Source organism: Triticum aestivum, chromosome 2D (assembly GCF_018294505.1).
Source record: "Triticum aestivum cultivar Chinese Spring chromosome 2D, IWGSC CS RefSeq v2.1, whole genome shotgun sequence".
NCBI classification, from domain to species: domain Eukaryota; kingdom Viridiplantae; phylum Streptophyta; class Magnoliopsida; order Poales; family Poaceae; genus Triticum; species Triticum aestivum.
Window position 1 is genome coordinate 410898932 of NC_057799.1, and position 72089 is coordinate 410971020.

Consider the following 72089-nt stretch of genomic DNA (forward strand, 5'->3'; position numbering starts at 1 on the left):
TTTTTGCCATATAGCTTAGTTGTTCCTTAGCCGTTTTTCGTGTGGGCGTCCTTTCTGTCTTCTCTCTTGCTAGTCGGACAGTCAGTTCTTTGAGCTGCGACTTTCAACAAGAGAGGACTTGGGAGCCGGCGCACTACTTTGCTGACTTCGGGAAGAACTTAGAATATAGCTCAAGGCGGCCAGTCCCCGGGCCGACTAGTCGGACCCGGTGCCAGACAAGAATTCAAAATGTAATAATACATTCGCGGATATGACACTCGTCATTCATAGATAAATAAAAGGCAGTCCCCGAGTACTGTTCGGGGGGGCTGTTGGTTTGTAACTTAATACAAAAGGGGTAGCGTGATACATACTGCTTTTCAGCTATAAAATCGTCTTAGGAGGTTTGCGTTCCATGGTCGCTCCGACTCCTTGCCGGAGTCGTCTCTCTTGCGTGCTCTTGGCTTTTGCGCGTCGATCAAGTAGTAGGAGTCGTTGCCGAGTGCCTTGCCGACGACGAAGGGGCCTTCCCAAGGGGCCGAGAGCTTGTGCTGGCCGGCTGTTCGCTGGATCAGCCGGAGCACAGGGTCGCCCTCTTGGAAGGATCTTGGCTTGACCTTGCGGTTGTAGTAGCGGCGCAGGCCTTGCTGGTAGATGGCGGACCGGCTGAGGGCTAACAGCCGGCCTTCTTCCAGTAGGTCGACGCCGTCTTCTCTTGCTTCTTTGGCTTCCTCCTCTGTGTACATGGTGATCCGAGGCGAGTCGAACTCGATGTCTGTTGGGATGACAGCCTCGGCACCGTACACAAGGAAGAATGGAGTGAAGCCGGTTGACTTGTTGGGTGTAGTGCGTAGACTCCAGAGGACAGCCGGCAGCTCTTCGAGCCAGCAGCCGGCCGATCGCTCTAGTGGTACAACCAGTCGGGGCTTGATGCCGGAGAGGATAAGTCCATTTGCTCGCTCGACCTGGCCGTTTGACTGCGGGTGGGCAACGGACGCTAAGTCTAGTCGGATGCCCTGTGTCGCGCAGAAACGTGCCAGTGCGCCTTTGGCGAAGTTCGTGCCGTTGTCGGTGATGATGCTGTGCGGCACGCCGTACCGAGTAGTGATGTCGGTGATGAATGTCACGGCAGTCGGCCCATTAAGCTTCTTAATTGGCTTGGCTTCAATCCACTTTGTGAACTTGTCCACAGCAACGAGTAGATGTGTCAAGCCACCGCGGGCTATCTTGAAAGGGCCCACCATGTCCAGTCCCCAGACGGCAAAAGGCTAGGTGAGGGGAATGGTCTTGAGGGCAGAAGCCGGCAGGTGTTGTTTGGAACTAAAGACTTGACATCCTCTGCAGCTCTTGACTATTTCTTTAGCATCCTCCAAGGCAGTCGGCCAGAAGAACCCATGGCGGAAAGCCTTGGCCATGAGGGATCTTGAGGCGGCGTGATGGCCGCATTCACCTTGGTGGATGTCTTTGAGGATTGCCACTCCTTTTTCTGGCTCGACGCAACGCTGGAAGACTCCAGTGACGCTGCGCTTCACAAGCTCCCTGTTGATTATTGTGTATGCTGCGGCTCGTCGTTGCACTAGTCTTGCTGCGATCTCATCAGCCGGCAGCTCTCTGCTGACTAGGAACTTGAGGATGGGCTGGGCCCATGAGGGAGCTGTGACTTCTTCTGCTCTTAATGTGGCCACCATGACTCGGGTGGGTGGGTTGGGTGTTGCATTGGAGTCGACCACCGCTTCTTGTGTCGTTGCAGTCCCCGGGCCGACTGCTGCAGTCCCCGGGCCGGGTGCGACTACGTCAGTCCCCGGGGCAGTCGTCGAAGTCCCCGTGCCGCCTGCGGGATTTCTTGAGCCGGATCCGGCTGTTTCTGGCGCAGGCGGTACGAAGATGGAATCCGACTCTGGAGACGGCTTGATGGATGGGTTGAGGAGGCGCTGGAGGAGACGCCAGTCGGTATGGCTTGTCGGGTGGAGCCGATCCATGCTAGGGCATCTGCTTGGTCGTTGTCGGCCCTTGGCACGTGAAGGAACTCGCACCCTTCGAAGTATCCACTCATCTGCTGGACGAGGAAACGGTAGCTTGCCATGTTTGCGTCCTTGGCGTCCCAGTCGCCAGATGATTGCTGGACCACCAAGTCTGAGTCGCCGTATGCCGAGTTCTTTGGCTAGCCGGAGCCCGTGTACGAGCGCCTCGTACTCGGCCACGTTGTTGGAGGCGGCGAAGTGGATCTGCAGCTTGTACTTGAGCTTGTCGCCTTTGGGAGAGGTGAGGACGATGCCGGCTCCCAAGCCGGTGCGCATCTTGGACCCGTCAAAGTGCATCCGCCAATGGGTAGAGTCGGGAGCCAGCGGTAAGTACTGGGTCTCGGCCCAGTCAACGAGGAAGTCGGCCAATGCTTGCGACTTGATGGCGGTGCGGGGTTGATAGAAAATCGTGTAGGGCGCCAAGGCAATGGCCCATTTGGCCACCCGACCGGATGCATCCCGGCTGCCTATGATCTCGGCGAGCGGGGCAGTGCACACGACCGTGATGGGGTGCTCTTGGAAGTAGGGCTTCAATTTCTTGGCAGCGAAGTACACCCCATAGCACATCTTCTGGTAGTGCGGGTAGTTTTGCTTTGAGCTGGACAATACTTCGCTGAGATAGTAGACCGGCCTCTGGACCAGCTGGGCTCGGCCTTCCTCCGGGCGCTGGACCACAACAACAGTGCTGACGACTTGGCTTGTCGCGGCGATGTAGAGGAGCATGGGCTCCTTCTCAGTCGGCGCAGCCAGGACAGGCGGAGTGGTCAACATTTTCTTCAACTCATGGAAGGCTTGGTCGGCTTGATCATTCCACTCAAAGTGAGTGGACTTCTTCATGAGTCGGTACAGGGGGAGGGCCTTCTCTCCTAGTCGGCTGATAAAACGGTTCAGGGAGGCTAAGCAGCCAGTGAACTTCTGCACATCTCGCAGCTTGGTGGGAATCTCCATCCTCTCGATGGCTTTGATCTTGATAGGGTTGCACTCAATGCCGCGTTCGGAGACCAGGAAGCCTAGCAGCTGGCCGGCTGGCACTCCGAACACGCACTTCTCGGGGTTGAGCTTGATCTGGAATCGGCGCACGTTGGCAAATGTTTCCTTCAGGTCTTCCAGCAAGGTACCGCGCTTCTCTGTCTTCACCACAATGTCGTCTACGTAGACGTGGGCATTTCTGCCGAGTTGTTTCAAGAGACATTTCTGCATGCAACGCTGAAAAGTGGCACCGGCGTTTCTCAAGCCGAATGTCATTGTCAGGTAGCAGAAAGCTCCAAAGGGTGTGATGAAGGCAGTCTTCAGGCGGTCAGCCGGGTCCAACTTGATCTGATGATACCCTGAGTATGCATCCAAAAAACTTAACAGCTCGCATCCGGGTGTGGAGTCTATCACTTGGTCAATCCGTGGCAAAGCAAACGGATCCTTTGGGCAGGCCTTGTTCAAACTTGTGTAGTCTATACACATGCGCCACTTGTTATTCTTCTTCAAAACCAGAACTGGATTGGCAAGCCATTCTGGAAAGAACACTTCCATGATGAAGCCGGCTGCAAGGAGCTGGGCTATCTCTTCTCCCACGATTCTTCGCTTCTCTTCTGATAGTCGGCGGAGGGGTTGCTTGACCGGCTTCGCATCAGCTCGGACATGTAATCTGTGCTCGGCGAAATCCTTCGGGACACCCGGCATGTCCTTTGGGGACCATGCAAAGATGTCTCGATTCTCATGGAGGAAGTCGGCGAGCTCGCCTTCCTATTTACTGTCCAAGTTTGCCCCAATCACGGCGAACCTCTCTGGGTGCTCCGGGTCTAGAGGTATCTTCTTTGTCTCTTTGGCAGGCTGGAAGGAGCCCTGCGCATCACAGTCCTTTGGGTTGGGGGACAAGGCCGGCTGCTTGCCGGCCATGGCCACAACCCATTCCATCATCTTCTTCTCTTCTGCCACCATGAGGGACTCGGCCAGCCGGCTGCTGGCCATGGCACACTCGATGGACTTCTTGTAGTCGCCGGCTACCATGATGATCCCCTTCGAGCTCGGCATCTTCATCTTCAGGTAAGCATAGTGGGGCACAGCCATGAACTTGGCCAAAGCAGGTCGGCCAAGTAGTGCATGATAGGGGCTCTCCAAATCCACCACCTCGAACCATGTTGCTTCCCGGCGAAAGTGATCTTTGTCTCCGAAGAGAACATCCATTTTGATCTTGCCGATTGGAGAGAAAGATAGGCTGGGTACGATACCATGGAAGACGGTGCGGCTCGGCATGAGCTGCTTTGTTTTGATGTTCAGCTTGTCCATGGTATCGCGGTACAGTATGTTGATACTGCTTCCGCCGTCTATTAGGACGCGGGAAAATCTGGCAGCTCGCCTCTCCATCGCAAGGGTGACGTCCAAGACCATAGCATAGGAACCAGGCGAAGGCATCACCTCTGGGTGGTCGGCCTGGCTCCAGCTGATGGGCTTTTCCGACCAGTGCATGAACTCGGCGGTGCTAGAGGCGACTGCGTTTACTTCTTGGTGCTGCCGGCGTCGGCTGCGCTTGTCATCGACTTGACTTGTGAAGACGACGTAGGCGTCGTGCGCTTTGGGGAACTCGTCTTGGATGGCGCCGACTGCCGGCCGGGCCGCCGGCTGCTGGGGAGCTGGAGGCGGCGGGCCGGGAGGCAGAGGCGGCACCATCCCTTCGCCCTTGGTGATGCGGGTGAGCCAGTGGCATTTCCGTGTCGTATGGTTGGACGGCTTCGCGCCGCTGTGGAACTTGCAGGGAGCATCGAGTGCTTGTTCGTAGGAGAAAGACGGCTGCCAAGGCGGCCGGCCACCCTTCTTCTTGGGAGCGGGCCGCTCTTCGGGCTGCTCGTCTTCAATGGTGGCCACCTGCCGACTGGAGGAAGTCGGCATGGGGCCCTTGCGCTTGTGCTCGTTCTGGTAGGGGCGCCGGTTAGGGTCGCCAGCCGGCGTCTTGGGAGCCGGAGCAACTACTTTCCCCGAGGCGTCCACTCGGAGCTCGGTCTTCATGGAGGAGTCGGCAGTGGCATACTTGTCGGCGGTGATCAGCAACTCATCGAGGGTAGCCGGCTCATCGCAAAGGAGTCGGTGCTTGAGGAGGGTGCCCTCTCGGCACCCGGCGGTGAAATACTCGATGGCCTGGACCTCGTGCACTCCCTTGCAGGAGTTGCGGAGCTCGGCCCATCGCGTGAGGTAGTCGCGGGTCGACTCGTTGGGCCCTTGGACGCAGAGGGAGAGCTGGCGAGGCTTGGGAGGCCGCTTGTAGGTGTTGGTGAAGTTGCGGACGAAAACTTCGGTGAAGTCCAGCCAGCTGTTGATGCTGTAGGGCTTGAGGCTGTTGAGCCACGTGCGCGCCGTGCCTTGCAGCATCAAGGGGACGTACTTCACGGCGACGCGCCGATTGCCATTGGCGATGCTGACGGCTGTGGAGTAGTCGATGAGCCAATCTTCCGGCTTCACTGAGCCGTTGTACTTGGGCGTGTCTCTGGGGAGCGAGAACCCCTTAGGGAAGGGCTCGTCGCGGATGCGGGGGCCAAAGCATGGCGGGCCGACATCGTCTTCTTCTTCTAACGCCAAGGATCGAGCAAGGCGGTCGATCCTGTGGCGGGCGTCATTCTCACCGACTCCTTCTCAGCGGCCGAGTCGGTCGCCAAGAGTCAGATGGGTGACAGGCGGCGGAGTGAGGCGTCTTTCTCTTCGAGGCGGGGGAGGAGGCAGGTTTCCCAGGTGCTCTACAACTCGAGGGCGGCCATCCGCGTCGCGCTCGATGGTAATGCGAGTCCGGCTGCGGCTGGCAGCCGGCTCCTTGTCTTTCTTCTGGCACGCACCGCTCGCAGTCGGCGAGCGGGACGTCGCAGCGTGCTCCCGGCGCGGGGGATGGCTATCAGCTCGGGCGCCGGCTTCGTGCCGTTCTGCAGCCGCGTCAATCAGCTGCTGGATCCGTCTTGTCATGTAGGGGAGCTCATCGGCTCCCAGCCCATTGAGCTCCTCTGCAGCCGCCTGAGCGGCTCGCAGATTCTCGAGCGGGGTGGCGTAGACGGGGCGATCTGCGCCCAGCATGCTGGCAACGGCTGCGCCGTGCTTCTGGACGAAGCCGGCTCGGCTCGGGCCGCTAGGCGGCGGCGGCCCGAAGGCGGCGCGGTCGACTTCGCGCTGGTGGGCCTCGGTGAGGCGTCTCATCGAGGCTATCTTCTTGCCCTCCGTGATGAGGGCAAGGCGGCGTGCTTCCAGGGTCTCGGCGTCGGCGTCGGCCGGGATGGGGACAGAGAGGTCGTGCATCGCCGCTTGCTGAGCGTCGCGGGCATTCTCACCCGAGTTGGAGACATGGCTGATGACCAGCACTTCGGTGACAGCGCTGCTGCCGCTGTCAGCTCAAGGGAGGGGGTCGTCGAAGACCACCACGTCGGAGGGGTAGGCGTCGAGCGACGCGGTGTCGGAGTCGATGAGCATCGGGTCGGTGGAGCCGACCGACTCCATGTCCGCAGCAGGCTCGCTGGAGACGTGAAGTTGGTCGAGGAGGCTGACGAGGCGGCTTTCGGGGTAGTCGGTGCCTGCGCCGGACGCAGGCTCGTCGGAGATGCGCGTCTCGCCGAGCAGATCGGCAAGGCGGCTCGCTGCGCAGGCGTCGTCGACGCCTTGCAGCGCGTCGGGGCAAACGCCATCGGGCGCAGCAGGCTGGCTGCGCTCGTGGGGAAGGAAGAGGGTTCCCGTCCAGAACAGGTCTCCGGACGACGGTGCACCTGGCCCCACGGTGGGCGCCAAATGTTGGGTGGTTGGTGCGACATATGCCAAGGGATGGCTTATCATTGTGGGAGCCAATAAAACGTCGCCGGTGCCTGGAAACGGGATGAGGCGAAGACATGCACGCCGGCGAATCTTACCCAGGTTCGGGGCTCTCCGAGGAGATAACACCCCTAGTCCTACTCTGCGGGGTCTCCGCATGATCACTAGATCGATAAAGGGTAGCTACAATCGCTCCTAGAGCTGTTGGGATCAAGGGAGAGGAAGAACAAGGCTAGCTCTTGCTTCTCTCTATCTATGGTGTGTGTGCTATGCGTGGGTGTTAACCTAGAAGCCAACTATGCTCCAAGGCCAATCCAGAAGCGAACCCTTTGCATGGGTGCCCCGGGGGGTTTATATAGGCCTACCCCCCGGGGGTACAATGGTAATCCGACTGGGATCTGGTCCCAGCCGTCAGTGTCTACGCTCGCCGGCTTCTCCGCCGGCCGCTGGGTCCCGCCGGCTGGTGGGTCCCGCCGGCTGCCGGCTACTTGGTCGACAGGCCGGTCCCACCGCCTAGGGTTTTGTCGGCGGCTGCTTACTGTAGCCGCGCCTCTGATGATGAGGGCTTTGTCGAGGTGAGCGTGGCTACAGTGGGCCGCCTCGGGGGCTATCACTGTAGCCTCACCTCGTCTTGTCTCCTTAATGGGGCTCCTGCTTCGAGGAAGGGAGTAGCCGGCTTCTGGGGTCCGGCTATACTCTTGGCCGACTAGGAAAGGCCGGGCCGCCTTCACGCCTCTCTCTGGCTGAAGGGGTCAGTAGTCCTCAGGCCGTACAGGAGTGGGTCGCGGATGACGTCGAGGCTAGCGTGGCTACAGTGCCGAGCCGCACGGGAGACGTCCCTCCCGTACGGCCTCCTGTAGCCATGCCCGCCTCGGGCTTCGGGGGTCGTGGGCCGCACTGTGGCCATACCCCGTCAGGTCGCCGTTATGTAGGAGTGGTTGTGGTCTTGGCCGGCTCCTAGGAGTCGGCGTCCTTCTTGGCCGGCTTCTTGGAGTCGGCCACCCCATGGTCATCCTGGGGAGGAGTCGGTGAGGCTGGGTCGCCTTCCGGGAGTCGGCTTTAGTGATAGCCGGCCAGGGAAGGCGGCCCAAATGCTTGGAGTGCTTGAAGGCCCAAAGGCCTGATAAATGTTCCGAAGAGCCAGGGGTAGTCGGTTAGGCTACCCGTGGCCATTCCCTCCGACACAAAGACACAAGCTTGGGGATGCTATGTTTGATGAAGATGATATTTTTAGTCCCCCAAGTTTTGATGAGAATATTTATTATGATGAAAGCATGCCTCCTATTAAGATGAATATTGTGATGACATGTATGCTATAAATAACAATGATAACCATGAAACTTGTCATCTTGATTTTAATTTTCAATTGGATTATGCCTCACATGATAGTTATTTTGTTGAGTTTGCTCCCACTACTATTCATGAGAAGAAATTAGCTTATGTGGAGAGTAATAAAAATTCTATGCTTGTAGATCATGAAAAGAATGCTTCATGTGATGGTTATATTGTTGAATTCATTTATGATGCTACTGAAAATTATTATGAGGGAGTAATATATGCTTGTAGGAATTGCAATAATATCAAGTTTCCTCTCTATGTGCTTAAAATCTTGAAGTTATGCTTGTTTTGCTTTCCTATGCTAGTTGATTCTTGTTCCCATAAATTGTTTGCTCACAAAATCCCTATGCATAGGAAGTGGGTTAGACTTAAATGTGCTAGTCATATTCTTAATGATGCTCTCTTTATGTTTCAATTCTTATCTTTTATGTGAGCATCATTAAAATCGTCATGCCTAGCTAAAAAGGCATTAAAGAAAAGCGCTTGTTCGGAGACAACCCAATATTTAACCCTACTGTTTTTGTGTGTACACATGATTAAGCTACTGTAGTAATCATGTTTTATATCTTTTGTTTAAATAAAGTGCCAAGTAAGACCTTTAGGATAGCTTACGGTGATAGTTGTGTTGATCCTGCTGAAAATCAGAAACTTTTGCGCCCAGTAAATTAGTTTTGGTAATTCACAGAAACGTGCTTTTGATATGATTCTTTTTTATCTGGATTGGTACACAAATTGCTCAGGTTTTCCTAATTTGGTAGGATTTTTGGAGTTACAGAAGTATGCGAGAGTTACGGATTACTAAAGATTGTTCTGTTTTTGACAGATTCTGTTTTCTATGTGTTGTTTGCTTATTTTGATGAATCTATGAGTAGTATCGGAGGGTATGAACCATAGAGAAGTTGGAATACAGTAGATATTACACCAATATGAATTTATAATGAGTTCACAACAGTACCAAAAGTGGTGATTTTTTTTTTTACTAACGGAGCTTACGAGTTTTCTGTTGAGTTTTGTGTTGTGAAGTTTTCGAGTTTTGGGTAAAGATTCGATGAACTATGGAATAAGGAGTAGCAAGAGCCTAAGCTTGGGGATTCCCAAGGCACCCCAAGGTAATATTCAAGGACATCCAAGAGCCTAAGCTTGGGGATGCCCCGGATGGCATCCCCTCTTTCGTCTTCGTTCATCGGTAACTTTACTTGGAGCTATATTTTTATTCACCACATGATATGTGTTTTGCTTGGAGCGTCTTGTATGATTTGAGTCTTTGCTTTTTAGTTTACCACAGTCATCCTTGCTGTACACACCTTTTGGGAGAGACACGCATGAATCGGAATTTATTAGAATACTCTATGTGCTTCACTTATATCTTTTGAGCTAGATAATTTTGCTCTAGTGCTTCACTTATATCTTTTTAGAGCACGGTGGTGGTTTTATTTTATAGAAATTATTGATCTCTCATGCTTCACTTATATTATTTTGAGAGTCTTTTAGAACAGCATGGTAATTTGCTTTGGCTATAAAATTAGTCCTAATATGATGGGTATCCAAGATGGGTATAATAAAAACTTCAATTTAAAGTGCATTGAATACTATGAGAAGTTTGATTCTTTATGATTGTTTTGAGATATGAATATGGTGATATTAGAGTGATGCTAGTTGAGTAGTTGTGGATTTGAGCGATACTTGTGTTAAAGTTTGTGATTCCCATCGCATGCAAGTATGGTGAACCGTTATGTGATGAAGTCGGAGCATGATTTATTTTTTGATTTTCTTCCTTATGAGTGGCAGTCGGGGACGAGCGATGGTCTTTTCCTACCAATCTATCCCCCTAGGAGCATGCACATAGTACTTTGTTTCAATAACTAATAGATTTTTGCAATAAGTATGTGAGTTCTTTATGACTAATGTTGAGTCCATGGATTATACGCACTCTCACCCTTCCACCATTGCTAGCCTCTCTAGTAGCGCGCAACTTTCACTGGTACCATAAACCTACCATTTACCTTCCTCAAAACAGCCACCATACTTGCCTATTATGGCATTTCCATAGCCATTCCGAGATATATTGCCATGCAACTTTCCACCGTTCCGTTTATTATGACACGCTTCATCATTGTCATATTGCTTTGCATGATCATGTAGTTGACATCGTATTTGTAGCAAAGCCACCTTTCATAATTCTTTCATACATGTTACTCTTGAGTCATTGCACATCCCGGTACCCCGCCGGAGGCATTCATATAGAGTCATATTTTGTTCTAAGTATTGAGTTGTAATTCTTGAGTTGTAAGTAAATAAAAGTGTGATGATCTTCATTATTAGAGCATTGTCCCAGTGAGGAAAGGATGATGGAGACTATGATTCCCCCACAAGTCGGGATGAGACTCCGGACAAAAAAAACAGGCCAAAAAAATGAGAAAGGCCCAAATAAAAAAATGAGAGAAAAAGAGAGAAGGGGCAATGCTACTATCCTTTTACCACACTTGTGCTTCAAAGTAGCACCATGATCTTCATGATAGAGAGTCTCCTATGTTGTCACTTTCATATACTAGTGGGAATTTTTGTTATAGAATTTGGCTTGTATATTCCAATGATGGGCTTCCTCAAATTGCCCAAGGTCTTCATGAGCAAGCAAGTTGGATGCACACCCACTTAGTTTCCTTTTGAGCTTTCATACACTTATAGCTCTACTGCATCCGTTGCATGGCAATCCCTACTCACTCACATTGATATCTATTGATGGGCATCTCCATAGCCCGTTGATATGCCTAGTTCATGTGAGACTATCTTCTCCTTTTTGTCTTCTCCACAACCACCATTCTATTCCACCTATACTGCTATGTCCATGGCTCACGCTCATGTATTGCGTGAAAGTTGAAAAAGTTTGAGAATACTAAAGTATGAAACAATTGCTTGGCTGAAACTGGGGTTGTGCATGATTTAAATATTTTGTGTGATGAAGACAGAGCATAGCCAGACTATATGATTTTGTAGGGATAGCTTTCTTTGGCCATGTTATTTTGAGAAGACATGATTGCTTTGTTAGTATGCTTGAAGTATTATTATTTTTATGTCAATACTAAACTTTTGTTTTGAATCTTACGGATCTGAATGTTCTTGCCACAATAAAGAGAATTACATGGATAAATATGTTAGGTAGCATTCCACATCAAAAATTCTGTTTTTATCATTTACCTACTCGAGGACAAGCAGGAATTAAGCTTGTGGTTGCTTGATACGTCTCTAACGTATCTGTAATTTTTGATTGTTCCATGCTATTATATTATCCATCTAGGATGTTTTATACGCATTTATATGATATTTTATATGATTTTTGGGACTAACCTTTTAACCTAGATCCCAGTGCCAGTTTCTGTTTTTTCCTTGTTTTTGAGTTTTACAGAAAAGGAATACCAAACGGAGTCAAATTGACATGCCAATTTTTTGGATTTTTTATGGACCAAAAAAAGCCCCTGGAGTAAAAGAGTTGGGCCAGATGAGTCCCGAGCCGTCCACGAGGGTGGAGGGCGCGCCCTACCCCCCTGGGTGCGTCCCCCTATCTCGTGGACGACTCAGAGACCCCCCTGACTTGAGACCGACGCCAAAAATTCCTATAAATACAGAAACCTCTAGAACATAACCTAGATCGGGAGTTCTGCCGCCGCAAGCCTCTGTAGCCACAAAAAACCAATCGGGGCCTTGTTCCGGCACCCTGTCGGAGGGGGGATTCATCACCGGTGGCCATCTTCATCATCCCGGCGCCCTGCATGACGAGGAGGGAGTAGTTCACCCTCGGGGCTGAGGGTATGTACTAGTAGCTATGTGTTTGATCTCTCTCTCTCTCTCGTGTTCTTGATATGGCACGATCTTGATGTATCGCAAGCTTTGCTATTATAGTTGGATCTTATTATGTTTCTCCCCCTCTATCTCTTGTAATGGATTGAGTTTTCCCTTTGAAATTATCTTATCGGATTGAGTCTTTAAGGATTTGAGAACACTTGATGTATGCCTTGCATGTGCTTATCTGTGGTGAGAATGGGATATTCACGTGATCCACTTGATGTATGTTTTGGTGATCAACTTGCAGGTTCAGTGACCTTCTGAACTTATGCATAGGGGTTGGCACACATTTCCGTCTTGACTCTTCGGTAGAAACTTTGGGGCACTCTTTGAAGTACTTTGTGTTGGTTTGAATAGACGAATCTGAGATTGTGTGATGCATATCGTATAATCATACCCATGGATACTTGAGGTGAAATTGGAGTATCTAGGTGACATTAGGGTTTTGGTTGATTTGTGTCTTAAGGTGTTATTCTAGTACGAACTCTAGGATAGATCGAACGGAAAGAATAGCTTCATGTTATTTTACTACAGACTCTTGAATAGATCGATCAGAAAGGATAACTTTGAGGTGGATTCATACCCTACAATAATGTCTTCATTTGTTCTCCGCTATTATTGACTTTGGAGTGACTCTTTGTTGCATGTTGAGGGATAGTTATATGATCTAATTATGTTATCCTTGTTGAGAGAACTTGCACTAGTGAAAGTATGAACCCTATGCCTTGTTTCGAAGCATTGCAATGCCATTTATGCTCACTTTTATCATTAGTTACCTTGCTGTTTTTATATTTTCGGATTACAAGAACCTATATCTACCATACCATCCATATTGCACTTGTATCACCATCTCTTCGCCGAACTAGTGCACCTATACAATTTACCATTGTATTGGGTGTGTTGGGGACACAAGAGACTCTTTGTTATTTGGTTGCAGGGTTGTTTGAGAGAGACCATGTTCATCCTACGCCTCCCATGGATTGATAAACCTTAGGTCATCCACTTGAGGGAAATTTGCTACTGTCCTACAAACCTCTGCACTTGGAGGCCCAACAACGTCTACAAGAAGAAGGTTGTGTAGTAGACATCAAAAACCAGGTATCTCAATGTTTGCGGCCGAGTGACGGTGGCAGGGTGTTTGACATTCATTCCCATTTCTTGCATGGGACCTAAGCATGCACCCAAGGACAAAATATTTGATTTTTCAACCAATTTATATGCACCGGAGCATGTGCATGTAGTTCAAATTTGAATTATGCACATATATGCATTGAAAACTCACTTAATGCATAAAAATGTCCAAACGAACCCTGAATAATTCCAATTCTTTTATGATCACTGCAGATAAAAGGTCTAGCAATTCAAACACCGTCCATGGCCGCTATGACCCCATTATGTAATTCAAATCAATACGAAAAATCAAGTAGACCCCACACAGTTTATTATAACCAACGGTGTGAGATCCAGCACAAAATATCTTCGGACCATGTCTGAATAAGGGACCGTGTCTGATGACACTTTGCGCGCCAGTTTTTTGGCTGAAGCGATTCCAAATTTTGGGCTTCCGCGGAGATATCTACCTCCCTGCCCCCTCCCCCTTACCAAAAGCCACATTGCCCCTATTTCTGCCATCCTTTCCAAGTTGAAACCTTCACTCCTTGCTTGCAGCGCCACCGCCTCCTCGCCGGCGACCCTCCTTCACGCTGCTCGGCCTTGCCTATCCAGGCAGGTAATCCACACACGACCCCCATCCTCCTCCTCCTTCCACATCCCACATGCCCCGACCGCCGGCGTGAGCGCGACACCTTCGACCCAAATCACCGACCCCTCCACCAAATAAGCGGCGGCCTAAGACATGGTGCACGTAGTATAGCCAGGACCTCAAGGAGCATTTGGCAGCGGAGAAGAAAATTGCGGCCGCACGCGCGGATGAGGTCGCGATGGCTACCATTCATGCCGACCCCCAGATCTTGGAGGAGCACCTCGCCGTCGAGGCCACCGTTGATGCCTCGCACGCTGGCGCGGCGACGCGGTTGGCTGCTTTAAACGATAGATTGTGGCGTTTTCTCGAGGCCACCGTCGGTGCCTTCGACGAATACTACGAGGTGTTTTCTCAGTGTGCATGTGCTTAGCTCATCTCGAGAGCCAGCAGGTTGGTGCCCGGAGCGGCTCAGGCAACTCACCACTACAATGATGGCACCCACGATGGAGAGGCCTCGCCCTCTTCCATGTCCAAGGAGCCAATCTTCATCGATATCTCCGACAATGTGGAGTAGCTTGTCTTATTAGCTCACTATAAGGACCCATGTTCAGTTTGCTAGCTACTGCCTTTCCTTAACAAATTCTAGTGAATTGTGCTATCTACTTTTACCATGCAATCTTCTTCTATAGTGTATATGTTCTATATGTCGTGCATTGTGGTGTTCAATTAACTGCTTGGTTCAATTCTGCAAATGTGATGTTCAATTCTTCAGGGTGCAATATTTCCAAGTTGTTAAGCATGCTTGGTTTGGTTAACTGTCTGATCTTCTATTAGGAGTATGTTATATTGTTCAATTGGTGTTTAGTTAACTGCTTGGTTCATTTGTTGTGGCTTGGTTCACTTGTTGTGGTGTTTAGTTAACTGCTTGGTTCAATTCTGCAATGCGATGTTCAATTGTTGTGGCTGCATTCTGTTATTGTATACCATGTGAGGAATACATCAAATTTGGCTGTACTAAATACATGAGAAACAAATACAATTGCTATATTTCCAAGTTGTTAAGCATGCTTGGTTTGGTTAACTATCTGATCTTCTGTTAGGAGTATGTTATATTGTGCAATGTGGTGCTCAGTTAACGTTTGGTTCATTTGTTGTGGTGTTTAGTTAACTGCTTGGTTCAATTCTGCAATGCGATGTTCAATTGCTGTGGCTGCATTCTGTTATTGTATACCATGTGAGGAATAAATCGAATTTGGATGTACTAAATACATGAGAAACAAATACAATTGCTATATTTCGAAGTTATTAAGCATGGTTGGTTTGGTTAACTATCTGATCTTCTATTAGGAGTATGTTATATTATGCAATGTGGTGCTCAGTTAACGTTTGGTTCATTTGTTGTGGTGTTTAGTTAACTACTTGGTTCAATTCTGCAATGCGATGTTCAATTGTTGTGGCTGCATTCTGTTTTTGTACACCATGTGAGGAATAAATCGAATTTGGCTGCACTTAATACATGAGAAACATATACAAGTGCTATATTTCCTAGTTCTTAATCATGCTTGGTTTGGATAAATGGGTTTTCCATGTGGCTTGAATTAATCTGATGAATCTGCAATGTGCTTATTTTTCATCAACATATTTTACTGATAGCATGCGAACTCTTACTTAACCTGATGACTAACTACCTTATATGTGTTGCCGGGAAACAATGAGAAGCACCAAGGTTTACAAGATGGTACTAACTATTATACCTTGCCTTTTTTTATTCCTTTGCCTCGTTTCCGATATAGAGAAGATATTTATGCACATCCTTGTTTTCAGGGTTCACTGATGATTACCTCTCAAACCACCTCTGTGGTCAGGAGGCGAGGAAAGTTTTCATACAACACCCACGGTTCAATATTGAAGTGTTCCTGAAGAGGTTGAAGGATGGACAGTCAATCATCCACAGGCACTGGCCTAAAGTTGCAAAGACCTTCAACATGAATGAAGGCTCAATATTCGCCTTCCGCTTCAGCAGTTTTCCAGATGAGATGCATCTCTCTATGTACCGTCTATGATGCTAATTTCGTAAGGTTCTAGATCTTGCATGTGAAACTTGCTGCTGGTGCAGTTGTGTAATGGGGTAGCTGAGTGCTGAAGCTATATCATGTTGTACCCCGATGTATTTCAATTATGAAATCATGCTTCCTTAATATGGAGATGGAATATATTATGTCCTTAATATGAATGTCAATTATATTAGTAAATGGATTATTAATAGTAGGGCAATTAGCCCGCTATTTGGCCAATTATCTTGCTAATTGGGTTTTCCTATTGCAAACGGTTAATGAGAGAACACCGTGGGCGATGACCTCAGGCAACGCACGCAATTTCTAGGAATAAACCGTGTTGGATCAATGAACAATCACACACGACATTCTCTTCAAAACTGTTTGCGTTACGCCACCTTGCACAAACGTTTTCCTTGTAGTGACTGTGTGGGATGTATATACGAACGGAAACGTTTAGTGGTGACTGACTGTGTGGGATGTACTTACGACCAGAAATGATTTTGCCTGTATAATTATATTTTTTGAGCACTATTGTATGTATTTCTGTATTTGAGTGCTCGCCGGTCGCACATGACCACTTTTTGCCGAGCGTGTGTGCCAGGAGGGCATATCCCCAACGGTTTCTGGGTCGTGTGGGAAGGACCCCCCATCACCACACTCACTTGGCGACGGTTCCGAATGCCGTCGCGGAAAGGGATTAAAAACCGTTTGTTTAGGACCGACGCGTACTAGTGTCCCCTTTATATTCTGTGCCATAGTTTGCCCTTAAATTTAACAAACAAAATGTTAATGCATGTTATAAAATTATATAATTAGAAACTATGTTCAAATACGAATCCAACTATATACTCTTTGGCGACATGCATTCGTATTTTATTACTTAAATCCTACTTATAAACCAGGATGGGGATATAGTAGGTAATAAAATCCCAAACGTTTTTTATTAACCATATGTGTATGTGGCCTTTCGAACTCCTCTCGCACGTCTTGTCACCCCTCTGCCGCAGACGGCTTACAGCGCAAGCTTGCGCAGCGCGCGGGGGTGTTCTTTTGGCGAAACAGTGGCTCGAAGTGCCGCCAATGAATCGTAGGTGAGCCTGTTCCCGTGCAACCTCACGGGTTCCCGCGCAAGCTTCCCGCCCGAGTCGGTGAAATCCCCAAAAATCCAAATGCTTACCGGCCTGCTATATAAACCCTCACGGCCGGCAAGTCCTGCGTCGCATTTCCCCTCCCTCCCTGTAGCTTATCTCGTCTGCTTCTCCCACAATCGTCAATGACACCGGCCCGTCGTCGTCGCTCAGCCACTCCGCCGTCATCAGAGGACAGCTCCAGCTGGGAGGCTACACCGCGGCGGCGGCGCAATCCCTGGCGTAGTGTAGTGCATGTGGCCTCCCTGTTGGGTGTGCGTGGAACACCCACCACACGCTCCGCCGCCATAGCCTGTCGGCAGCTGTTGCCGGCCGCCGTTGCCGCCACACCACCGTCGAAAGCCAGGGCCATCGCCTGCTCCGTCACCGCGGCCCGAAGGCGGGAGGTGGCCGTCATGGCCGCCACCCCACTGTCGGCTACCGTGGCTATCACCCGCTCCGCCACCGCGGCCCGAAGGGGGGAGGTGGTGGTTGTGGCCGCCACCCCATCATCGGCCGCCATGGCCGCCAACCCACCATCGACCGCCGGGGGAGGGTGCAGTCAGGCTAGATCTCTACTATAATATCCTTAATGTCTATAAGTGGAGTCCTCTTTTATGCAGGCTTCCACTTTAAGCAATGATTTTAGCATCCGATTCAATAGAAAATGAGAAAAGATGCAAACAAAATAGAAGAAACAAATGTATATATATAGGGTATTATATTATATATTCCTAGGTTAGATTCATTATCTAATCCGTATATGGATATGGAATTCCCTTCTATGTAGTTCGGACAATTCACATTATCATTTCAATTTGTACTTTTTAGTTACTTTACATCTCCCCAATAGAGCTTAGAAGTAAGAATTTATTGGTTGATTGTATCCTTAACCATTTCTTTTTTTAAACGAGGAACTACTCACCTTGAATCCACTAATTGTTGCTGCTTCTGTTATTGCTGCTGGATTGGCCGTAGGGCTTGCTTCTATTGGACCTGGAGTTGTTCAAGGTACTGCTGCATGACAAGTTGTAGAAGGTATTGCGAGACAGCCAGAAGCAGAAGGTAAAATACGAGGTACTTTATTGCTTAGTCTAGCATTTATGGAAGCTTTAACAATTTATGGACTAGTTGTGGCACTAGAGCTTTTATTGGCGAACCCTTTTGTTTAATCTTAAAAAAAATCTTTCGATTTCGATTAGATACTTTTTTTTAGTAAATTGGTATTTGCTTCCGCAATTCCAATTATATCAATACTTTATTTAATTTACTCACATTTATTACTCCTGGAATTATCTATTTATCGGGACAGATAATACCGCATTCTAGGAAGGGCTGAGTTGAGTATTATTAATTTAGAATATATGCTCACCTTCTTATTCTCCGTCCTTAGTTTAGGAAAGTGGAAAGGTTTTTCCTTTTATTTTAGGAATTTTGGGAACAGAACATTTCAACAAAGCTAGTCTTTCCCGGTTAAACAAGACGTAAGACTTAATCTAAAAGAAATTACTAGATTGAATCTATTTGCATTAAAAAAGATCAAAAAAGGGTGAGCGAAGTAAGTGATTGAAAAACTTTGTTCTTTGTTCGTCCTATTTATAAGAGGAGAGCATACAATAAATGTAACAATCTTTCGTATTTTTAGCTCACTGGCCATCCGCTGGCAGTTTCCGGCACAATACCGATATTTTAGCAACAAATCTAATAAATCAAACGGTGGTGGTTGGTGTTTTTATTTTTTTGGAAAGAGAGTGTGTGCGAGTTGTCTATTTCAAGAATAGATTGGATCTATCCGGCTGCACTTTATAATATTTTTTAGTATTTTTTGGATAAATAAAAAAGGGTGCACGATCTCGACGAATTACTTTTGAATAAATTCAGAAATCATCTGGAAGAACCATAGCATTTCGCGACTCATTGGTAAATCAACTTTGATTCTCTATAAACCAAGAATGTGAGACCATTAACACAGTTAAAGCTAAACTGCTTGAAGTCCAGGCAAAAAGAGGTACTCTTTCTACAACTATATTAGTATTTGTACTGAATTTAAACGGGAAATAGCTAACGTAAAATTCATCTGATATAGAACACTCATATCGATAAAATGGTTTGAAATATTTACTAGAAAAAAGGGGGCACCCTGCCCTTTTTTAACCAATGCCGAATCGGCGACCTATGTGTAAAAAAGATAATTTTTTTGAATTTGAAGAGAAAAAGAATTCTATTAATTTTCATTTTCCATTCATTTAGTTAGTTTTTCTTAATGTAATTGAAATTATTAACTATAGGGCAAATAAAAATAAAGAAACAACTTTGCTGACCATGATATATTTTTATCTAGGCGGAAGAGTCCTCTTAATATTTATCTAGTCTTATATAGGTTTCGGTATATTAAAATATACACATAAAAAGAAGATAGAGGATAGGCTCATTACGTAAAAATATATGTGGAAATAGCTATAAAAATTTTAAAAAAGGAGCGTGACAGCAAAATGAATCGAAAGATTCATGTTTGTTTCGGGAAGAGATCATAAAAGTTGTAAACTTACAAAATATCTACTTTCATTAAATGATTTATTAGATAATAGAAAACAAAGGATCTTGAGTACTATTCAAAATTGAGAAAAATTGTGTAGAGCGACCATTGGGCAAGTCGAAAAAGTTTGGATTCGATTACAAAAAGTCAAACTAGAAGCGGATGATGTTCCGATTGAAGTTCAATATGAATCTTTGGGGACTTATCATGAGATTTATGCCCACTATTTAATAATTGGAAATAGAAAAAAAGAAATTCGTTCGATATACATTCGAACCACTCTTGGTCATATTTCTTTTTATATAGAAATAGGCGAAGCCATACAAGGATTTAGTCAAGCCTGTTCATACACTACCTAACAAGAAAGTTAGATTCGGCAATGCCCCTCCCCTTTCGGGGGGCATTCCTATTTCCCTAGTATCATCATCATTTGCTATGCGAATCCAGATTGAGAAGAGGCAATTAAGTTAATTAAATTTTCGAATCACTGACTCAGGCCCATTGTCGAATCCTACTCAGCCGAAAAGGGGGTACTTATGTATGGCGGAACGGGCCAATCTAGTCTTTCATAATAAAGAGATAGGCGGAACTGGTATGAAACAACTTATTAGCAATTAATAGATCATTTTGGAATGGGATATACATCCCATATACTGGATCAACTAAAGACTCTGGGCTTCCATCAAGCCACTACTACATCGATTTTGGTAGGAATCGAGGATCTTTTAACAATACCCTCTAAGGGATGGTTAGTCGAAGACGTGGAACAACATAGTTTTCTATTGGAGAAACACTATTATTATGGGGCTATACACGCGGTAGAAAAATTACGCCAATCTGTTGAGATATGATATGCGACAAGTGAATATTTTAAACAGGAAATGAATTAAAAAATTGGATAACGGATCCTTCTAATCCAGTCTATCTAATGTCTTTTTCAAGAGCCAGAGGAAATGCATCTCAAGTACACCAATTAGTAGGTATGAGGGGATTAATGTCAGACCCTCAAGGACAAATGGTTCATTTACCTATTCAAAGCAATTTACGCGAGGGACTTTCTTTGAGAGAATATATAATTTCCTGCTATGGAGCCCGCAAAGGGGTTGTAGATACTGATGTGCGAACAGCAGACACTGGATATCTTACACGTAGACTTGTTGAAGTAGTTCAACAAATTATTGTGTGTATAAGAGATTGTGGTACTATCCGAGGTATTTCTATAAGTCCTCAAAATGGGATGACAGAAAAACTTTTTGTTGAAACACTAATTGGTCGTGTATTAGCAGACGATATATATATATCGGTTCACGATGCATTGCCGCGTAAAATCAAGATATTGGAATTGGATTAGTCAATCGATTCATAACTGCCTTTGGAGCACAACCATTTCGAGCACAACCAATATATATTAGAACCCCCTTTACTTGCCGAAGCACTTCTTGGATTTTTCAATTATGCTATGGCCGGAGTTCTACTTATAGTGATCTGGTTGAATTGTGATAAGGCGTAGGTATTATTGCACGTCAATCAATTGGGGAGCCATGGACTCAACTAACATTAAGAACTCTTCATATTGGCGGAGTATTCAAAGGGGGTACTGCTAACCTTGTACAATCCCCTTCGAATGGAAAAATAAAATTCAATGAGAATTTGGTTCACCCCACACGTACCCGTCATCGGCAGCCTGCTTTTCTATGTTATATAGACATGCATGTAACTATTCAGAGTCAAGATATTCTATATAGTGTGAATATTCCCTCAAAAAGCTTGATTCTAGTGCAAAATGATCAATATGTAAAATCCAAACAAGTAATTGTGGAGATTTGTGCCGGAACGTCCACTTTACATTTTAAAGAAAGGGCATAAAAGCATATTTATTCTGAATCAGACGGCGAAATGCACTGGAGTACTTATGTTTACCATGCGCCCGAATATCAATATGGTAATCTTCACCGATTACCAAAAACAAGCCATTTCTGGATATTATCAGTAAGTATGTGCAGATCCAGTATAGCGTATTTTTCACTCCACAAGGATAAAGATCAAATGAATACTTATGGTAAAAAAGATAGGGAAATCCTTGATTATTCAACGTCAGATCGAGTCATGTCCAATGGCCATTGGAATTTTATCTATCCTTCTATTTTTCAAGATAATTCAGATTTGTTGGCGAAAAAGTGAAGAAATAGGTTCATCATTCCATTACAATATCATCAAGAACAAGAGAAAGAACTAATATCCTGTTTTGGGATTTCGATTGGAATCCCCCTTATGGGTGTTTTACGTAGAAATACTATTTTTGCTTATTTTGACAATCCACGATACAGAAAAGATAAAAAGGGTTTAGGAATTGTTAAATTTAGATATAGGACCCTAGAAGAAGAATATAGGACACGAGCTGAAGACTCAGAAGAGGAATATGAGACCCTAATACATGACCCGAGAGGACGAATATGAATATGAAACCCTAGAAGAATCTAAATATGGAATCCTAGAAGATGAATACGAATATGAAGCCCTAGAAGACGTATATGGGAGCCCAGAAAACGAATATGGGAACCCAGAGAACGAATATAGGACTTTAGAGAAAGACTCATAAGAGGAATATCGGAGCCCAGAGAGCAAATATAGGACCCAAGAGGATGAATATGGAACTCTAGAGGAAGACTCAGAAGACGAATATGGCAACCCCGGGGAAAGTGCAGAGGAAAAGTATGGTACTTTAGAGGAAGACTCAGAAGAAGATTCAGAGGACAAATATGAGAGCCCAAAGGAAGATTCCATCTTAAAAAAAGAGGGTTTGATTGAGCATCGAGGAAAAAAAGAATTTAGCCTAAAATACCAAAAATAAGTAGATCGATTTTTTCATTCTTCAAGAACTTCATATCTTGCCGAAATCTTCATCCCTAAAGATACTTGACAATAGTATTATTGGAGTGGATACACAACTCACAAAAAATACTAGAAGTCGACTAGGCAGACTGGTCCAGTGAAGAGAAAAAAAGCCATACATAACTCAAAATATTTTCTGGAGATATTCATTTTCCTGAAGAGGCGGATAAGATATTAGGTGGTTGTTTGATACCGCCAGAAAGACAAAAAAAGATTCTAAGGAATCAAAAAAGGAAAAATTGGGTCTATGTTTAACGGAAAAAAATTCTCAAGAGCAAGGAAAAGTATTTTGTTTCCGTTCGCCCTATAGTGGCATATGAAATGGACGAAGGAAGAAATTTAGCAACACTTTTCCCGCAGGATCTCTTGCAAGAAGAAAATAATCTCCAAATTCGACTTGTCAATTTTATTTCTCATGAAAATAGCAAGTTAACTCAAAGAATTTATCACACAAATAGTCAATTTGCTAGAACTTGCTTACTAGTGAATTCGGAACAAGAAGGAAAAGAAAAGGTTGGTGATTCACTTGTTGGGGTAAGAGCAAATGATCTTATTCGCGATTTCCTAAGAGTTGAGTTAGTCAAGTCCACTATTTCGTATACACGAAAAAGGTATGATAGGAAAAGTGCATGACCGGTTCCCCATAATAGGTTAGATCACGCCAATATCAATCCTTTTCACTCCAAGGCGAAGATTGAATCACTTAGCCAACATCCAGAAGCTATTGGCACTTTGTTGAATGGAAATAAAGAATACCAATAGGTATAATCCCCCCCAGGACTACGTTTTCTTTCAAGCCTTTGAACCAATCAATGCGACCTCGTAGGGGCAGCTTTTGCTAAAACTCGAGCAGTTTCTTGAAAACTTGCTTCAAATATGAAACTTTGGGTATTCAAGGAAGCCCTTGTTATTCCCAATAAGATTGCCCAATAATAGATCGATTCATCCAAAGCTCACCTTGCTCGTTCCGCTTGCAATAGTCCGATTAATTCCCTAGGTGAAAAAACATTAGACATTCCATCTTCGGAAACCCACACTTTGGATGTTACTTGGCGTATAATAATCTCTATATGTCTATTATGGATCTGTACCCATTGGGATCGATAAACCTTTTGGATTTTATTAACCAAAGAGATACGACTTTGGGCTATGGTTAGCTTAGCTCCAATCAAGAATCCCCAAGGGACCCTAAGAATTCTTGGTATACGCTCATTCCAATCCTCAATTCTCCTTTCGAGATTCGGGGATAATGAACCAATTGAACACGCTTCAAAGATTTGTTCCACTTTTGGAAGACCTTGTGTTATGTCACTAGATCTCGATTTTTCATATATAAACGTAACTAACTTATCTCCCTTGTAAAGGATTTCTCCATAATGACCATTAACAATTGCTCATGTAGTGGCCAAATAAGGTTTAGCTGCTCTTATAACAAGGGAATTCATATTTACAATGAAAATTTGACCAGATTTTTTATGTGCAATTTAAATAGACATACATTTTCACAAATAAATTGTCCAAGGTGAATTATTGCCAATGTCTCTTCCCAAGAATCATGATGGACAAAGTGACAAGTCAAAAGGAATGGATCCAACATCATGTGGAAGAAGAAATCTATATTTTGGGACCTACCCTATTGGAAAGACCTAGATGTCCGCTCTGCAATCGACATGATGCACGTGACGAAGAATCTTTGCGTGAACCTGCTAGGCTTCTTGGGCATGTATGGGAAGACAAAAGATACACCTGAGGCACGGGAGGACTAGCAACATGTGCACGAAAAAGACGGCATGCATCCAAAGCCGTATGAAGGTCCTGCCAGCTACGCTCTTACCAAAGAAGAGAAGGAAATCTTCTTTGAATGCCTGCTCAGTATGAAGGTCCCATCTCGCTTCTCGTCCAATATAAAGGGAATAATAAATATCCCAGAGAAAAAGTTCTAGAACCTAAAGTCTCATGACTGCCATGTGATTATGACGCAACTGCTTCCGGTTGCATTGACGAGGTTCTACCGTAAAACGTTCGATTGGCCATTGTGAAGCTATGTGCATTCCTCAATGCAATCTCTCAGAAGGTAATCGATCCAGAAATCCTACCAAGGTTAAAGAGTGATTTGGTGCAATGTCTTGTCAGTTTCGAGCTGGTGTTCCCACCATCCTTCTTCAATATCATGACACACATCCAAGTTCATATAGTCGACGAGATTGCCATTTTGGGCCCTATATTTGTACACAATATGTTCCCCTTTGAGAGGTTCATGGCACTGGTGCGCGTCGGTGCTATACAAACAGTTTTGAACCCCTTTCTGCGACGGCATTTGGAACCGTCGCCAAGTGAGTGGGGGCGATAGGGGGGTCCTTCCCACACGACCCAGAAACCGTCAGCGATAGGGGCCCTACAGTACTCCTACTCATTTCTGCTCGCATTGCCATCGCAGTCGGTATTCTGTGGTGCTACATTTACGAAGCGTGGCCCATCACAAATGGTTCACTATTATAGAACATGTATGATGCGCGGCCCATCACAAATGGTTCACTGTTAAGAAGATTAGCTAATCGTCGTATGAGTGTCGGACATGATTACGAAATGTCGAACCATCGTAACATCATCATACACGACAACTATCGCACACGCTATTCTGTGGTGCAACGTTTACGATGCATACTTCATCAGAAACAGTTCATGGTTGCGAATCATGTACGATAAGGCAACTAACACAAACATTTAGTTTGCCCACACCGTTTGTGATATTGTCTGACATCACACACGCTTTGCAAACGGGAACTGTGTGCATGCTTGCACATGTTTCCTCTCTATGAACCATCTCGGATTATGGTGAATATCTCAAATGTTTGTGTTTTACCAACCGTGTGTGCCGTGACAACCTGGAGAGCATAATTTCACCGTAATTTAATTGCTGCTTTTTCAACTTGTAGCGGATTTGGATTTGAATTTGAATTTGAATGTATGCTACAGCTTTATTCATATCCACCAGGTTCAAACAACCAATGCATTATTCAATTCATAGGTACATATGTTCAAGAATTACATAAGAAACAAATAAAGAATGATGAACCACAGTTGTATACTTGTACTATTAAAGATGGTAAAGAAAGAGGCGAAATATATTCTGGTTGCTGAACAAGGTGAAGCGGAATGCCCATATTGTGCCCTCCTCCATGCAGAAGGCACACACGACTCTAGTCCAACCCCTTGTGATGGCCGACGGCCCATCCTTCACGGTCTTCATGAAAACATCTAGATAATCATCGTGTTCTGGTAGAAATACTTTAACCTTTGCATGCCCACCAATCATGTAGTTTGAGAGGTAATCTTGAGTAAACTACTTTGGCAACCATTGCAAAGGAAAAAGATCCAGACATTGTCATCTAACACAACTCATTATGGGCAGTAAAAAGAAGGCTACAGAGTTCTTACTTACCATCCTCCAGGTTCGATGTTGTCTTGGATAAAGTGTAAACAAATAGTTTAATTGCCATCTTTGGACCCATTTTACTAACAATCTTTATCAGCTTCCTCACTTGATGTTGGTTCATCAATATCTCATTCCCCATACGCGGAAAGGGTCGAAGCGCGGATATTTACCAATGACATATGTACCTAAAAGCACCAAGTTAATATTAGAAGCTAAACAGCAATTGCACAATGATGTAGTACAACACTTGTCGGCGTTCTGAGAACGGGGGTCCCCAGACTTGCCTGCCTACGGCCCACGGCGTGGCTATGCTAGCGGGTCTGTACGGCCCCTCTTCATCAACAAGGCATTCGAGACCCTCGCGAGGGGCCAAGCCTCGCGAGGGGGACGGCGCAAGACCTCCTCGAGAGCGGCCTCACTAGGCTACCTCTCGAGGAGCGGAGATATCAAGGCAGGGCAAACCTCCCGAGGCTCTCGTGACGTGAGCCATGACGACCGGCACCAGGCGGGTGCCAGCGCGTGCAGCGTCCTTGTTTCCTCTTTGGTGATAAGGAGGCAGGCGCAGGCGCGGAGTACCGAGTCATCAGGCAAAGGTTTCCATATCGGTGCAACGAGACAAAGACTAGCAGGACGGCAAGACGGAGGTCACCATGGAGCCCAGGACGGCGTCACCACCAGAGCCTTTTGCAGGCGAAGACCGCTTTTGTCAGGATAGCTTGTACTAGCTGTCCCCTTTCAAATTGGCCCGCTGTTGTTGGCTCCCTTCCTGCTCAATATTTAGGGAGAGGACCAGGGCTTATATAAGTAGAGCTAGCCACCATAGAGGGGGGGATCGAGTTGTCATCCACAAGTCCACAGAGCACAAGAACACCTCAACCTCAGGAGGTTGTTCTTCCCGTTGTACTGTTCTTCATCAGCCTAGGAGGCAATCCACCACCACACACTGGAGTAGGGTATTACACTAGAACGGTGGCCCGAACCAGTATAAATCTCGTGTCTTTCCGTGCTGTGAGTTCGTCGAGTTCGTCCGCGAGATCTTAGCGAGCTAGGGCGTAGATCGGTAGGAGGGAAAGAACTTCGCACGCACCCCAGAGTTCGAACCTTAAGGGTTTTGCCGGAGCCCCACATCTGACATTTGGCGTGCAGGCTCGGGGTGCACAAGGCCAGCGGTGGTGCCGAGGAAGGCGAGGATTGCTTCATGAGGGACCCAACGGCCCTGGCAGAAGGGGTCCTGAAGAGCTAGTGTTAGGAAGGAAAGCGGCAATCAAGGAATCACAAGGTGCAGTACTTACTCATCGATAGCAAAGTACTTTCGCCGCTTCAACGGCCCGAAGATGCTGTTGCTGCTCGGGGATCCTTACCTCTTGCAGAGCTCCTCGAAGTCCATGCAAAGCCGACCGAAGCGCTGGACGTGACAGCCGGTGCGAGGCAGGGCCGTAGGAGAGCTTGGAGGGACAACTTCAGGGGTGTCTGGCTGTGGTGAGCAGTCGGGCGTCGTCTCGCTACGACGTCCCGAGGCTTCGGGGGCTTTGACCTCGGGAACCGCATGCTGCGTCGCCTCAGTAACCGACGCCCCAGGGGAGGGATCGCGAGCTCCCGAGGATGACACCCCCGGATCACCGCGCGGCATGTGACCTTCAGCGCTTGTGCCGCCGGCCTCTGTCGGAGCTCGCCCTCCTGCACCCTCACTTGGGGCGAGCTCGGCACTGGCGGCGAGGAATGGGACCACATCGACGGGGTTCTCGCAGGGCCCCACCAGGCCGATCGGGCGCAGGCCCCACTCATCAAAGGAGGACATGCTCGCGGCAAACTCATCCTTATTCTCGCAACGATACAGCAGGCAGCTCTTCCCGGGCATGTCGTCCGGCAGAGGGGTACCCGTCAGGATCATAAGCACTGTCTCCCGCGTCTTAAGAGGAAGCCCTTCCTCTTGAAACCTCATGTGGTCCTGACTCCTAAGCAAGGCCCACATTGGGCGGGAATGGCGCTGAAGCGGAGCGACTCGCCGCTTGACGAACTCCTTCACCACCATAGGCGCAGTCACGCCGCGGTCCTTCAACCTCCTCAGCCTGGCCCAGACGAGAGCGAGGCGGGGGCTCGTGAGCTTCTGATGGCCCCAACCGGAGTTTGGAACAGCAGGCCCCGCCGAAGCATGGAGCAGAGGACTGAGCACACCGGCGTCGATAAACACCCATCGTGCCCGGAACTCGCTCGTGGATGAAGGAAGCTCAAAGTCAATCCCCGCGCCCGCCGTCGTGGCCACGGCCTGGAAGCTCACGCACCCCAAGCTCTAACGAGGGTCAGTTAGATGCAATGAGAAGAAATGGCGGAAGAAGGCCACTGAAGGAGCGATGCCCATCATGGCTTCGCACAAAAAGGAGAAGACGGTGAGAAGGGTCACAAATTGGGGGTCGAGATGCAGCATGTGGATCTGATAATGCTCGAGCACCGCATTGAAGAAGGCAGAGAAGGGAGGAATCAGGCCAGCTCAGAGGGCATCTATGAAGGTTGGGACCTCAGTGGCAGCCCGGGCCATGCGAGTGCGAGACGCGGGCCAAGCCACCATCTCTCCCCACTCGTTGAAGCTGGAAGCGAGCATTGGACGCACCTTGTCCATGGCCTCGTCGTTGAGCACCCAGGATCGGCTGAGCGCCGGCTCGACGACCGGAGGCGCGCTCGGCGAAGACAAGGGTTTCTTCCCCTTGTCTGCTTGTTTCGGCGCCATGGCGATGGAGCTGGCATGAGGCAGGTCAGATTGGAGAGGAGAAGCAGAATCTCGAGGAAGCAGAGAGATTGGGGAAGCAAGACAGGGGCGACGGAGGAATAACTATGTAGATTGCGGGGGCCGCATAGCCAGGCGAATTCAAAGGCAGCGTGGGGAAGTGGAGACGCCCACGTCCAATCAACCGCCACGCGTCAACCGAGGCCGTAGGCTTTGGGGGCCCGCGGCGCTTCGTACTTGACCCTTGGCTTCGCCGTGAAGCCAAGCCCGAGCGCACCTTGGGCCCGGGGGCTACTGTCGGCGTTCTGGGAACGGGGGTCCCCAGACTTGCCTGCCTGCGGCCCACGGCGTGGCTATGCTAGCGGGTCTGTACGGCCCATCTTCATCAACAAGGCGTTCGAGACCCTCGCGAGGGGGACGGCGCAAGACCTCCTCGGGAGCGGTCTCACTAGGCTACCTCGCAAGGAGCAGAGATATCAAGGCGGGGCAAACCTCTCGAGGCTCTCGTGACGTGAACCATGACGACCAGCACCAGGCGGGCGCCAGCGCGCGCAGCGTCCTTGTTTCCTCTTTGGTGCTAAGGAGGCAGGCGTAGGCGTGGAGTATCGAGGAATCATGCAAAGGTTTCCATATCGGTGCAACGAGACCAAGACCAGCAGGACGGCAAGACGGAGGTCACCATGGAGCCCAGGACGGCGTCACCACCAGAGCCTTTTGCAGGCGAAGACCGCTTGTCAGGATAGCTTGTACTAGCTGTCCCCTTTCAAATTGGCCCACCGTTGTTGGCTCCCTTCCCGCTCAATATTTGGGGAGAGGACCAGGTCTTATATAAGTAGAGCTAGCCACCACAGAGGGAGGGGTCGAGTTCTCATCCACAAGTCCACAAAGCACAAGAACACCTCAACCTCAGGAGGCTGTTCTTCCCCTTGTACTGTTCTTCATCAGCCCAAGAGGCAATCCACCACCACACACTGGAGTAGGGAATTACACCACAACGGTGGCCTGAACCAGTATAAATATCGTGTATTTCCGTGTTGTGAGTTCGTCGAGTTCGTCCGCGAGATCTTAAAGAGCTAGGGCGTAGATCGGTAGGAGGGAAAGAACTTCGCGCGCACCCCAGAGTTCGAACCTTAAGGGTTTTGCCGGAGCCCCACATCCAACAACACTCTTTTATAATATGTCTATATACATCCGTATGTGGTAGTCCATTTGAAATCTCTAAAAAGGTAAATATTTAGGAACAGAGGGAGTATCTTATAACATCCAATATACTCACATATTAGATGAATTAATATCTTATATTATGGGTCAGAAGGAGTTTAGTGCATTCTTACAAATTATCGGCTGATTAGCTGCTGCTGTATCCATGGGTTACAGTTAGTTTGAGCTCATTCAGGCTCAAATAACCCTAAAGTATATCTAAACATGAGGGATAGTTTAAGCTAGTTGCATCTATAACCCACCCAAAAAAACTATCCAACCCAAGAGGTGCTAATTGGAGCTAATTCTCGTAGTGCATTTATTGTCAGTCTAACCCTGCCATCCAAACAACTCTTTGGATGGAGTTAGTTCAGGGTTAGTCATGAGCTAGAAACTAACTCTAACCTCTAGCTAAGTTGAGTATCCAAACAGGGTTGTGTTGTTGTTGCTGCTGCTCTTCTACGTATATCTAGACATCATTAGAACATTAATGTAACACTCTTCCTTGTTGCTATGTAGCCTAGGATTGCATATTTAGACATTAAGTACAGTGCATGTTGCTATGTAGCCTCAGATATATTACATATGGCCCTAGTTAACCTAACGATAAATGGGTTGCAGATATATTCAGTTAAAAGTCTGATTCACCGATTAGTCCCTTATCAGCCGCCGACCTATATGGTACCAGCTACCGATATCCTGAACAGTGAGCAGATATAAGCCATGGGATGAAACTAACCTCGATGGAAAACAGCAGTCGTTCCCAAAATTGTCCTGTGTAGGTACATCGAGAAGCATGTTAAGCACAACAGGCTAAACATCAACCAAAATTATCCATGGCAGACAAAATAATCTCCAAAAGATAGCTTCAGTGTGCAGGTTTAAGCATGATAGTAAAGCAAAACAAGTGGAAAGGTGTGCTAACTGCAACAGGCCTAACATTTAACAACAAGCAAACATAGTCATTCAAACTGGTATTGTGCCGGTCTAAGTACACTGGTTATTATTAAATAAAAATGGAAATGCGTGTTAACTACAAGATGCAGCAACCAAATGTAGTCATTCATAGTGGTATTGTTGAAACTGGTACTGATGAAATTGAACTGCACAGTTCATACTTGCACATATAGAACATCATGTTGTGAATAACTAGAAAAAACAAGGCATACTACGAACAACCAAAGATATCATTTGAAACTGGACATATGCTAACTACAAACAACCGAACAAGCAAAAAACTTTAAAAGAGGCATATGCTAGCTATAACAGGCTTACAGCAAGCAAATATATGCATTCCTATCGGTATGTTTAAAACTGGATTGATGGAATGTACTGCACAGTAAATAATTGCACATATAGAGCAGCACATTGTGAACAACTGAAATAAACAAGGCATACTGCAAACAACCAGATATAGCAATTAAAACTGGACATATTCTCACTACACTACAAAAGGGACTCGACAAAACAAATCATGGGTTTCCCCCTGTGAAGAGGCACGACAAAACAAATCATGGGTTTCCTCACTTGTCACAGATGGGCTCGTTGCCGTGGGAAGAGCACAGACCCTAGATGCGCTGCATGTTATCGCAGATGGGCTCCTTTCCCTTGGAAGAGCATGGCTGTAGGGTGCCCTCCCTGATGTCGCAGACGAGCGCTTTCCCCTTGGAAGAGCAGATGGGCTCTTTCCCCTTGGAAGAGCCGGAGAGGGTGCCCTCCTCGTGGTCGTCGTCGATGAGGTCTGACTTGGAAGCTGTGGATCCCAAGCTAGCGTCTTAAAACATGTCATTCAGAAATGACAAAAGGGGATCGATGGCGATGTAGAATGGCAAATTGTTGACAGCGAGCCATAGGAGATCAGCGGCGGGGCCATGGATGAGATCGACGGCGGTTTAAACTGAGGGGTTGGGGGTGGGCCACTTAACCTATGACATAGCCCGCCTTAGGCCGTCGCTGTTGATGACTTCGATGTCGTAGCCGGCGGCCGAGACATGCCTGCATACTCTAGCCTGCTACTTGAGTGCCTGCTGCTAGTAATGGTCGTCAGCTTCCTCGGCGACGTCGGTCGAAGAGACCGCTATACACCTCTTTTGGGACAGTCACTCCTCGAGCTCCACAGGAAGTGTAGCCAGGCTTAGGCTGCGACGCTCTGGAGTGGGGGATGGGGATGGGGATCTGTAGGTAAGGGGGTGTTTGGCAGGCGTCATCTAAGAAACTCAGGGCGGCCTAGGTATGGAGATCGGTGGGTAAGCTGCACGGGCAAACCGGCAGATGTTGACAATGGAGGCCTTGCGGCAGCGGCGGCAGCGGCGGGGACCTTGCTAGGGTTTCAAGCGAGGGAGGGTGTGTGTGTGTGTGTGCGCGCGCGCGCGCACGCCCGAGGAGGTTTTGGTGTGTGTGCGTGGAGGGGGGCGCGGGGTGTTTGAGGAAATGACGCGGGTACTGAAAATTTTACTATGCGGGAGTCAAACGCTGGAGTGAAATGCAGGGCTATTGAAAATTTCGATGATAGTGCATCACACACGGTCCGGAGATAACAACCAGAAACAGAAAAACCCTCGAGGCGGGCAGATATTTTCTAGGGATGCAGGCGGGATTGGGAACAAGAAACATCGCACACGGTCCGAATATAACAACCGTGTGTTAAGAAACAGAAAAACCCTCGAGGTGGGTAGATATTTTCTAGGGATGCAGGCGGGATTGGAAACAAGAAACATCGCACACGGTCCGGGAATAACAACCGTGTGTTATGAAACAGAAAAACCCTCGAGGCGGGCAGATATTTTTGAGAGGGGGAGCGGCGTGGAGCCCAATGTACTGTGCGGATGTATGCATGACAGGGGCACCGGCATGGCACACGATTAGTTTGAGTGAACCGTGTCTGTTGCGTCATCCGACTTGTCTAATGTTCATAAATTTTGGCGAAAAATAGTGCGGGAGAGGGCCAGAACACGAACACACTTGCACGTGGACCAAATTTATGTATCAAAAGGGTGGTTTTATTTTCAAATACCAAATGCAATGTGGCACCTCTCTCACAAAGCGCACAGTATTGCTTGCCCCACCCCCCTCGTGTCGGCACGAAGGGAATCCTAAGCTATGAATGCATGCCCCCTCCCCCCAACCGAGGTTCACCTAGCAAAGTGCGAAGTAGCTAGCAGCCCCCTCCTCCCTCGTGTCAGCACGAAGGGAATCCTAAGCTATGAATGCATGCCCCCCAACCGAGGTTCATTCACCTAGCAAAGTGCGAAGTAGCTAGCAGGCCCCCTCTCTCGTGTCGGCACGAAGGGAATCCTAAGCTATGAATGCATGCGCCCCCAACTAAGGTTCACCCTAGCAAAGTGCGAAGTAGCTAGCAGCCCCCTCCCTCGTGTCGGCATGAAGGGAATCCTAAGCTATGAATGCATGCCCCCCAACCGAGGTTCATCTAGTAAAGTGTGAAGTAGCTAGCAGCCCCCCTCGTGTCGGCACGAAGGGAATCCTAAGCTATGAATGCATGCCCCCTCCCCCGAAACCGAGGTTCACCTACCAAAGTGTGAAGTAGCTAGCAGCCCCCCCTCCTGTCAGCACGAAGGGAATCCTAAGCCATGAATGCATGCCCCCCAATCGAGGTTCACCTAGCAAAGTACGAAGTAGCAACCCCCCCCCCCCCACACACACACTTTCAGTCGCGCAGGCCAGAGAGGCATATCTCACCAAGATGGATCGTAAAACGGACCAAGAATAATCCACCTTGGTCGTACAACCTCTCTCTTGTTGTTGGTCAAAGTGATGGCCGTCCATGCGACCCTGGAGATGGGCTAGCTCGCCAATAATCACGCAAGTAGCTAGTCCCCGAAGACAACCACTGCATGCGTGTGGCCCAAACATATGTATGGAGAGGTGTGTTTTTGAGTAACAATGGAACAACTTTGATGTGGCACTGTGATTTCGAACTAGAAATCCCCACACTGAGTGAGGGTTCGGTTGACGATGCATATGTATGTTACACCACACTTCAAGCCAAAGACGGGGATTCATGCATGCATGCGTGCATAGTATATGCGCTCAAACTTAAGGTCTGAATCTCACCATGACCTATACTATGATAACCTATCTTGTTGTTGGTCAAGGTGATCATGGATGTCCACGCGGGCCCACGAATATATAGGCTTGTCCCCGATAACCACGCGAGGGAGTTTACCGTTTGAAGGCAACCACTACATGCATATGTATGGAGGTGATGCGTGCATGCATGTTTGAATACACAACACTGATGTGGCGCGTGCGTCAAAAATCGTACACTAGCTCCCCACACAGAGCGAGATCGGTTCATGATGTGTCGTTGTACTAGCCACTTCGACTCGATGGGAGGGATTCATGCGTACACATGCATGTGTGTGTGCTCAAACTGTATCATGCATGTCATCCCAGAGCAAAAATAATAATCCCCTCCTAAGTCAAATTGACCTCTCTTGTTGTCAGGCAAAAAGTACTGATGGACCAAGCGGGCCCACAGATGGAAAGCATCGATATCGCTGATAACCGCTTAAGTGGGTGCGAGAGGACAACCACCACCGCTTTGCATGTGGGCCAAACATATATATGTTGAATACCCAAAATGCACAACTTTGATGTGCCACATGCCTCAAAAACCGTAAACCATGCACCCACATAGAGCGAGGTTCATGAAGTGTACTACATATGATGGTTGCCTTCCCCCTCTTCACAGGATACTATATGCTCCTGCCGTAATATATGTACAACCCAAAAGAATCCTCATCGATGGTGAAATTAATTAAGCTCTCCCGATGTAGGTCAAAGTGATGCATGCATGCAATGATGATGGCCTCGTGGGCCCACAGATGGAAGCGTCACACGTGAGTGTCCTAGCTAGGATATGCATGTGGCCCAAAAAGGTGTTGTCGTGGTGGGCGCACGGCAGATGCCAAGGGATGACTGAAGATAAGAGGAGGCTCGAGGGCACTGGTAGGCTACAGAGGCGAGGTCGGCATGAGCTAGCGCGGGACGCAAGACATACCCAGGTTCGGGGCTCTCCGGAGAGATAACATCCCTAGTCCTGCCGAGAGTAGTTGATGCATATCAGTACAGAGTTGCTCCTAGAGCTATATGGAGGAAGCTCCTTGGGTGTTGCTTGTTATGTGTGTGTGAGTGAGTGATCGCCCGTGTGCATGAGGGCTCCTGGGGGGTTTTATAGGTCAACCCCCCAGGGATACAATGGTAATGTTACAAGGCCGTGGGGCCAGGTTGTCATTGTCCGGGAAGCCGGCGCTGGGACCCGCCGGGGGTCAGGGCTTGCCGGGTTCTCCGGGAACGGGGCCCGCCGGGTACGAGGGCACTATTGGCCGTCTTGTCGATCGTCCGGGAGTGGCCGGGCTAAGTCCGCTACAGTGGCGCTCCATCAGGACACCGCTTGCTGGCGTCAGCAGTGATGACGGATGTACTGTAGCCACGCCAACCCTGGTCAGCGGGTATGTGGGGCACTGTTGCCAGGCCCGGCTAACCATAGGTATGGGCGGGGTACTGTTGCCTTGCTCATCTCTGAACGAAGGCTCGTCCAATCGTACGGCCTGGATGGGACGGGAGTTGACTAGTGGCCGGGTTATGGAACACGCCAAAGGGAAGCTGGCTTGTTGGGGAAGTCTTGATGCGCCAGCCGTTGCGGCCGGGTCGAGGGATTTTGCCGGGTCGAGGGACTTGGCCAGATCGAGCGACCCAGCCAAGCATGAGCCGGCTTGAGGGGCCTTGCTGGCCCCGTTGTTTTTTAGAAGGATCCGGGTTCCGTTGCCTGCCTGGGGTTCATCCCCCCGACAATAGTCCCTGAAGCTGTGAAGGTCCGCCGTCTTCGGATGGGAGGGCCTTCACAGTCCCCCCCCCCCTTGAGGAGGCGAATTTTGCGGCCGCCGGGTCCGGCAACGCCCACTATGTGCCGGCTTCCAGAAGCCGAATCGCTGCATCCTGGCAGGGGCGGGAAACCGAAGGGTCCATCGAATCTTGGGGTAATATTTTGGACTTCGTGCGGGTGCCACGTGGTGCCTAGAAGCCGGGGGGGCTGACAGGCCATGCGCGTGACGGGACAGGGCGAGCGCTGGGGCCATGCGGCCGCGCGCCCTCGGCCCACGCACGCAGATTTATTTTGGCATCCGCAAGTTGGTTGCCATTCTCGAGGCGGTTATTGCGCATGTACCACTACTGCAGGATGCTGCTAAGGCGACACTACAATTAGAGACCCTTCGAGAGACTGTGTGTGATGCCATAATCGCAAACGGTGATGTATGAAAACCGTCAGAAATATATAAAACGTTTGCGATGACAGATGCATCAAACACGGTTCAGGTTTTAGTTGCGTGTGCGATGAACGGCATACGGTTCAGTTCAATTAACTGTTTGCGATGAGGAGAAACAAAAGAAACGGGCAGCCAGATGAAGGCGTGTGCGATACACAGCATACGGTTCACTCGGATGAACTGTTTGTGATTAGGAAACACAAAAGAAACGGGCAGCCAGATGAAGGTGTGTGCGATGAACAGCATATGGTTCACTCGGAACAACTGTTTGTGATTAGGCAAGAGAACAGAAACGCTTCAATATAACAAGATGTGTGTGATACGCGGCAAACAAGTCTATAATCAGAAATGTGTGCGAAGGCCGTTAATAATGCAGACAATTGTTTCTAATAAGACATATGTGATATGCTCTGTCTACACAACATCTATTGGCCATTGTGGGACGGGCGGTCATTCAGATACACCATAAGGATGTGAAGAGGCATTCCTATCAGCAAGGACTAGTTGTTCCACCAGTAGCTCATGTAAGAAAACTATGAAGTTAAGTGTGCTCAGGCTGGAGCAGCCATCGGATGGGTTACTGGATGAGAAGTTGTGTCGATGTTAAATTATATGATGGGATGGGTCATTCCGGTCAAATGACCGAAATGCCACATTCCCTCAGCTAATTTAACCTCGAGGTCCTTGTTTTTTTTAACACACGTTAAAGAAGGTCTACCGCATTACTTTTTGACAATGTGCGATACGTGGCATACAGTTGATCCATCCGACCTATTTGTGATGGAATAGGCCGTGTGTGTTGTGGGCAAACGTTTGCTAGTATTCAACCGTTTGGGATTGATGAATTCATCACCGACGGGATCCCTGGTGTGGTCCGTGTTCATCTGATCATCATCTATGACTTGTGCTAGCTCGATGCTAAGTTTCCATTAATTGATGGTGTTTTATGAACATACCACCATTTCCCGCCATTTCCTCACCTATTTCCCGCCACCCTGCTATATTGCGCATAGGGGGCGCGCGACGCACGGAGGCGACAAGCGCAGCCTGTAGCACACCCACCTTTTCCAAGCATGCCAACCCACTAAAGCGTCGCCTCTGCCATCAACCTCGTCGACGAGAAAAGCGAGCAGGCGGCACAGCCCGTCGAGGCCGAGGCGCTCCCCGGCAACGTGATGAACGACGCCGTGATGCGCGTCATCGCCAGGGTTGAGCAGACCTTTGGCGTATGGCGCTTGAGCGCCGCGGATCAAGATAGGCATGTCAACGCCGACAGGCTGCAGCTCGCCGCACAACATGATCGATGGCGCGCCGCAAAGCAAGCTAGGCGCGTCCGCGCCGCTGGGCTGCAGCTCGCCGCATGGCGAGACCATTGGAGCGCCGCAGAGCGAGAGGCGCGGCGCGCCGCACAGCAACAACGGATCCATCGGCGCTTGCTTGCTGTCGACACGGCGTCACAGCTGGGTACACGTCCCGTCAGTACCCCCATTCCTCGCCATGAGTGGGCAGAGGCCCTCAGTGCCATACTTGCACCAGAGGCTGGCCGCGGCATACTAGCACCAGACACCCGCCGCACCGTTCGCGTGGGTGCCGTCGTTCTCCTTGTCCGCGGCCCGCTGGATGCCAACGCGCTGGTCCGTAGGCTCGACCGCCTCCTTGGCCCAGGTGTCCACCTGGGCGCAGTAGAGGAACATGGGCATAGCCTCCTCGAGCTGATGATCTCCGATGAAATAGCCAACTTGGAGCTCGAGATCGCGCTCCAGATGTACCGCGAGCGTGTCGACCGCTTGGACGAACACCTACACGAGTTCAGGCAGAGCCAAGAGCTACCCTAGGCTAGGGCTGCTAGTCATGGTCTCATGGACACGTTTTGTTTTGGAAAGTCGTTTCGACGTGGATAGCTATGTATTCACAACAATCATAGTATTGCTCTGTTTCAATGTGTGTACTCTGTTTTTTTTCTTATATGTTCTGTTTCAATGTGTGTATATACTATTTCCATTATGTCTATGTGGACGATAACAGCTAGATTCAAATGAGTATACAAAAACAGATAGAAATGGAATTCATAATATATATATATATATATATATTAATTGTTCATTAGATCATCATAGAATATATATATATAATATCATCACATATACGTGATGATACTTAACTACTAGGTACAATGCATAAAATTTAAAACGAACAATACTAAAACTAATAATCCCTCCTGGGGCCAGTATTCCGGCAGCCCCTCGCTAGCAACTCCCTGGTGCGCGGCGTCTTCCCAGTGCGGAGGCAGTACTCTGACTCCTCCGCCTCACAGCGCTTGACGTACCGTTCTGCCTCTTGCTGGCGGACGCACGCGGCCGATCTTGCCATTTCGTTGGGCGCCCACCGGAGCTCCTCGTCGGTGGTACACTGGAGCTTATCGGCCCACCTCCCGCAGTGGCGAGGCGCCCAACGCCTATGACCTTCCTCGCGAAGTACTCGTCTTCGTACACCTCCTCGGCACGACGACGCGCCTGCCCCCATAGCTTCACCGCCTCCTCTTTTAGGCGGCATCACGGGCTTCACAGGCAGCCTGGTACCTGGCTTCCTCCTCCGCCATCTCATTCTTGAACGCCACTTGCCTTGCTTTCTCAGCCGGCGGCAGCGACTTCCACAGACAAAGATTGTACTGGCCCCAAAACCAACCCAAACTTGGGGGGTCCGACGGAACCTCGTCATGAGGCGCATAGGGGTCCTCGTCGCTGCTAATCGAGTGAGCGTCCTCGAGGGGCGGCGACTCCTCATCGGCACGTGGGCAGACAGGCGGTGCCATGGCAGAGATTTGAGAGAGAGAGAGAGAGAAAGAGAGAGAGAGGGCGAGCGAGGGGAGGATGTAGATGAGAATGCAGGCGGGACGACGTGAGCAAGGTAGTATTTATTGGCGACCGAAATCTAGATCTATAGGGACAGTACACACGCCGGTCGCCGGAATTTACGAGTACTGTAGTTTGAATTACACACAATTCCCGCAGCAAAAAACGTGTGTGAACATAATAGCTGACGGTTTCCAATACAAAACCGTGTCTGATTAATGATCCCCGCCAATCACCTACCAAACCTCGAGCCGCGAGATAGAGTGCCAATCGTGTGGGGGCGGTTGAATTGCCAGATCTTTACATTTTCTTTTTAGAACACCAGATATTTACATCGTCTGATGATTTTTTAACTCGCACACAAGTACACAAAAATATAATTTTTCAAACCGTTTTGGTTAGGCGTTGCATGTAGATGTAGTTCAAATTTGAATTACGGTCATTAAATGGTTAGAAAATCACTTAAATATCTTTAAAAGGTCAAATGACCCCTGAAAATTTCCAAATTTTCACATGACAGTTGTATTAGTGCACATTAAACGTAGGAAAAAAATTGAAGGCCATAAGAGGAAGCTATCTCCCGTCCGTCAGCAAACATGTATTATTCCCTCTCGGAACCACGAACCATCTAGTGAGTTACTCTGGTTTGTGAGGGATGTGTGTCCAAACTTTTGTCAAACAGGCCAATTTTTTACCACATCATCTTGGTGGCATGACATTAAAGCAAGCAAGGTTTCATGTTTTTCTTATCTTTTTTAAATTTTTTGGAATTAAAATGCCATGGCATGCACTCCATGCATGTGCCCATGCCTTGACACCAATATGATTGAAAATTCCTTCGAATTTACTGCACATGGAATTAACTCGCACACAAGTACACAATATGATTTTTTTTAAACCTTTTTGGTTAGGCGTTGCATGTAGATGTAGTTCAAATTTGAATTACGGTCATTAAATGGTTAGAAAATCACTTAAATGTCTTTAGAAGGTCAAATGACCCCTGAAATTTACCAAATTTTCACATGACATATGCATGTTAAACGTAGGAAAAAATTTGACGGTCGTAAGAGGAAGCTATCTCCCGTTCATCATCAACATGCATTATTCCCTCTCGGAACCGCGAACCTTCTAGCGAGTTGCTCCGGTTTGAGAGGGGCGTGTGTCTAAACTTTCGTTAAACATGCCAATTTCTTTACCAAATCATCTTGGTGGCATGACATTACATCAACCAAGGTTTCATGTGTTTCTGATCATTTTTCTATTTTTTGAATTAAAATGCCATGTCACTCCATGCATACGTATGCATGCGTCCATGTCGTGAGACCAATATGTTTGAAAATTCCTTCTAATTTACTGCAGATGGAATTAACTGGCACACAACTACACAGATATGATTTTTCAAACCGTTTTGGTTAGGCGTTCCATGTAGATGTAGTTCAAATTTGAATTAAGGTCATTAAATGGTTACAAAATCACTTAAATATCTTTGAAAGGTCAAATGACCCCTAGAATTTTCCAAAATTTCACATTACAGTTGTAGTAGTGCACGTTAGACGTAGAAAAAATTTGAAGGCCGTAAGAGAAAGCTATCTCCCGTTCGTCATCAAACATGCATTGTTCCCTCTCGGAACCACGAACCTTCTAGCGAGTTGCTCCGGTTTGTGAGGGGTGTGTGTCCAAACTTTTGTCAAAATGCCAATTTCTTTACCACATCATCTTGGTGGCATGTTATTAAATCAAGCAAGGTTTCATGTTTTGTGATCAATTTTTAATTTTTTGGAATTAAAATGCCATGGCATGCACTCCATGCATGTGCCCATGCCTTGACACCAATATGTTTGAAAATTCCTCCTAATTTACTTCACATGGAATTAACTCGCACACAAGTACACAAAAATATTATTTTTTAAACCGTTATGGTTAGGCGTTGCATGTAGATGTAGTTCAAATTTGAATTACAGTCATTAAATGGTTAGAAAATCACTTAAGGTCTTTAAAAGGTCAAATGACCCCGGAAATTTACCAAATTTTCACATGACAGTTGTATTAGTGCACGTTAAACGTAGGAAAAAATTTGAAGGCCGTAAGAGGAAGCTATGTCTCGTTCCTCATCAAACATGCATTGTTCCCTCTCGGAACCACGAACCTTCTAGCGAGTTGCTCCGGTTTGTGAGGGGTGTGTGTCCAAACGTTTGTCAAACATGCCAATTTCTTTACCACATCATCTTGGTGGTATGCCATTACATCAACCGAGGTTTCATGTGTTTCTGATCATTTTCTATTTTTTGAATTAAAATGCCATGTCACTCCATGCATACGTATGCATGTGTCCATGTCGTGAGACCAATATGTTTGAAAATTCCTTCTAATTTACTGCACATGGAATTAACTCGCACACAAGTACACAGATATGATTTTTCAAACCGTTTTGGTTAGGCGTTGCATGTAGATGTAGTTCAAATTTGAATTACGGTCATTAAATGGTTAGAAAATCACTTAAATGTATTTAAAAGGTCAAATGACCCCTAGAATTTTCCAAAATTTTACATTAAAGTTGTAATAGTGCATGTTAGACGTAGAAAAAAATTGATGGCCGTAAGAGGAAGCTATCTCCCGTTCGTCATCAAACATGCATTGTTCCCTCTCGGAACCACGAACCTTCTAGCGAGTTGCTCCGGTTTGTGAGGGGTGTGTGTCCAAACTTTCGTCAAACATGCCTATTTTTTTACCACATCATCTTGGTGGCATGACATTACATCAATCAAGGTTTCATGTGTTTCTGTTTTTTTAATTAAAATGTCATGCCACTACATGCATACGTCTTCATGCATATGTGTCCATGTCGTGATACAAATATGTTTGAAAATTCCTTCTAGTTTCCTGCACATGGAATTAACTCGCACACAAGTACACAAATATGATTTTTCAAACCGTTTCGGTTACGCGTTGCATGTAGATGTAGTTCAAATTTGAATTACGGTCATTAAATGGCTAGAAAATCACTTAAATGTCTTTAAAAGGTCAAATGACCCCTAGAATTTTCAAAAATTTCACACTACAGTTGTAGTAGTGCACGTTAGACGTAGAGAAAAATTTGAAGGCCGTAAGAGGAAGCTATCTCCCATTCGTCATCAAACATGCATTGTTCCCTCTTGGAACCACGAACCTTCTAGCGAGTTGCTCCGGTTTGTGAGGGGTGTGTGTCCAAACTTTCGTCAAACATGCCAATTTCTTTACCACATCATCTTGGTGGCATCACATTACATCAACCAAGGTTTCATGTGTTTCTGATCATTTTTCTATTTTTTGAATTAAAATTCCATGTCACTCCATGCATACGTATGCATGTGTCCATGTCATGAGACCAATATGTTTGAAAATCCCTTCTAATTAACTTCACATGGAATTAACTCAAACACAAGTACACAGATATCATTTTTCAAACCGTTTTGGTTAGGCGTTACATGTAGATGTAGTTCAAATTTGAATTAAGGTCATTAAATGGTTAGAATATCACTTAAATGTCTTCGAAAGGTCAAATGACCCCTAGAATTTTCCAAAATTTCACATTACAGTTGTAGTAGTGCACGTTAGATGTAGAAAAAATTTGAAGGCCGTAAGAGGAAGCTATCTCCTGTTCGTCATCAAACATGCATTGTTCCCTCTCGGAACCACGAAGCATCTAGCGAGTTGCTCCGGTTTGTGAGGGGTGTGTGTCCAAACTTTTGTCAAACATGCCAATTTCTTTACCACATCATCTTGGTGGCATGACATTAAATCAAGCAAGGTTTCATGTTTTCTGATCATTTTTTAATTTTTTGGAATTAAAATGCCATGGCATGCACTCCATGCATGTGCCCATGCCTTGACACCAATATGTTCGGAAATTCCTTCTAATTTACTGCACATGTAATTAACTCGCACAGAAGTACACAAAAAATATTATTTTTCAGACCGTTATGGTTAGGCATTGCAGGTAGATGTAGTTCAAATTTGAATTACAGTCGTTAAATGGTTAGAAAATCACTTAAATGTCTTTAAAAGGTCAAATGACCCCTGAAATTTACCAAATTTTCACGTGACAGTTGTACTAGTGCACGTTAAACTTAGGAAAAATATTGAAGGCCATAAGAGGAAGCTATCTCCCGTTCGTCATCAAACATGCATTGTTCCCTCTCGGAACCACGAACCTTCTAGCGAGTTGCTCCGGTTTGTGAGGGGTGTGTGTCCAAACGTTCGTCAAACATGCAGATTTCTTTACCACATCATCTTGGTGGCATGACATTATATCGACCAAGGTTTCATGTGTTTCTGTTTTTTAATTAAAATGCCATGCCACTCCATGCATACGTCTTCATGCATATGTGTCCATGTCGTGATACAAATATGTTTGAAAATTCCTTCTAGTTTACTGCACATGGAATTAACTCGCACACAAGTACACAAATATGATTTTTCAAACCGTTTCGGTTACGCGTTGCATGTAGATGTAGTTCAAATTTGAATTACGGTCATTAAATGGTTAGAAAATCACTTAAATGTCGTTAAAAGGTCAAATGACCCCTAGAATTTTCAAAAATTTCACACTACAGTTGTAGTAGTACACGTTAGACGCAGAGAAAAAATTTGAAGGCCGTAAGAGGAAGCTATCTCCCATTCGTCATCAAACATGCATTGTTCCCTCTCGGAACCACGAACCTTCTAGCGAGTTGCTCCGGTTTGTGAGGGGTGTGTGTCCAAACTTTCGTCAAACATGCCAATTTCTTTACCACATCATCTTGGTGGCATCACATTACATCAACCAAGGTTTCATGTGTTTCTGATCATTTTTCTATTTTTTGAATTAAAATTCCATGTCACTCATGCATACGTATGCATGTGTCCATGTCATGAGACCAATATGTTTGAAAATCCCTTCTAATTTACTTCACATGGAATTAACTCAAACACAAGTACACAGATATGATTTTTCAAACCGTTTTGGTTAGGCGTTACATGTAGATGTAGTTCAAATTTGAATTAAGGTCATTAAATGGTTAGAATATCACTTAAATGTCTTTGAAAGGTCAAATGACCCCTAGAATTTTCCAAAATTTCACATTACAGTTGTAGTAGTGCACGTTAGACGTAGAAAAAATTTGAAGGCCATAAGAGGAAGCTATCTCCTATTCGTCATCAAACATGCATTGTTCCCTCTCGGAACCACGAACCATCTAGCGAGTTGCTCCGGTTTGTGAGGGGTGTGTGTCTAAACTTTTGTCAAACATGCCAATTTCTTTACCACATCATCTTGGTGGCATGACATTAAATCAAGCAAGGTTTCATGTTTTCTGATCATTTTTTAATTTTTTCGAATTAAAATGCCATGGCATGCACTCCATGCATGTGCCCATGCCTTGACACCAATATGTTCGAAAATTCCTTCTAATTTACTGCACATGGAATTAACTCGCACACAAGTACAAAAAAAATATTATTTTTCAGACCGTTATGGTTAGGCATTGCATGTAGATGTAGTTCAAATTTGAATTACAGTCATTAAATGGTTAGAAAATCACTTAAATGTGTTTAAAAGGTCAAATGACCCCTGAAATTTACCAAATTTTCACATGACAGTTGTACTAGTGCACGTTAAATGTAGGAAAAAATTTGAAGGCCGTAAGAGGAAGGTATCTCCCGTTCGTCATCAAACATGCATTGTTCCCTCTCGCAACCACGAACCTTCTAGCGAGTTGCTCCGGTTTGTGAGGGGTGTGTGTCCAAACGTTCGTCAAACATGCAGATTTCTTTACCACATCATCTTGGTGGCATGACATTATATCGACCAAGGTTTCATGTGTTTCTGTTTTTTTAATTAAAATGCCATGCCACTCCATGCATACGTCTTCATGCATATGTGTCCATGTCGTGATACAAATATGTTTGAAAATTCCTTCTAGTTTACTGCACATGGAATTAACTCGCACACAAGTACACAAATATGATTTTTCAAACCATTTCGGTTACGCGTTGCATGTAGATGTATTTCAAATTTGAATTACGGTCATTAAATGGCTAGAAAATCACTTAAATATCTTTAAAAAATCAAATGACCCCTAGAATTTTCAAAATTTTCACACTACAGTTGTAGTAGTGCACGTTAGACGTAGAAAAAAATTGAAGGCCTTAAGAGGAAGCTATCTCCCATTCGTCATCAAACATGCATTGTTCCCTCTCGGAACCATGAACCTTCTAGCGAGTTGCTCCGGTTTGTGAGGGGTGTGTGTCCAAACTTTCGTCAAACATGCCAATTTCTTTACCACATCATCTTGGTGGCATGACATTACAACAACCAAGGTTTCATGTGTTTTTGATCATTTTTCTATTTTTTGAATAAAAATGCCATGTCACTCATGCATACGTATGCATGTGTCCATGTCTTGAGACCAATATGTTTGAAAATTCCTTCTAATTTACTGCACATGGAATTAACTCGCACACAAGTACACAGATATGATTTCTCAAACCGTTTTGGTTAGGTGTTGCATGTAGATGTAGTTCAAATCTGAATTACAGTCATTAAATGGTTACAAAATCACTTAAATGTCTTTGAAAGGTCAAATGACCCCTAGAATTTTCCAAATTTTCACATTACAGTTGTAGTAGTGCACGTTAGACGTAGAAAAAATTTCAAGGCCATAAGAGGAAGCTATCTCCCGTTCGTCATCAAACATGCATTGTTCCCTCTCAGAACCACGAGCCTTCAATTGCGGTCATTAAATGGCTAGAGAATCACTTAAATGTCTTGGAAGGTCAAATGACCCCTGAAATTTTCCAAAATTTGACATGACAGTTGTATTAGTACTACAAAATTTCTCGTTCATTTAAAACACCATCCGGTTGCACTTTATTCCAAATTCATCTTTCACAGCTAATAAAAAATATCTACAACATCACACACAGTTGTTTTCGAGGAACCGTTTGCAATGAAAATATCTGGGTCTATTTAAGTCTCCCTCCTTAAGCTTCGCCGGCTCGTCTGCTCTAGTGCCGGCAACCTCCGAATCCACGAATCCCGATCCCCATTCCCGCACCCCCTTCTTGCAAAGATGAGGCCATGGAAACGCTTCGTGAAGGCCCTTACGATAGCTGCGTCCCCTCCGAGCACCGCCGCCTGCGCCGAGAGCGTGGCCGCCTATGCCAAGAGTGCCGCCGCATCTGCATTGAGCGCGGCCGCTTCTGCCGAGAGGGCGTCTGCGGCAGAAACAGGGCAGCTGCAGCAGGCGAGATGGATGCAGCTGCTGCTGCAACGGTGGCTGCAAATGCCGAGAGCGCTCGAGCTGCCGTCCGTGCCGCTGATTTCGCCCTGGCCCGGGTCGAGGCCATCCACGCCAAGATCAAGGATGCGCATGCCAAGATATTCCAGGCCACCTCGGACTCCAGCATGCAACCCACGTCTAAAAAGGCAGCGGTGGCCATGGAGCACCTGCTTCCATATGAGGTCGCCGAGCGGGAGCTGGAGATCACTAAAAAAGGCACTTCCGTGATGATACGTGTTTGTCTCAGTAGGTCACGTTTTCTGTCATGCATGTACATCCATGACAAATTTATGACAGAATCAAGATAGTCATACCTGTGGTGTCGTAGAAGTGTTCCATGACATTACCAGAATTATCATCACGAAAGTGTCCATTTCCGTGACGTTAAATCGCGCATCATGGAAGTGCTTTCATCAAGGGTGACCGACACGTGGCATCCACCGTAACGGAACGCCGTTAAGCTATCGGGTCCGGTTTTGGATCCGATAACCCGCTAACAGCCCGGACCAATGAGGATTCTCCACGTGTAAAATTCTCATTGGCCGGAGGAAACATGTGTTGGCTCACAGTTGGGACAGATGTCATCCATTCATTGGACATGAGGCGCCTATGATACGTCGACACGTGGCACGGCCCAACAGAGGCCCATTCCGGTGAAAAGGCCGGCCCATTTGACTTGATCAAAAGGTAACGGGCCGGCCCACGAAAAGCCTGTTAACGGCATGTTCGTATATAGCCCATTTACGGCCTACTAACTCACGGCCCGTTAGGACCTATCCGAATTAAGCCCAGTAGCTTCATCTGGGCCTTCCAATATGATTCGAGCCCATTGTAACTTCTGGCCCATGTATGGCCCATGATGTCTTTCGGCCCATAGGAGACCATTTGTAACTCTTGGCCCATTAACGGCTTGTGGTGAATCTGGCCCGCAATGAACAGTGTACCCCTTTATACCCATTAACGGCCCATTATTCCGTTGGGCCATTTCCAACCCGTGTTATCTTTCGGCCTTCTCAAGTCCCATTTATTCTTGGGCTCATTTCCAGCATTTGGTTACTTACGGCCCGTCATTGGCCTTTTCTGCCTGTGTGCCAAATTCAGCCCGCGGTTACAATCGGCCCATTTGCGGCCCGTTACTCTGTTCGGCCGTTTTCATAATGTCATCAAATATGGCCGATAAACGACGGCCTGTTATTGTCGGCCCATGAACGGACGATTCCAAATCTAGCCCGTTTACGGCCCATAATGCGGTCTGTTATTGGCCCATGTTTGGCCTATCGATCATACGGCACGTAGAAGGCCCATTGATGCTGCGGCCCGTAGAAGGCCCATTCTTTCTACGGCCCAAAGAAGGCCCATTGTTTCTACGGCCCGTAGGGGCCCATGGTAACTACAGTAAATATGTAGCCCATGGTTATTGTGGCCTAGTTTAAAAAAATAGGTTATTGCGGCCACTAGCAAACCGTGGAAAAAGAACAGCACTGACTACAAGAAAACAAATAAACAAGACAACAAGGAAATAAATAAGCAAGCAAATTACGCTAGGCTATCACGGCTATTACATATATTACATCCACTGGGCATCAAATTTTGCCACTAGTGCAAATATAGGGAACAAAGCAGCATATCATATACACTTGTTGTCAAAGTTGGCGACCAGTGCAAATAAACGCCGCAGCAAAACAAGTCCAAAACTGAAACCACTTTAGAAGATCTCAAAAAACAATATCCTGGGTACCCATAATGCCGGCAAGATGCTTATCAAGCTTATTAACTTTCTCTTGTTTGGCGCTTAAATCCTCCAGCGCTTGCTGTTGCACCAGAAAGTATGCATCTGAATTCTGTAGGGACTTCCTCAGTCCTTCAGCTTCCTGTCGCAGCACATCTGATCGATGTCTTTCAACTTGAAGCTGAGACTCAAGAAGACGAACTGATTCAGGCAGCAAGTTCGAAGAGCTTGTGCCAGTAGTAGTGGCCAGTAACTCGAACACTACATCAAGACAGGACTTTTGGGTTCTCTCACTGTCGTCGAGGTAGTTTTTATCAGCTTTCTTGGAGACCAACAGGGATGTCTCACTATCTTGAACCTTATCTGCATTACTTCCTTTACCATTGCATAACTGGGTACTGTTCTCCAATATTTTGTCCGCATTCTAAAAGAGAAACAAGCAGACATATCACAGGTTTACCATGTTGTATATGAAACTCATTTTGGTAAATTAGTTCAGTCGTAAAGTGCATAGGATAACAGCATGAAACAAACATATATCTATGTACCATGGTCACTTTATGGTCTATATCATTCTAGTTTGTGTTGCCAAATCAAGATAGAGACACAGTTCAAATAATATTTGTTCAAGACAAAGCAGAATAGACCGAATATAAGTGTGGGAAACTATAGAGCAATAACAACACTTGTAATGTGCATGACATGAGAACATAACTATTTATTCAATTGAAACTGAAATCAACATAGAGCAAGTTACAACAGCAAACCAGTTAAAGAAACAGGTTTAAAACATACCTGTTGCGCCATTGGAGTTTCTATTCCATCCTTCAAATTTGAAAATAGTTGGTCTGAGTAAATACAGTGATGCAAGAGCAAAGGAGTATGAACCATAGCTACAGAACCTGACCTGAGAACAATTCTTCTTCTCCTTTAAGCGTTGAGTTGGGATTCGGAGCGGTGGTCCTCATGCTTTGGGCACTGCAGTTCCCTTACTAACTACTCGTTTTTGGGTGCTGTGTGGTGGAGACGGTGCTGTGTCAACTCGAACTGGGTTACTATCTGCTGGGGTTGGAAGGTGTCTAGCTGGTTCTCTGTCCAACTGGGTAGGGGTACAATCTGCGAGAGTCTGGGTTATGTGTGGTGGGGCTGGTTCTTGGGCAAGTACAACCGTGGTTCTATGTGCATCAACTGGTAGCACTATCTTTTCTGAAGACCGTGGTGTTACTCCCTTAGATACTGCCATCACCCTCTCCAATTCAAATGGTTGATAAACAAGAAAAGTAATTGAATGTACATACATTGTATGATAGACAGGTGCAATGGATAGTGGGGAATAAAAGAGGGCATGAAATAATTCACATTTATGTTGTCTAACCAAACAGGATAGCATTCACATACATGATGGCTATAACTAAACAGGATAGCATGACACAATTTCACATTATGATGGCTAACTAAAAAAGATGGAAAGACATAGTTCAAAATATGAGGACTATGTAAACAGGATGACATGATATAACTATATAATGTGTTTATTAAATAGGTTAGCATGCCATTTTCACATACATGCCGCCTATGGAAACATGATAGCTTGATATAATTCGCGGATAGCATGGCATAATTCAAAATATGATGGCTGTAAACACTAAACAGGATGAGATGATATAACTATATGATGTCTTTATTAAGTGGGTTGCCATGCCATAATTCAGATAGATGCTATGTATGTAAACATGATGGCATGATATAATTCAAATATATGATTTATATAGTAAGCAAGTAAGCAGATGGAAATCCATATATGATGTAAAAACTAAGCAATGCAAGTCAACATGCATGACATGGGTAATATAACCCTGCCAAGTTTGAGCATAGACCTTAGGGGGGAAATAGGACTGGTCATCAGTATCTGAATCCTCCTCTGAGGAGCTCTCTATATCCAGCAAGATGTCTACTTCAGCAGGTAGCATTGTCTGCTCTGAATACCTTGTTTTCACTCCAGATACTTCCATCACCGCTTCAAATGGCTGATGAACAGGAAGTGTAGTTGAATATACAAATGTTGTCGACAAATGGAACACGTAATTCAAAAAAATGATAGCATGATATAATTCACATACATGATGATTGGCTCAACAGCATGGCATTGCCTAATTCACATATATAATGCCTTTGCAACAAGATAGTATTGCATAATTCACATATATAATGTCTTGCAACAGGATGGCAATGCATAATTCACATATATGGTAATTAGACACTAAACAGGTGGCATTCACACAAAGCATGTCCAAACTAATCAAATGACATAGCAAAGCAAGAAACCATACGCACGATATGAGCAACATAACCCTGCCAAGTTAGAGCATACACCTCGGGGGGGAATAGGACTGGTCATCTGTCTCTGAATCCTCCTCTGAGGAGCTATCCGTAACCAGCGAGATATGCGCTTTGTCAGATAGCATAGTCTGCTCTGAAGACCTTGTTTTCATTCCAGAATTTTCCATCACCGTGTCAAATGGCTGATGCACACGAAGAGTAGTTGAATGTACTAACATTGTTGACAAATGTAATATGTAATGGAAAAAAAAGGATGGCCTGATATAATTCAAATATAAGATGACTAGCTAAGAAGGATGGCATTGCAAAATTCACATATATGATGCCTAGCTAAACAAGATGGCATTGCATAATTCACATAAACGATGAATAAACTAAATAGAGGGCATTCACACAAAGCATGTCTAAACTAAGCAGTTGACATATTTGATGTATAAAGTAAGCAATGCAAGGCACCATATGCTTGATATAACCAACATCAGCATGCCAAGTTAGAGCGAAGACCTCAGGGGGTAAATAGGAGTGGTCTTGTCCTTCTGAATCCCCCTCAGAACAGATATCTTCCTCTCGATTACAATCCGAAATGGGTGGAGGGGGAGCTGCCTTTGCGCCAACCATGGAGCGACGTCTGCATGAAATTTTATTGCCACGCAAGGCTCGTCTCTTTTGCTCTACATGTTCAGTTCCATTGTGTATAATAACTGACATGCATAGGAATAAAACATAGTGAGATTATGTAAGGAGTGCATGCAGAAATCCAGAGTGATGGTAGAAACCTGTGGATAGACCCAAAACCAATGATAGCAGGTAGATAATGGCTTCAGTTAAAAAAATACATATAATGGCTTCTTTATTGTTTGTTTCCCACCCAACATGAAACTCATAGTAGACACCAGAGATTAACCAGATAGTAGATAGATACTATTGATTGCGGCCCCGATATGTACCCCACTGTCGGATCTCAGGTTCCGGCAAAACCCTCAAGGTTCGAACACTGGGGTGTGCACGAAGATCTCCCCCCACCGATCCACGTCCTAGCTTGATACGTCTCCGTCGTATCTACTTTTCCAAACACTTTTGCCCTTGTTTTGGACTCTAACTTGCATGATTTGAATGGAACTAACCCAGACTGACGCTGTTTTCAGCAGACTTTCCATGGTGTTATTTATGTGCAGAAACAAAAGTTCTCGGAATGACCTGAAACTCCACAGAATGTCTATTTGGGAATAATAAAAAATCCTTGCAAAAGATGAAGACCAGGGGGCCCACACCCTAGCCACGAGGGTGGTGGCGCGCCTGCCCCCCTAGGGCGCGCCCCCTACCTCGTGGGCCCCTGGAGCTCCTCCGACCTCAACTCCAACTCTATATATTTGCTTTCGGGGAGAAAAAAATAAGAGAGAAGGATTCATCGCGTTTTATGATACGGAGCCGCCGCCAAGCCCTAAAACCTCTCGGGAGGGCTGATCTGGAGTCCGTTCGAGGCTCCGGAGAGGGGGATTCGTCGCCATCGTCATCATCAACCATCCTCCATCACCAATTTCATGATGCTCACCGCCATGCGTGAGTAATTCCATCGTAGGCTTGCTGGACGGTGATGGGTTGGATGAGATTTATCATGTAATCGAGTTAGATTTGTTAGGGTTTGATCCCTAGTATCCACTATGTTCTGAGATTGATGTTGCTATGACTTTGTTATGCTTAATGCTTGTCACTAGGGCCCGAGTGCCATGATTTCAGATCTAAACCTATTATGTTTTCATGAATATATGTGAGTTCTTGATCCTATCTTGCAAGTCTATAGTCACCTACTATGTGTTATGATCCGGCAACCCCGAAGTAACAATAATCGGGACCACTCCTGGTGATGACCATAGTTTGAGGAGTTCATGTATTCACTATGTGTTAATGCTTTGTTCCGATACTCTATTAAAAGGAGGCCATAATATCCCTTAGTTTCCATTAGGACCCCGCTGCCATGGGAGGGTAGGACAAAAGATGTCATGCAAGTTCTTTTCCATAAGCACGTATGACTATATTCGGAATACATGCCTACATTACATTGATGAATTGGAGCTAGTTCTGTGTCACCCTATGTTATGACTGTTACATGATGAACCGCATCCGGCATAATTCTCCATCACCGATCCAATGCCTATGAGCTTTTCACATATTGTTCTTCGCTTATTTACTTTCCCGTTGTTACTGTTACAATCACTACAAAACACCAAAAATATTACTTTTGCCACCGTTACTTTTATTACCGTTACCACTACTATCATATTACTTTGCTACTAAATACTTTGCTGCAGATACTAAGTTATCCAGGTGTGGCTGAATTGACAACTCAGTTGCTAATACTTGAGAATATTCTTTGGCTCCCCTTGTGTCGAATCAATAAATTTGGGTTGAATACTCTACCCTCGAAAACTGTTGCGATCCCCTATACTTGTGGGTTATCAAGACTATTTTCTGGCGCCGTTGCCGGGGAGCATAGCTCTATTCTTTGAGTCACTTGGGATTTACATCTGCTGGTCACTATGAAGAACTTGAAAGACGCTGAGACAACAATTTATCCCTCAACTACGAGGGGAGGTAAGGAACTGCCATCTAGCTCTGCACTTGATTCACCTTCTGTTTTGAGTAAGCTTGCGACACCTAAACCTGCTTCCGCTATTCGTTCTGATATGTCGCATGTTATTTATGATGCCACTTCTACTATGCATGATACTTATGATGAAACTACTTCTATGCTTGATACTACTTTGCCACTTGGTGAATTTCTTGATGAACAAATTGCTAGGGCTAGAGAGAAAGAAAATATTGAAACTGATAATATTGATGAAAGTGATGATGAAGACTTGCCTGTTATTCCTGAGGGTTATGTTTTTGATAAAGAAGCTACTTTAGCTATTTTAGCTTGCAAAGATAGATATGAACTCAAGAGGTTATTAGCTAAATGGAAGCAGCAATCTCTTAATGATAGAATGAAACCTGACCCTGCTTTTGCTACTTCACCTATCTGTGTTACGGATAAGGATTATGAATTCTCTGTTGATCCTGATATAATTACTTTGGTTGAATATGATCCTTTTCATGGCTATGAATCTGAAATTTTTGTGGCACATCTTACTAAATTAAATGATATAGCCACCCTGTTCACTAATGATGAGAGATCTCGCTACTTCTATATCCTTAAAATATTTCCGTTCTCATTAAAGGGTGATGCTAAGATATGGTTTAATTCTCTTGATCCTGGTTGTGTGCGTAGTTCCCAGGATATGATTTATTACTTCTCTGCTAAATATTTCCCTGCTCATAAGAAACAAGCTGCTTTGAGGGAAATATACAACTTTGTGCAAATTGAAGAAGAGAGTCTCCCACAAGCTTGGGGGAGGCTTCTCAAGTTACTTAATGCTTTGCCTAATCATCCTCTCAAGAAAAATGAAATACTTGATATCTTTTATAATGGACTAACTGATGCTTCCAAATATTACCTGGATAGTTGTGCTGGTTCTGTTTTCAGAGAAAGAACACTGGATGAAGCTGAAATTTTATTGAATAATATGTTGACAAATGAAAATAATTGGACATTTCCTGAGGCAGCTCCTGAGCCTATTCCTAAACCAACTCCGAAGAAGAGAGGTGTTCTATTTCTCAGTCCTGAAGATATGCAAGAGGCAAAGAAATCTATGAAATAAAAAGGTATAAAAGCTGAAGATGTTAAGAATTTACCTCCTATTGAAGAAATACATGGTCTTAATTTACCGCCTGTTGAAGAAACATATGATCTTAACCCATTACCCATTGAAGAAACTCATGGTCTTGATAACCCGACACAGGTAGTAAAGGTAAATTCTCTCTATAGATATGATAAAGCTGAAATCCCTCCTACTAAAATTGCTAGCCAATGCTTGGATGAGTTTGATAACTTTACGGTTAAGCAAGAAGATTTCAATGCTTATTTTGGTAGACAATTAAAACAAAATGCTTATATGATTGAGCACTTGGGTGATTATATGGCTAATGTTAAAGGTGAACTTAAACTCATTAGCAAACATGCTTCTATGGTTACCACTCAAGTAGAACAAGTACTTAAGGCTCAAAATGATTTGCTCAATGAAATGAATAGTAAGAAAAATGATTATGCTGTTAGAGTGGCTACTAGAACTGGTAAAATGACTCAGGAACCTTTGTATCCTGAAGGCCACCCTAAGAGAATTGAGCAAGATTCTCAGAGAAATAATATTGATGCACCTAGTCCTTCTAAAAGGAAGAAAAAGAGAAATGATAGGAGTTTGCATGCTTCTAGTGAACCTATTGCTGAACCACCTGAGAATCCAAATGATATATCTATTTCTGATGCTGAAACACAATCTGGTAATGAACATGAACATAATGAAAATGCTAATGATGATGTTCATGACGATGCTCAACCAAGTAATGATAATGATGTAGAAATTGAACCTGCTGTTGATCTTGATAACCCACAATCAAAGAATCAACGTTATGATAAGAGAGACTTTGTTGCTAGGAAACATGGTAAAGAAAAAGAACCTTGGATTCAGAAACCCATGCCTTTCCCTCCCAAACCATCCAAGAAAAAGGATGATGAGGATTTTGAGCGCTTTGCTGAAATGATTAGACCTATCTTTTTGCGTATGCGATTAACTGATATGCTCAAAATGAATCCTTATGCTAAGTATATGAAAGATATTGTTACAAATACAAGAAAGATACCGGAAGCTGAGATTTCCACCATGCTTGCTAATTATACTTTTAAGGGTGGAATACCTAAGAAACTTGGAGATCCAGGAGTACCAACTATACCATGCTCCATTAAAAGAAACTATGTTAAAACTGCTTTATGTGATCTTGGAGCCAGTGTTAGTGTTATGCCTCTCACTTTATATCGTAGACTTGATTTGAATAAGTTGACACCTACTGAAATATCTTTGCAAATGGCTGATAAATCAACTGCTATACCTGTCGGTATTTGTGAGGATGTGCCTGTTGTTGTTGCAAACGTTACTATTTTAACGGACTTTGTTATTCTTGATATTCCCGAAGACGATGGTATGTCTATTATTCTTGGAAGACCCTTTTTGAATACTGCAGGGGCTGTTATTGATTGCAACAAAGGCAATGTCACTTTTCATGTTAATGGTAACGAGCACACGGCACACTTTCCGAGGAAACAACCTCAAGTCCATAGTATCAATTCTATTGGAAAATTCCATCAATTATTTTTGGACGTTTTGAATTTCCTCTTCCTACTGTCAAGAAGAAATATGATATTGTTATTATAGGGGATGTGCATATCCCCGTTGAGGTAACATAGTGTTATTTGAAATTTCTCCGGTTCCATGTTATTCAGAATGAGTTTGTTAACCAGACCTGATCAACCTTGTTAGTGGATTCCTTTTGATGAGCATGAGATGGATGAAACTAGAAGGCACAACCTTCTGTACCTTCTTTCTACTTTCTGTTATTTAGTTGAAATAAAGTAAAAATAGTATTTTTCTCTCTGTTTCCTGATTTATCCGTGCAATATAAAAATACCCCAAAAATATAAGTTCTCCAAATGCCCTGAAAAGGGAATATGATTTTTTCTAGAATTTTTGAGAATATTTGGCACTGAGAACACAGCAGGAGGGGCAAGCACCTGGCCACGAGGGTGGAGGGTGCGCCCTACCCCCTGGGCGCGCCCCCCTGCCTCTCCCCTCCACTTATTCCTGCACCCACACACTTCTTCTTCCTCCCAAAAACACCAATATCTAGCTCAAGCACGAGTTCTAGCTCATTTTGCTGCGATTTTCGATCTCCTTGCTCAAAGCACCTCTCACAAAACTGCTTCGGGGGATTGTTCCTTGGTATGTGACTCCTCCATTGGTCCAATTAGTTTTTCTTCTAGTGCTTTATTCATTGCAAATTTCTGCTACCTAGGTGACCATGTTCTTGAGCTTGCATGTCAAATTTATATGGTTCACTTTGGAAGTTGCTATCAATTTTATTGAGCTTGGTTCACTTTTGTTTGAAGTTACTAAAAATTTCAGAAATTTTTCAGAGAAAGAAATATGCTTAGGAAAATGTTCCAAGGTGGTTCTTCAAGGAAGCAAGGACCCAGGCTTGCAATGCATGATGCTGACGATCAGCCACCAAGGGACGCTCTAGTGCGGCCTTGTGAATGGCCTTCAGAAAACTTTATGGATCGAGCGGGAATCAAGGAAGAGTTTAACGCATATTTGCGTAACGCTGATCTTGTGAGCTTTGAGGCAGACAAATGCCGCCAGTACCACTATCTCACTAGTTCCTTTGTGAGGAGGTTTGAATTTTGATCTTCACATAATTCTCCAACTGTCCTGTTTGATCTTTATGAAAAATCTTATACTATGGACTTAGAGGATTTTACTACTGCTTGCAAACTTCCACAATGGGGTAGTGCTAGTGAACCTCGCAAATCTGAATTTAGAAATTTTCTTGCTAGTATAACTGTGGGGGAATCTAGAGATATAGCACAAGCTACCATAGGGAGCATTCATTTTCCTGCTATACATTATTTTGCTCTCTTCATAGGTAGGTGCATAAATGGTAAAGATGAAGCATGTCACATGTGTGTCCCTGATCTCAATATTCTTAGGAGTGCTGTGTTAGGAGACAAAACTTATAACTTGGGAGCCATTGTTGCACGTAGGTTGCACCATAATAGATTTAATGGAGATTTCTTTGGAGGAATTTATGCAACCTGCTTAGCTGATTTTCTTGGTGTGGACATTCGTGAGGATGATATTGAGTTGCCTCCTACTTATTTAGACTATAATGCTATGGTCCACCACTAGTTTATCGAGAGGAATGAATCACCTCTCCGGTGTCGCTTAATCTTTGACAAACGTCGTGCTGTCCGTATTACTCTCCCTGCTCCTGCCTTCTTTGATTATCAGGCAAAAGGAAGATATGTTATTACCAGAGAGGAGGCAGATGAGTACGAGAGGAGGGCGGAGGTAGCTCGCCGCCACGCTGCAGCTCAGGAGGCAATAACTGTTGCAGCTCAGTACGACCCTGGCTACAACTACGGGTACCCGCCAGGCCATCCGTGGCAATAAACCAACTTAGGCCAAAAGCCTAAGCTTGGGGGAGTACGTATTTCCCACAAACATTACATTTATGTTCACACACACTCGTCGGTGCTCATACTCTTTCACTGTAATATCCATGCTAGTTTATTTTCTTTTTCTTGCTTTCTTCTTATGTGTTTGATAAACCTGAAGAAAAACCAAAAAAAATAGTAATAGCCTTTAGCTAGTTTATTTTCTTGTTGTAGTAGTTATAATTAAAAAGAAAACCCAAAAAGATTTCTTGTTCTTCTTTTGCTTGTTGGGAGCTTTCCCGTGTAAATAGTTTTATTTCTTTTCTTTTCTTTGGGGGTCGTTACGAGAAGACCATGATTAAAATTGTTGAAGTGGCTCTTATATGCATTATTGTTGATTTAACCAAGAGCCCATATTGCCTTGTCTTCTCCTGTTTATTGAATGCTCGCAGATTCCAGCTTAGTCCAATGCACGTGCACTCTTATTATTATTCACATCGTTCGGTCGTGCAAGTGAAAGGCAATTATGACGGTATATGATGGACTGACTGAGATGAGAAAAGCTGGTATGAACTCGACCTCTCTTGTTTTTGTAAATATGATTAGTTCATCGTTCCTGATTCAGCCTATTATGAATAAACATGTTTGCAATGACAATTAGAGATCATAGTTGCTCGTGCCATGCTTGATTAGCTATGAGTTATAATGGTTTACCTTGCGTGCCAACATGCTATTAAAATGGTTGTGATGTGGTATAGTGGGGTGGTATCCTCCTTTGAATGATTTAAGTGACTCGACTGGGCACATGTTCACACATGTAGTTGAAACAAAATCAACATAGCCTTCACGATATTTATGTTCATGGTGGATTATATCCTACTCATGCTTGCATCCAATGTTTATTAATTTTAATGCATGTTCATGACCGTTGTCGCTCTCTAGTTGGTCGCTTCCCAGTCTTTTGCTAGCCTTCACTTGTACTAAGCGGGAATACTGCTTGTGCATCCAATCCCTTAAACCCCAAAGTTATTCCATATGAGTCTACTATACCTTCCTATATGCGGTATCTACCTGCCGTTCCAAGTAAATTTGTATGTGCCAAACTCTAAACCTTCAAATAAACATTCTGTTTTGTATGCTCGAATAGCTCATGTATCAACTAGAGCTGTCCGTATCTTCCATGCTAGGCGGTTTATTCTCAAGAGTAGTGGACTCCGCTCCTCACTCACGAGAAAATGGCTGGTCACCGGGATGCCCAGTCCCATGCTTTATGCAAACTAAATCAAAATAATTGCAAACAAAACTCCCCCTGGGACTGTTGCTAGTTGGAGACACTCGTTGTTTCGAGCAAGTCGTGGATTGATGCTTGTTGGTGGAGGGGGAGTATAAACTTTACCATTCTGTTTGGGAACCGCCTATAATGTGTGTAGCATGGAAGATATCGCCATCTCTTGGTTGTTATGTTGACAATGAAAGTATGCCGCTCAAAATATTAATTATCTCTATTTCAAAACCGAGCTCTGGCACCTCTACAAATCCCTGCTTCCCTCTACGAAGGGCCTATCTATTTACTTTTATGTTGAGTCATCACCCTCTTATTAAAAAGCACTAGCTGGAGAGCACCGCTGTCATTTGCATGCATTACTATTAGTTTACATTGGGTATGACCATGACTGGATCTCTTTTACCATGAATTACAATGTCTAGTCAGTCCTTGATCTTTAAAGGTGCTCTGCATTTATGTTTTGCGGTCTCGGAAAGGGCTAGCGAGATACCATCTTGTTATATCATATTATGATTGTTTTGAGAAAGTGTTGTCATCCGAGATTTATTATTATTGCTCGCTAGTTGATTATGCCAATGATATGAGTAAACATGAGACCTAAGTGTTATTGTGAATGTGGTTAGTTCATAATCTTTGCTGAAAACCTGAATGCTGGCTTTACATATTTACAACAACAAGAGCAAACAGAGTTTGTAAAAGTTTTTCTTTATCACTTTCAGTTTATCAACTGAATTGCTTGAGGATAAGCAAAGGTTTTAGCTTGGGGGAGTTGATACATCTCCGTCGTATCTACTTTTCCAAACACTTTTGCCCTTGTTTTGGACTCTAACTTGCATGATTTGAATGGAAATAACCCGGACTAACGCTGTTTTCAGCAGACTTTCCATGGTGTTATTTATGTGCAGAAACAAAAGTTCTTAGAATGACCTGAAACTCCACGGAACGTCTATTTGGAAATAATAAAAAATCCTTGCAAAAGATGAAGACCAGGGGGCCCACACCCTAGACACGAGGGTGGGGGGCGCGCCTGCCCCCTAGGGCGCGCCCCCTACCTCGTGGGCCCCTGGAGCTCCTCCAACCTCAACTCCAACTCTATATATTTGCTTTCGGGGAGAAAAAAATAAGAGAGAAGGATTCATCGTGTTTTACGATACGGAGCCGCCGCCAAGCCCTAAAACCTCTCGGGATGGCTGATCTGGAGTCCGTTCGGCGCTCCGGAGAGGGGGATTCGTCGCCATCGTCATCATCAACCATCCTCCATCACCAATTTCATGATGCTCACCGCCGTGCGTGAGTAATTCCATCGTAGGCTTGCCGGACGGTGATGGGTTGGATGAGATTTATCATGTAATCGAGTTAGATTTGTTAGGGTTTGATCCCTAGTATCCACTATGTTCTGAGATTGATGTTGCTATGACTTTGCTATGCTTAATGCTTGTCACTAGGGCCCGAGTGCCATGATTTCAGATCTGACCTATTATGTTTTCATGAATATATGTGAGTTCTTGATCCTATCTTGCAAGTCTATAGTCACCTACTATGTGTTATGATCCGGCAACCCCGAAGTGACAATAATCGGGACCACTCCCGGTGATGACCATAGTTTGAGGAGTTCATGTATTCACTATGTGTTAATGCTTTGTTCCGGTACTCTATTAAAAGGAGGCCTTAATATCCCTTATTTTCCATTAGGACCCCGCTGCCACGGGAGGGTAGGATAAAAGATGTCATGCAAGTTCTTTTCCATAAGCATGTATGACTATATTCGGAATACATGCCTACATTACATTGATGAATTGGAGCTAGTTCTGTGTCACCCTATGTTATGACTGTTACATGATGAACCGCATCCGGCATAATTCTCCATCATTGATCCAATGCCTACGAGCTTTTCACATATTGTTCTTTGCTTATTTACTTTTACTGTTACAATCACTACAAAACACCAAAAATATTGCTTTTGCCACCGTTACTTTTATTACCGTTACCACTACTATCATATTACTTTGCTACTAAATACTTTGCTGCAGATACTAAGTTATCTAGGTGTGGCTGAATTGACAACTCAGTTGCTAATACTTGAGAATATTCTTTGGCTCCCCTTGTGTCGAATCAATAAATTTGGGTTGAATACTCTACCCTCGAAAACAGTTGCGATCCCCTATACTTGTGGGTTATCATAGCTTCGCTAAGATCTCAAGGGCTAACTCGACGAACTCGCAGCACAAAGGACACAAGATTTATACTGGTTCGGGCCACCGTTGCGGTGTAATACCGTACTCTAGTGTGGTGGTGGTGGATTGCCTCTTGGGCTGAGGATGAACAGTACAAGGGGAAGAACAGCCTCCTGAGGCGAGGTGTTCTTGTGCTTGGTTGGTGTGAGGATGAACTGAATGAGTTCGAGACCAGTTCAGTTGGGTGAGGATCCCACGCCTCCTACTGTGGTGGCTAGTCCTATTTATAGAGGCCCTGGTCCTCTGCCCAAATATTGAGCGGGAAGGGAGCCAACAACGGCCAATTTGAAAGGGGACAGCTAGTACAGCTTATCCTGACAAAAGCGGTCTTCGCCTGCAAAAGGCTCTGGTGGTGACGCCGTCTTGGGCTCAATGGTGACCTCTGTCTTGCCGTACCGCTGGTCTTGGTCTTGTTGCACTGATAAGGAAACCTTTGCCTTACGCCTCGGTACTCCGCGCCTGCGCTTGCTTCCTTAGAACCAAAGAGGAAACAAGGACAATGTGCGCGCCGGCGCCCTCCTGGCGCCCGCCTGATCTTGATCGTCATGGCTCACGTCACGAGATCCTCACGAGGTTTGCCTTGCCTTGATCTCTCCGCCCCTCACGAGCCAACCTGATGAGGCCGCTCCCGAAGGGGTCTTGTATCATCCGCCTCGCGAGGATTGGCCCCTCGCAAGGGTCTTGAGTGCTTGTTGGTGAAGATGGGCCATACGGGCCCGCTCACAGGGTCACGCCGATGGGCCGCAGGCAGGCAAGTCTGGGGACCCCCGTTCCCAGAACGCCGACAGTAGCCCCCGGGCCCAAGGCGCGCTCGGGCTTGGCTTCGAGGCGAAGCCAAAGGTCAAGTGCGGAGCGCCGCGGGCCCCAATAGCCTGCGGCCTTGGTCAACGCGTGGCGATTGATTGGACATGGGCGTCTCCGCTTTCCCACGCTGCCTCGACAACTGCCCGACTGTCAAAAGGCTGGCGCAGACAGCACTTGCCTTCACGGCTTCCTTTCGCCTTACTCAGATCCCCTTTCTTGCGCCCTGCCTCCGAAATCCTCAGATCTGCTTCCATCTTCTCCCGCATCAGCGACTAATGGCGTCGCGCAAGGTCAAATCTGCCTCGCCACCGGCTTGGTACGAGCCAGCCCTCGATGCGCCAAACGTCTCCGAGAAGAACCTCGCCGCCACGCGCTTGCTGACGGCGGGGGAAAGCAACGAGAGGGGGAAGACTAAGCTCCGGATCGGCTCTGCCGTGCCGGAGCCCAAAGGAAGCACCTTCTTCCCCTTCTTCACGAGTAGCATCACCGCAGGACTGGTTCCCCCTTTTTCTGACTTCTTCTATGAGGTCCTCGGCCACTACGGGCTGCAAGCGCTGCATCTTCATCCCAACTCCATCCTTCTCTTGTCCATCTTCGCCTACTACTGCGAGGCGTACCTCGGTGTGATGCCGTCCATGGCTCTTCTGCGCCACTTCTTCTTCCTCCGCGTCAAGGTGGGTCACACCTCCGGGTGTGCCAACTTCATCACGGCCGGCAAGGCCAACTCGATCTCGAAGATGGGTAAGAAAGCCGAAGGCTTCCGGAGCAAGTGGACCATGATGGACGCTAAATGCGTCCACCCATGCTTGACGCTGCCGACGGAGATGCCCCAGTCCGACAAGGGGTGGTCCCGCGCGAAGCTCTCCGACGAGCGGGCGACGTTGGTGCTGGAGCAGATGAAGACCGACCTCAAGCCGGGCAACGCAAAGGCGGCGAAGGTGACAGGGGCCATGCTCCTGAGGGAATTCCTGACGCTGCGCGTGGCCCCGCTTCAAGCCCGTACGCGCCCCTTGTGGGAGCTTGGGGATGAAGAGGACAAGGTTCGCTTGAGCCCGAAGACCTTGTCCGGCGAGGAGCTGGCCGCAGTTCTCCGCCTCCTGGTTGCGGACGACCAAGAGTACCCCCCGAGCATCTTCACCCCCTTGTTTCGCCGCGAGGACGGGGCGCAGGTCGCGGCTTCTAGGCCAACTTTTGACGGGCGCGGGCTGGTGCCGCCGGCACCTACAGGGGCCCCTGCGACGCCGAAGCCGGTGGAGTTGTCTTTTGATGAGTCCCACGAGAAGGAAGAGGGGGAGGAGGAAGACTCTGAGGTGACCCCCGAAGGGATGGGGGAGACCTCCCCCTTGAGCAAAGCTGACATCCTCCGTGCCTTTCCTGACAACGACGAGGTCGGCGCCCGCCAGGAGGAGGGGGAGCTGCCTGTTATCCCGACGAGGGGCAGATTGTCGCTCGTCTCTCGAGGCGTTGCTCCCGCCTTGACGCTGTCTGAAGTTGCTTCCGGCCCTCCTGTTGCGCCGTTTTCTACTCCCGGAGCCTGCGCGCCCACTCCTCAGGACTCGAAGCTCTCAGGCTTCAAGCTCACCAAGCGGAGGGTGGACTACGCTGCTGTGGACCAGTAAGTGGTTGAGCTTCATCTTGTTCTTGCTTATATTGCTGCCTCCTGACGTTCATCCTTGTTTGACCAGGCCGCCGCCTTCAGCAAACAAGAGGAAGGACGATGCAGTGCTCACGCCTGGGACTGAACTATCTGTAGCGGCCGCACACCCTCCATGGAGAAAGGAAACGATAGCTCTCGTACCTCTCCGGCCCTGTCGCCCTCATGAAGCCTGGAGGGGCGTCGTCCGGAGGAGCCAGCCCCCGAGGTCCCGCTGGCTCCGAAAGTGCCGATGTCCGGCTCGGCTGCTGAGGTCCCTGAGGCTTAGGAGCCCTTGATCTCCCAAGCCCTGGTGACGACGTCGCCTCCTACTCCTGCTGCACCATTACTCCCAGGTTCTTCTGCCCCCTCTACTGTCTTGGAGCGTGCTCTTTCAGAGATGACTCAGCCACGGGAAGATCTCCTGGGCGCGGATCCGCACCTGGTAGCCGGGTGCCTGGAGCTGGCCTCCGGCTGGCTTCAGTCTGACACAGCAGTCCGAGCGACGCTGAGCCAGGCTGCGGTGACCTCCGAGAATGAGAAGCGGGCCGCCGCTCAACCTGGGGCCGATCGCGAGGCAGCACTGAAGGACGCCGAAGCCGCCCACGACCGCTGTCGGGCGCTGGAGGTCGAGCTGAAGAGTCTGCGTGATGAGCACGCAGAAGAAGCTCGCGGCCGCCAGGCGGAGGAGGAGGAGACGAGGGCCCGAGAGGACTCAATCAAGAGCTGCGACGCCGAGCTGGGGGAGTTGGCGAAGGCGCAGGCTACTGAACACAGCCCGCTGGAGGAGCTGGAGCGGAAGGTGGAGGTGAAGGGGGTCGATCTTGACGCCAAGGCGAAGGTCCTGGCTGAGGACCGCGCGGCCTTCGCACTTCTTGAGGAGATGTCCCGTGTGGCACTAAAAGCACTTTACGAGAAGGGCCTGGAAAAGCCGCTGACCACCGACGAGAATGGCCCTGCTCAGCTGCTTCCCTACTTGGTTGCCGCCCTTGAAGAGGTTGTGAGTGGCATCGGTCCTATGGCCGAGGCGGAAGCCCGCGTTCTTTCCTCAGCTGCACTAACGCGTGTCTTCGGTCACCTCCATCTTTGCGATCCAACTTCCCGCCTGGACGAGCTGCTGGAGCCTATGGACGAAGAGCGTTGTGCGGCTGGTGCCGCAGCCGTGAAGGGCCAGGTGGAGGCCCTGCTGAAGAAGTTTCGTGGCTTCGCTCTCACACCTTCGACCGGCGGTGCCACCAATCCTGCGACTCTGGCTGACGGTGCAGGCGAAGGCGTCGCTACCAGAGGAGGAGCACCTCCTGTGGGCGATGACGGTGTCGAGGGGTGACCTGCTCGCGACAGATTTCCTGTTTCACTCCTGCAATATGCATCATGCCTCGTGGAGGCGTTTAGACTTGTGCTTGACGTTTGAGAGAACAATATGTCTTGCAATATTTGTTTTGAGATTTTGCGATTTTCTTCCTATTTTCTTTATGTTCCGCGTCGACACAGCCCGGCCCCGCGCATGCCTCAACCGCCGTTGGGCTGACCGGAGACCAGGACAAAACCAAGGAGTGAGGGGCTACGTGACCAGTTAGGCTCCTGAGTCGCGATGCTCGGGAGTCCCCCTTGACGCACAAACAGCTTATAGGAAGGAGATGCGAAGATAGGATTAGTGTTCTACATCGGTGGAGCCCGGCCCCATGCATACCTCAACCGCCGTTGGGCCGACCGGAGACCAGGACGGACACAAGGAGTGAGGGGCTACATGACCAGTTAGGCTCCTGAGTCGCGATGCTCAGGAGTCCCCCTTGACGTGCAAACACCCTTCATACCTTTGCCCTCGCCGAGGCTCGGCTCGGGAGGGGCGTGCGACGACCAGGTCCGAGGGACCTGGCTTGGGCGGCGTACGCTTGGGCGTGACCCTAGCGCAGCCCCCGTGCCCAGCCCCCTCACGCGACTCTCCCGAGGGAGGCGTTGCGGTGAGGTCGGACACTGAGCTCTGGGGCTCCCTGAGGTTGGTACGGCCGTGAGGCCGCCCTCAGTTGTTTATTACCAGCGCGGAGCGTAGTGCTTCCCCTTGTGCACGGGAATAGCCGCTCCTCGGCAGTGTCGACGGCCAGCGCGAAGGATGGTGCTTCCACTGGTGCGTGGGAGGGGACTCCCTACTGCGGAGAGCCCCCGGGGCGTGTACAACCCCGCCATGACACGTGGCTTGCACGGCAGGGCTAGAGGAGGTGTGTTTGGGCACTCGTGAGTCAGCGCGGGACTCACGAGGCCCTACCTCAAGGCGGGTTGCGCCTGGTCTTGGTTTTTGTTCGCTGTGCTGGTCCTGCGAGGTGGTCAGACAACCTGCGCCGAACGAATCTCCTGAGGTTATCGCGTGAGAAGGCCAAGCACCAACGGCCCCAGGAGGTGACGTGAACGGGGCCGGCCCGCCAGACAGAGCTCAACCGCTGGATTTATCGACACTGCAGGGACGGGCCCGAGCACAGACGCCGTGCTTAACCTACTCACGTGAAGGATCCTGAAGAAAGGCGGCCGGCACGCGGCTCCCATGGTGGGTGACGATCGAGCAGGCAATAGTCATAGGTAGATTAAGCATGGAAAGTGTACTGGCTTCAGTAAATGCAGGCAAGATACATGCCACTGGGCCAGGCCCGAGCAGCTTGGGGATCATGCAGCCTGAGGGGCGCCCCCAGCGAGGTAAGCTAAAGACGTAAAAAGGGATACATGCCACAGGGACGGTGTCGGCGTTCTGGGAACGGGGGTCCCCAGACTTGCCTGCCTGCGGCCCACGGCGTGGCTGAGCTAGCTGGCATGTACGGACCATCTTCGTCGACAAGGAATTCAAGACCCTAGCGAGGGGCCAAGCCTCGCGAGGCGGATGACCCTAGACCTCCTCAGGAGCGGCCTCACCAGGCAGGCTCTCGAGGGGCGGAGAGATCAAGGCAAGGAAAACCTCGCGAGGTCCTCGTGACGTGAGCCATGACGATCGAGACCAGGCGGGCGCCAGCGCGCGCAGCGTCCTCGTTTCCTCTTTGCTGCTAAAGGCGCAAGCGCAGGCGTGGAGTACCGAGGCATCAAGCAAAGGTTGCCATATCGGTGCAACGAGACCAAGACCGGCAGGATGGCAAGACGGAGGTCACAGTGGATCCCAAGACGGCGTCACCACCAGAGCCTTTTGCAGGCGAAGACCGCTTTTGTCAGGATAAGCTGTACTAGATGTCGCCTTTCAAATTGGCCGTTGTTGGCTCCCTTCCCGCTCAATATTTGGGGAGAGGACCAGGGCCTCTATAAATAGGACTAGCCACCACAGTAGGAGGCAACTCATCTCGAGCTGGCTCAGAAGCAAGCCAGAACTCATTCAAAGGCATCTCACCCAACCCTTAGCGACACACCAAGAACAAGAACACCTCAACCTAAGGAGGTTGTTCTTCCCCTTGTACTGTTCATCATCAGCCCAAGAGGCAATCCACCACCACCACACTGGAGTAGGGTATTACACCACAACGGTGGCCCGAACCAGTATAAATCTTGTGTCCCTTGTGTTGTGAGTTCGTCGAGTTCGTCCGCGAGATCTTAGCGAGCTAGGGCGTGGATCGGTAGGGAGGAAATCTTCGCGCGCACCCCGGTGTTCGAACCTTGAGGGTTTTGCCAGAACCCGTGATCCGACATTTGGCGCGCCAGGTAGGGATGCGCCGAAGCTTTCTTCCGTCGCTCCGTGCCCCGTTGCTCTGTTGTCTCCATGGAGGACACTCGTCGTGCTCGTGTGGAGCGCCGGGCTGCCCTCGCCGCCCGCGTCGCTTAGACGGCTCCCGTCGGCGGGTCACCTCGTTGTTCCCCATCACCTGCCGCTGACGCCGCCACCAGCCCGGCGGGGAACGAGCAGCAAGCATCCTCGCTGCACCCCTCGGTGCGGCGGGATGGCCGCACCGCCACTCCATCGCTGACCCCGGCCAGTTCTTCGTCTCATGCACGTCGTGCCCCCATGGACGCACGAGCCACGCTCCTCATGGCGCACGAGCTCCTGCGCTACCGCCCGGTCGATGACCTCTACGAGGACTGGCTCGACCGCATCGCCGAGCTCGTCCGCGCTGCAGGGGGCTCCCCTGCGCCGTCCCTCTCTCTGCCTCGCCCTCCGCCAGCCACGGGCGACGTCGCTCACGGAGCACCTCGCCACCTCTGCATCAAGACGGCGCCATGGTGCCAAGGCGCGCGGCTCCACGACATGACCCACCGCGTCCAGCGCCCGCGCGTGAAGAGGGAAGCTGTCAAGAAGTCCCTCCGCCGCAAGAAAACGCTCCACCACTCCTCGCACCGCCGCGCCAGGACCGTTTGCCACGGCAAGGCCCCGCGCCGCTTGTCGTGGCGGCGGGTGGGCACCAAGGGCAAGCTACACCTCAAAGGCAGGCCCCGGTGACCCCAGCCGGCTGCCGCGCCTTCACCCCCGAGCTGCATAGCGTCGCCTGGCCGGGCAAGTTCAAACCGGATCTGCCTCCTCGCTACGACGGCACCCCCGACCCCGTGGAGTTCTTGCAGCTCTATGAGCTGAGCATCGAAGCGGCCAACGGCGACGAGACAGTCATGGCGAACTGGTTGCCCATGGCTCTCAAGGATGGAGCCCGCTCCTGGCTCCTAAACCTGCCCCCAGGCTCGATCTCCTCCTGGGACGAGATGCGCAACTGTTTCATTGCCAACTTCTAGGGCACTCGCGACCGCCCGCCGGCCGCAGGTGACTTGCGCCGCGTCAAGCAACAACCAGGAGAGACCCTCCAGAAGTACATCCAGCGCTTCAACAACGTCCGCCTCAAGATCCCCAAGGTGACGGACGAGGCCATCATCTCTGCGTTCTCTGATGGCGTCCGCGACGTCTAGATGAAGGAAGAGCTCGCTATCCATGAGGAGCTGTGCACGTCTCTGGAGTTGTTCAACCTGGCGACCAAGTGCGCAAGAGCTGAGGAGGGGCGCCTCTCCCTCCTCGAGCTCCCGCCTGCGGACCCGGAGGAGAAGAAAGCCAAGGCCAAGGACGTGAAGCGCAAGGGAGCAGTCGTGCTCGTGGCGGAACCGGACACCAAGCATGGCAGAGACCAACCAGAGTCATCCAAGAGCAGCCGTCCGTTCTGCACCTTCCACAACCTGAATACCCACAACACCAGCGACTGTCAAGAGCTCAGAGCCATTCGAGAAGGGCGCTTCGGTCGACGCCCCGAGCGCGGAGACCGGGGCTACAGCCGAGGAGGAGGACGTGGTGGCGGACGCTGGGACGACCGTGGCCCACGCCAGGAGTGGCGCGACCGGCCCATGAAGACCGCTAGCAGGATCAGCCTCGTGAGGATCATACTCAAGGCAACGCTGGACTCCCTCCGCTACCGCCACCGCCAAGAAGGAATGACGACCACCATCAAGACGAGGGCCTGGGGGCTTCCAGGAGCCGCGTGCTATCGCCTGCATCTTGGGCAGAGCCCAAGCCCCAACCTCGCAGCTTATCTTCAGGCAGTGTGCTCGTGAAGTGAATGCAGTCCTCCCCAAGCTCGAGGCCACACGCCTGCTCAGATGGTCCCAGTGCCCCATCACGTTCAACTGGGCAGATCAGCTCAAGTGCGCAGCTACCGCTGGCGCCCTCCCAATGCTTTGTTCACCAGTCATCAGCAACGTGCAAGTTACCAAGACCCTCATCGACGGCGGCGCAGGGCTCAACGTCCTGTCCGTCGACACGTTCGACAACCTCCAAGTGCCATATGACCAGCTTCAGCCTACCAAGCCTTTCTCAGGAGTGACCGACAGTTCTACCACACCAATAGGGCTAGTCCACCTCCCTGTCACCTTCGGAGAACGCAAAAACTACCGCACCGAGCTCATCGACTTCGACGTCGCGCACATCCGTCTGCCGTACAATGCCATCCTCGGGTATCTAGCCCTGGCCAAGTTCATGGCGGTGACCCATCATGGCTACAATGTCCTCAAGATGCCGGGAAGCGGGGGAATCATCATAGTCCCGTGCGAAGAAAGAGACGCGGTGTGCTCCCTCGAGCGTGCCTTTCAAGCTGCAGCAATTGATGACCCCGACAGCAAGGGCGAGGGCCCTCCTGAGGCCATCCCCAAGAAGAAGAAGCAGATGCGCCGTGCAGGACCTCAGGAGGGTGGCGTCGCAGCTGGAACCTCGTCAGGATCAGCGCCCGCTCCAGGGGCGCCTCCCTCCATCGCATAGGAAGGCGCGCCCGGCGCCCTTCTCGGGCAGGGCTCGGGGGCTTTCTTCTGGAGGGCCTCAGACCTTGCCCACATCACGAGGGAGGCGCTTGGGCACCACATGGAGGCATGCTTCATGGCACGTTTCCCTCAAGAGGGCACAGGGCAAGGATCGCCCACCGCTCAGGAGTTCATCACCAAGACCACTCAGGAATTGCAAGACGCAAGGGCCATGCGCGGCGACCGCCGCTCACAAGGCGCAGCTTCCCATCTAGGCGAGGATGCCGGGCTGCGCGTCTGCATCAATGTCCCAAGGATCAACAGGGCCACTTCTCAGGAGCTTTTCTGGCCTTCGCACGTGGGACGCTGTGAGGGCCCACCGCATAGCTACGTTTGCATGCCTTTTGGCCTGCCGAGCGCGTCGTCCGCCTACTAGCACATCCTGGCGGCTCAGGAGGCCAGGCACCACGCTGTCCTGACGGAGATAGAGACGGTCCTCTAGGAACCACCTGAGCCCCCAGAGCCTACCGAGGCTCAGGGCCCCGGTGGCTCGTGAGGAGCAATCCTTTCACTGCACACCTTCAGCTGCCCCAACTCTCCTTCGTCAACAGAACCAGGTGACATTTTCCAAGTTCATTTAGCTGGGAGCGCCCCTCGGGCTGCATCATTCCGAAGCCGCACTGGTCCGTCCCTATGGCATGTATCCCTTTTATGTCTTTGGCTTACCTTGCTGGGGGCGCCCCTCGGGCTGCATCATCCCCAAGTCGCTCGGGCCTGACCCAGTGGCATGTATCTTCCTTGCATTTACTTAAGCCTGCTGCTCTCCATGCTTACTCAACCTATGATTATTACCTGCTCGATCGCCACCCATCATGGGGACCGCGCGCCGGCCGTCTTTCTTCAGGACCCTTCGCGTGAGTAAGTTGAGCACGGCGCCTGTGCTCGGGCCCGTCCCTGCAGCGTCGATAAATCCAACGGCTGAGCTCTGTCTGGTGGGCCGGCCCCGTACACATCACCTCCTGGGGCCGTTGGTGCTTGGCTTTATCACGCGATAACCTCAGGAGATTCGTTTGGTGCAGGTTGTCTGACCACCTCACAGGACCAGCACAGCGAACAAGAACCAAGACCAGGCGCAACCCGCCTTGAGGTAGGGCCTCGTGAGTCCCGCGCTGGCTCACGAGTGCCCAGATACACCTCGTCTAGCCTTGTCGTGCAAGCCACGTGTCAGGGCGGGGCTGTACACGCCTTGGGGGCTCTCCGCAGAGGGAGCCCCCCTCACACGCACAAGTTGAAGCACCATGCTCCGCGCTGGCTGTCAACACTGCCGAGGAGCTGCTATGCCCGTGCACAAGCGGAAGCGCTATGCTCCGCGCTGGTAATAAACAACTGAGGGTGGCTTCATGGTCGTACCAACCTCAGGGAGCCCCAGAGCTCAGCGTCCGGCCTCACCGCAACGCCTCCCCTTGGGAGAGCCGCGCGAGGGGGCTGGGCACGGGGGCTGCGCTCAGGTCACGCCCAAGCGTATGCCACCCAACCAGGTCTCCCAGACCTGGTCGTCGTGCGCCCCTCCCGAGCCGGGCTCGGCGAGGGCAAAGGTATGGAGATTGTTTGCACGTCAAGGGGGATTCCTGAGCATCGCGACTCAGGAGCCTAATTAGTGACGTAGCCCCTTGGTCCGTCCTGGTCTTCGGTCAGCCCAACGGCGGTTGAGGTATGCGCGGGGCTGGGCTCTGCCGACGTAGAACGTTAACCTATCCTCGCATATCCTCCCTATAAGTTGTTTGCGCGTCAAGGGGGACTCCTGAGCATCGTGACTCAGGAGCCTAACTGGTCACGTAGCCCCTCACTCCTTGGTCCGTCCTGGTGTCCGGTCGACCCAAGGGCGGTCGAGGTATGCGCGGGGCCGGGCTCTGCCGACGCAGAACACAAAGCAAATAGGAAGAAAATCGCAAAATCTCGAAGCAAATATTACAAGACATATTGTTCTCACAATATCAAACAAAAGTACGCCTCCACGAGGCCTGATGCATGCTGCAAGAATGAAACAGGAAAGCAGCCGCAGGTCACCCCTGGACACCGCCATCGCCCGCAGAAGGTGCTCCTCCCTTGGTAGCGTCGCCTTCACCTGCACCACCAGCCGCAGGATCGGTGACATCGCCGGTCGAGGGCGCGAGGACGAAGCCGCGGAACTTCTTCAGCAGGGCCTCCACCTGACCTTTCACGGCTGCGGCGGCAGCCGCACAATGTTCATCAGCTACAGGCTCCAGCAGCTCGTCGTGACGAGTATTGGGGTCGCGAAGGTACAGATGGCTGAAGACACGCGTCAGCGCAGCTGAAGAAAGGACACGAGCCTCTGCCTCAGCCATGGGACCGATGCCCTCCACGACTTCCTCAAGCGCCTTCACCAAGTGGGGAAGCAGCTGAGCACGGCCATCCTCGTCGGTGGTCAGCGGCTTCTCCAAGCCCTTCTCGTACAGTGACTTCAATGCCACACTGGTCCTCTTCTCAAGAAGCGAGAAGGCCACGCGGTCTTCGGCCAGCACCTTCGCCTTGGCGTCGAGATCGGCTTCCCTCGCCTTCGCCTTCTGCTCTAGCTCCTCCAGTCAGCTGCGCTCTGCAGCCTGCGCCTTCGCTGGCTCCGCCAGCTCGGCGTTGCGGCCCTTGATGGTGTCCTCCCGAGCCTTCATATCCTCCTCCTTCGCTTCGCGGCCATGTGCTTCTTTTGCGCGCTCGTCGCGCAGGCTCTTCAGCTCAC

The 72089-nt window shown here is 48.0% G+C and overlaps 1 pseudogene; it reads left to right on the forward strand.

The window, feature by feature from the left end:
- Positions 1 to 19910: 19910 nt before the first annotated feature.
- On the forward strand, positions 19911 to 23024 carry LOC123049452 (DNA-directed RNA polymerase subunit beta''-like; annotated as a pseudogene).
- Positions 23025 to 72089: the final 49065 nt, after the last annotated feature.